This window comes from Calypte anna, chromosome 7, assembly GCF_003957555.1.
Source record: "Calypte anna isolate BGI_N300 chromosome 7, bCalAnn1_v1.p, whole genome shotgun sequence".
Taxonomy (NCBI): Eukaryota; Metazoa; Chordata; class Aves; order Apodiformes; family Trochilidae; genus Calypte; species Calypte anna.
Window position 1 is genome coordinate 14,799,039 of NC_044253.1, and position 71,941 is coordinate 14,870,979.

At 39.2% G+C, this 71,941-nt stretch overlaps 1 protein-coding gene across 1 annotated transcript; it reads left to right on the top strand.

Moving 5' to 3' along the window:
- Positions 1–745: 745 nt before the first annotated feature.
- XRCC5 (X-ray repair cross complementing 5) lies at positions 746–49,996 on the top strand. Its single transcript, XM_030454647.1, has 21 exons — positions 746–851; positions 2,217–2,330; positions 2,874–3,057; positions 4,413–4,461; positions 5,607–5,729; positions 7,858–8,046; positions 10,893–11,007; positions 12,648–12,786; positions 14,794–14,906; positions 18,044–18,106; positions 18,796–18,933; positions 20,313–20,403; positions 21,645–21,778; positions 27,341–27,537; positions 31,584–31,677; positions 33,042–33,111; positions 41,122–41,231; positions 41,734–41,830; positions 44,292–44,359; positions 45,561–45,632; positions 46,462–49,996. Exons 1-21 carry the CDS (start codon positions 834–836, stop codon positions 46,474–46,476), a joined length of 2,193 nt encoding a protein of 730 aa, XP_030310507.1. The 5' UTR covers positions 746–833; the 3' UTR covers positions 46,477–49,996.
- The last annotated feature ends 21,945 nt before the right edge of the window (positions 49,997–71,941 follow it).

Below are 71,941 nucleotides of genomic sequence, written 5' to 3' on the forward strand. Positions count from 1 at the left end.
ATTTGGTTGAGCAATTCTCTCTGTTGTTAATGTCGGGATAAAGCTGGTGTTGTGCCAATGTTTATTAATTAGTTAAATCCTGTCCCACGGGTGATCCACGGGCAGGATGTGACTTACAGGAGACTTCATCCAGCCCACACACCTGTCCTGGTGGCAGAGGGGAATGACTCCCTCGGCATACATCTCCTAAGGGTCTCCCGGGTGCTGCCAGGAGGCTGCAGGGCCCTGGGCAGAGGGGGTTTGTGGGGTGTTGGGTGGGGTGAGGGGCAGCAGGTGAGGGGCAGCAGGTGAGGGGCAGCAGCTGAGCCTAGCCCCGCCCTGCCCTGCCCCGCCCTGCCTCTGCCTCTCCTCAGGCATCTGCCCCCCCGAACTAGGCTTGTCTGTAGGCACTGCTCACCCCATGGCCCAATCCGCAGATAAACTCATGTCTGAGAGAGTCACTCTTTAAGGGGGCCGGAGGGGGTGACCTGAGGAGGAAGATAAGGGGGGGGGCATCCCCCCTACCTCCCTTCCCTCTCGCCCCACGGGGCCGCACCCGACCCAGCTGCTCCCTGCAGCCTCGGTCCGTGGCCTCGGAGGCCGTGTACCCTCTCAGTGCCACTTCAGCTCCGCGCAGAGGCGGAGCCCTCACGCACCCCCCGCTGCAGGTGGGGACGAAGCCCCCTCACCCCCCGTGCCCCCACCCCGCCCTCCCGCGCCGCCGCTGGGGGGCGCTGCCTCTCCCGCGGAACGCGAGGCGCCGCCGCCATGTTCCCGGGAGGAGGCGGAGCGGTCGGGGCGCGTCTCCAGCCGGAGCGCTGAGTGCGGGGCACCCGCCTGCCGGAAGCAGGGAGATGGCGCGCAGCGGGAAGGTGAGGGGAGGGGAGAGGGAAGAGGGATCCCCACAGACCCCCCCTGGATTCGGCCCCTCACCGGGCAGTGTGGCGGGGCCGTGCCTCAGGGGTGGGATGGAGGGCCCGTCAGTGGCTGGGCGCCGCGGCTAGCGAGACTGGAGGTCACTCCTGTGAGGGCTGGTGCCGCCGACACAGGGTAACCCCCCCCGCCGGTGCCGGCTCCCAGATGCTGCTGGTACAAAGCAGCGTAATTCAGAGGGACTTCAGCGTTCCTGTCTCGGGGTTAATCTGCGTTTTTGAACATAAAGGTGTTTTTGCCATGATACAGAATCACATAATGTTTTAGGTTGGAAGAGACCAGATTATCCAGTCCAACATTTAACCAACACTATAATCTGAGTACTAAACCATGTCCCTAAGGACCAGGTCCAAACACCTTTTAAATACCTCCAGGGATGGTGAACCCACCACTGTCCTGGGCAGGACATTCCAGTGCCTGACAGCCTTCTCAGTGAAAAATGTTCCCTAACATCCAGCCTAAACCTGCCCTGACACAGCTTCCATCCATGTGTCAGGATGGACTTCCATTCCATGTCACCTCTCTGGTCCTATAGATGTGGTTTGTTTGCTATGCTTAAGCAGTCTTCTTGGTGAATACTGTTAAGTTCTCTTCTGACAGAGGGCAATTTAGTATCTGTTATGCACAGCCCGTGATTGCTCTGCAGGCTGAAGTGCTGCTGTAGCCACATCTCAGCTTTATGATAACTCATTTTAGCACTGGGAGGTTAGCAGTAAAAGTGAGCTCAGTCTGTTGAAATCAAAATTTATCCTGAGGCATTAAGAGCGTAGCTGCCATGCTGCAGGCATCAGTGCTCACTGCAGAGGCACCTCCAGTAACAGCAGATGTTCTGGCTCTCCCTGGAAGCCATAGAAGTGCAGTTTTGGGTTAGACCAAACACTGGTCTGCAGCTGTTACAAGATACTGTGAGGGGGGAGTGAAGCTGTAGAGTTTAATGATATCCACTTGTATATCCACCATGTGTTGTGCAGATGGATTGGATTGTGTTGTGCTGATAGTTGTCAACTGAAATATCTCTGTTTTCTAGGGAGCTTGTAGAGCCTTAATATGCTCAGAGCTCAAAGCTCTGAACAGAAATTGTCCCCTTAACTTATTACTCTGTCATGTAGCATTTTTAGTATTTTCCACTGGAACACCTGGAATGTGGTGCAGGATGCAATGATTCTCAGTTCAGTGAGAATCAGCAGTTACGTAGTTTGATTTTAAGGTTTTATGTGTTAAAGGATCTGAACTAACCCTTTTAAGTAACTGTATTTATATTGACCCTGTTAAATTCTTTATTGGGTATTGTCTTTCCTTTCTAGATGGCCATAGTGCTCTGTCTGGATGTAGGCTTTACAATGAGCAATTCTGCTTCTGGTGAGGAGTCACCATTTGAACAAGCTAAGAAGGTTATGACAAAGTTTGTACAGCGACAGGTATGTGTGACTTTACACATGGTTAAAAACTGTTAAAAAGGGAGAGGAAGCAATAACACCTGTGAAATATTTTTCTCATTTACTGATAATGAGATAAACACAAAGTGAGTCAGAATTAGTCCATTCTAATGCAGGATTAAAAGAGCTTTTTGTTTCAGCAGTACTTTAGTGGACATGTGGCAGTTGGATTGGTCACTTCTTCTTTAGGGCAGTCAAAACTTTCAGTGGAGAAAAAATGCACTTTCCTTTCTCTAAAATGTTTCATCCTTCTTAAGATTTGCCATACTGAAGACCCATTGTCTGAGTGAGTCAAGCAGTTTTTCTTGGTTTATGCCAGATAGCCTCAGGTATGTCAGTTTAATTATAGCTAGATTAATGAACTCTGCAAGATTCCATTTTGGTTGGATAGCACTGAAAAAGTAAGAAGTAAATTCAATGTGCTTGACATTGCTTCAAGATTAGCTCAGCTTTCTCGAGTCTCCTTAACATAGTGGTAGAAATCTACTTGAGTTTTTATGCTTGGTTTATATTTTCCATTTCCAGGTTTTTGCTGAGAGTAAAGACGAAGTTGCTGTAGTTTTGTTTGGCACAAGTGGTACTAGGAATGGCCTTGCCAGTGGGGACCAATACCAAAACATTACCGTACATAGGTCACTAATGCTAGCAGATTTTGATCTTCTGGAAGACATTCAAGATGTGATTAAACCAGGCACTGAGCAAGCAGACTGTATCCTTTCTTGGTTGAGCACTTCTTGAACTGATCCAGCTACACAGGAGACAAGAAGTTAGTGCTGTGAAATGGGCTCAAATTTGCCTCTGAAGTTATAACTACTGTCATAGTTCAGTTAATTTGTGATTTTAAGTTGGCTCAAAAGCAAATTACCTGCTTTTAGACATTCTTTTAGGCTAGCAGATGGGGTGTTTGCCCTAGGGAATAATTACTTTTATGAAGTGTTCTTTCAGTTACAGAGAACAAGAACAGTAATAATGTACAGCAAATTGAAAGGAGGTTGTAATGAGGTGGGTGTTGGTCTCTTCTCCCAAGTACCAAAAGACAAGGAAATGGCCTCAAGTTGGGCCAGGGGAAGTTTAGATTGGATAGGAAAAATTTCGTCACTGAGGGGGTTGTCACACTCTGGAATGTGCTGCTCAGGGAAGTGGTGGAGTCACCATCCCTGGAAATATCTAAAAGACATTCAGATGTGGTGCTGAGGGACATGGTTTAATTGTTGACTTGCTAATGCTGGGCTAACAGTTGGACTTAATGATTTTAAAAGTCTTTTACAACCAAAATCGTTCTATAATATCAGGCCTTTTGTTGAACTTGAACCTTCTCATTGATATTTATAAGACTGTCCCCTGAGTGGCCTTTTTACTGTGCCATCAGATAAATGGGGAAAAGACAAGATCACAAAGCAGGTTATATAGGAACCTGTTGTACAGTAGATGGTAGAATCATAGAATGATAGGTGTTGGAAGGCAGCTCTAGAGATGATCTAGTCCACTCTGCTAAAGCAGGATCACCTGGGACAGGCCACACAGGAATGCAGGTTTTGAAAGTCTCCAGAGAAGGAGGCTCCACAGCCTCTCTGGGCAGCCCATTCCAGTGCTCTGTCACCCTTGCATTAAAGAAGTTTCTTCTCATGTTGAAGTGGAACTTCTTATGTTCTAGCTTAAACCCATTATTCCTTGTCCTATAACTGGGCACCACTGAAAAGAGATTGGTTCCTTCCTCTTGACACCCACCCCTCAGATATTTATAGACATTAATAAGATCCCCTCTCAGCCTTCTTTTCTCAATGCCAAGCAGCCCGAGTTCTCTCAGTCTTCCTTCATAGGAGAGCTGTTAAAGTCCCTTAATCATCTTTCGAGCTCTTCCTTGGACTCTCTCCAGTAGGTCCCTGTCTCAGAAATATTTAAAATTACTGAAGAGTACTCATCTCAAAAAAATCATTTGCTTGTTAAGTAAAATGCATGTTTGTCAGTTTGGGAGGGTGTGAAAACAGAAGATTATTTCATAGGAAAAACACTTTTGTGATTGCAATTTATGTTCTAGATCAGATTTTCCTTAAATTTGCTTAGTTCTGGATGCAATTATTGTGTGTATGGACTTGCTTCAGAAGGAAACAATGTGAGTATGTAACTGAAAGCCTTTTACAGAGTCCTGACCTTGCACTTTGGAGCTGATCTGATTTCTTGTCTGTATTATGTTTCCTGTATTGCATAAATATGAAAAATGCTTTTTATTAAACAAATGATACAAACAAACTGAAAAAAAATCCAAACCCGAAGTCATACAATAAACAAACACAGCACAGGAGTTTGTCCCTGAAGAACCCCCAAGAGACATCTTGCTTCTCCAGACAATCTAAGGGCTTTCTGATGCAACTGAGAACTTTGCAGTAGGTTCAGGAGAATATTAATGCCATTCTACAAGGCACCAAGTTTTAATTTAGAGTTGTGTTTCATGGGATCTGTTTTCAAAAACATTCATTCACATGCTAAAATGGATAGAAAACGACTACCAGTTTTGTAAGGGAGATGGCAAAGAAAAAAGAAAACAAAACAGGAAAGGTGAATTTGTTCAGCCTAGCAATTTAAAGGCTGTTGGAGGTAAGGTGTCTGTAAATATGCAGGGTGTGGGAGATAAACATGCAGTAAGACAAAACACTGTTTAAGCTGATAGAAAATGTTGGCAGGAGCATTACGAAGTTGTCAATGAATGGACAACTGGAAATCTGACTCTAACAGGGGACTGACAGTCCAGGGGAAGGAAGGTAGCCTTACTTACCAAAACAGATTGAACACAAAAAGGATTGTATGATTACTGCTTCTTGCTGTATTAACAAGCTTCTTATCCAGTGAATCAACTGATTGAGCTTTCTAAATTGGAACCCCCACCTGCAGCAGTACTTTTAAATACATTTTCCATTTTCACAAGTTCAGACAACTGCAAAGGAAATATCCAGTATAATCAATAAAGAGCCTAACATATTTTACTATTATTTTCTCAGCATTGTTGAAAATGGGCAGAATTCCATTCATTTAGATGTCGTTAGTATTTTATAGTCACATTCACTCAACTCCTCAATTTTAGGGACTGGAAGTGAGTAGGGGGAATTATATAAAGATTAAAAATTCCTATAAATGATATGAACAATGACAGAACAACTCACATGATGTAATTTATTTTTTTACAAGTATATTATTTTGTTAAAGCTTCAATTTCATGATATCTTTTCAAATGTTCTTTTTTTTTTTTTTTTGTATTTTAAGAGGAAAGAAATATGAAAAGAGACACATTGAACTGTTTACAGACCTTAGTAGTCCTGTCAGTGAGGATCAGCTGGAAATTATAATTGCTAACTTGAAGAAAACAGGAATTTCACTTCAGTTTTTGTAAGTATGGAAGTGGCTGCTAGGCACTATGCCTTTTTTTAAAGGGAAATTATTCTTTCTTAGTATCAGCTTTGGAGGAGCTGGTGATCTGTTTGAGTGTTGTTTCTACAGAGATGTGCCAGTATGTAATATGATTGTTATAAGTACTGATATTACATGGTCATGAATTCAAGTTATGAGCCAAGTCCCCTCGATTAAATGATGTTCAAATACACAGTAAAATGATGGCTTCTTCTCCAGTTATGCTTAGAGCCAAAGTCTAGAACAGGAGACAAAAGATAAGCAGAGAAACAGGCAACAATGAGCCAGAAATAGCCTCAGAAGGCAGCGTTTTTGTCACAGCAAAGGCCTAGATCCCTTTAGGTAAGGGAACTGCTAGAAAGGAAAGCCGAGGTAGTGTTGCAGATGTTTATAGCCTGAAAAGAAACCCCCTCTGAAGAGAGGGGTTATATTCAGAGTGATGAGTGTGGAATGTAGAAGTTGAAAATGGAACTGTGTTATGACAGGGATCTCTTGGCTGTCTTGATACAGGTATAGGCATTGATCTGAAGAATCGGTGGTGCTGAGATAAGTACTGTTGTTGCTTATTATGGTAGCATAAGAAGCTACAGACCTTCTAGTAGGAGCTTAATTAAAAGCAACACTTTTTGTGTATGTACAGGTGTAAAATACTCAAGATCCTGGTTTAAAAATAGTTTCTTGCTAAACCCTGTCCCTTTGTTGCAGCCCATACTTCCACCTCTTCTGCCCTGTTTATTGATTAGGTTGTAACTTGTGGCAGGTTGTTGCTTTCTGCTCTTGTTCCCAAGTGCTGAGCAGTGCGTAGCCTTGCCTGTTGCGCAGTTCTCATCACAGGAACCTTTAGGCACCGTGTAATGAAAGTAATCTTTTATGTACCAGAGGTTTTAATCTTTTTGCTCTTGTAACAGCTTTGAAATACAGTTTCCCTTTGTCAGTGGGAACTGACAAACTGCTCTCTGAAAATGTATCAAACACTTTGCTAAAGCTTGATCTTCAGTTCTGCTAGATGCGGCATTGTTGTGCATGTTGTCTGCTTATTGTATGTTGCTCCACAGAAAAGTTTAGTGAGGAAAAACTAATGAGGTGAAATTAAGATTTAGGTCTGTGCTTTTTTGAAAGCATAGTACAATGCTAAGATTCTTTTACTTTGTGGAAGCGTGGAAAGACTTATGTGATTCATTCAAAATGGGATTAGATGAAAGATTTGAAAAATCTGCAGGCATTTTTGGGGGATCTTACACATCTCTGGTTTTTGTGGTAATTATACTCAGTTAACTCTTGTATTTTGAAGAGCAGCAAAATCATTTTATCTATAACCCCTGGCTAAGTTTTAAAATCTGTTTCTTGAAGTTCAGGAAAATGTGTCATCTTGAGTCAGAAATTCACTTAGTGTTTTAAGCTAACAAAATCTCAAAGAATAACATTTATTTCAGAAATTCTTATAGCTCCTCAGCAGATTAAGTCCCTTTTGCTGGCATTTAGAGCTGATACAGAATCGTGGGCCTGCAATGGCCTTTAACGAGTCATCTAAAGCAATCCTCTGCTTCAGACTGGGTCAGTTGCATTTATGCCATTGCTGAGTGCTGTTTGTCTTATCTTTTTGTAAAAAAGATTTTCAGTGATGGAGACTCTTCTATCTCCTCAGGCAGCTGGTTTAGAGATGATGCTTTGGAATGCTTTATCAGGGTTTTGTGTATCTGACCTGACTCCATGATGCCATTTGAGCTCAGGCTGAGTAGGAAGAACCAGTTGTTCCCTTCCTCTCTCTCAGCAGTCTGTTATATTTAAGACTTTCTTGCTCTCTGACTCTCTTCTCTATGGGCTTTATTTTGTTCAATCTTTCTTTCTAATCATAAATGTCTTTACACTCTAATCCCTTCCTGTATGTGGACCTCTTTATTGCTGCATGGTGCCAGAACTGGTGCAGCACTCTGGTAAAGATTTTGTTGCTGATGCCATATAAACCTGTAATGCTACTTCATGAGTTTTGCAAACCATGTGGCTCTCTATACATCTGACTGCAGTGTTGTTTGTGATAGAGTTTTTGTTTTGGTTGTTTTTTATTTAAGAAGAAAATCAAGATAGCTGCTTCTGCTTGTGTTCTTAGTCTGCCATTTCCAGTGGATGTTGATGATGAGGGTGGAGATACAAGTGCCAGTATACATTCTCAAATGTGCAGAAACTCTTTTCCAAGAAAGGGTTTAACTGAACAACAGAAGGAAGGCATTGATGTGGTGAAGAAATTGATGCATACTTTGGATGAAGAAGGAGGGCTGGAAGAAATCTATACTTTCAGGTAAACATGGCTAATCCTCTTTATCACACAAAGTTTATTTTCTGATTTCTTCCCCAGAAGATGGAATTAAGTAGTCAGTTGCACTGAAGTCAGTGAAAGTTGTGACTTACTGTACACTCAGTCCCTTTCAAACAGCTTCTTTAGTGGCTTTAGAATAGGTAGAAAAGTGTTCAGATTTCAGTAAAAAATTATTTTCCTCTATCTATATTTAAAGAAAAAAAATCAGTTTTCTTCCATTTCAGTGTTGGTGGATTTTGAAGGGAATGTTTCTGTAAATGAGATTTGAAAAGCACTTTTTGGAAGGAGTTGGAATTCATGGCAGTGTGGGCAGAACATTTGTGTTTAATGGTAGCCTTTGTTCCATGGTTTGGGACTTTGTTTAGCTCACTGATTTATCAAACTCCCACAAATGTTTTGAGTGATGTTGCTGACTTCTGCTCTAAAATGCAGACTACTGCTCCATTTTGCCAAACAGTATTACTTTTTAGCGGAATTCCTAATACAAAAAATGATGATGATGTTTTCACTTTGTTTCCCCAATGAAAGAATAAAAATGTATGCATGTGTCTGAAAAACTAAGTAATGATCTAGCCAAGACTTTTACACATAGGTGTTGCCTCAGTCAGGCAATGCCAAGGCACTACTCAAAATGCATCTCTGTGACTTATAAAAGTCTGATTTTATTTTCTTTGTAGTTATATTCTACAGTTATGAAGTGTGATTTTTTTTAGACAGTGTATTTTTCAGGCAACTTAGTAGACCATAGTTGCAATGTGATTATTGAGTGTAATTTTTAGATGAGGTACCTCTAGTTTTGCATGCTGGTGGTATTGATTTGATTTCTGGGATTTCCTTCCCTTGCCCTGCCTAAGTGATCTGCTTTGCACCTCAGCAGCTAATGAAACTCTTATTTGAGCATTAGTGATGATTAGTGAAAAATTGTGTATCACTGTGCATGCATTCCATACTATTCAACAGAGCAGTCTGAGTCTTTAGAAAAACACAGGCTTTGTCATCGCATCAAAAAACTGCACAGGAAAGCAGTATCTTTCTGGTCCATATGCATGAAGCTACAATGTGGCTGCTTTGTTTTTTATTTTGTTTATTGCAGACTCTTGCTACTGCATGTGTCATGCTTTCAGGGGAAATCCAAAATCTTCCATTAAGTAGGTATTTGGCTAATAGAGAAAAGCTTTCGTTGTCTAAGTTGTTTAAAAATATGTGTGGTTTTAAGTGTAATTAAGTTGCTTATCAAGCTTTAAGAAGTTAGCCTTGCAAGTCTGTCATGATAATTTACAAATTCAGATACACTGTCTTTATTCATCGTTCCTGCTGGTAAAAATATTTCAGCTCTGGTGAACATAAAGTAGTCTTGCCAGGAAATGAGAAAATCCCATTGTATTGTTTTAGGATTTGATATTCTGACTTTTGGACAGGAGGTAGTCTGCTGCCTCTGGTTTTGGGGGAAGGGATTGGAAAGCAGAGGAGTAAAGACATTTTAAAAATAAAGGTTGAAACATACCTTTCTAGGGTTTTCTTGGTTGAGCCCTCTTTGATAATTGGGAGCACTTTTTTTCTGTAAATGTAAGAAATGAAAAGTCAGAGTTAACTCAGCTTAATTACATTTTTAGGCACTTCACACTCAGGTGTTTAATTTTCACATCAACCTTGAATGTATACGTTGCACTAATTGTAACAATGTTGTAATAGGTTCTTTTAAAAATCCTATATTGATGTCTATGCTGTGAAAAAAGTAATTTTTCCTCCATTCCTTCCTGCAAGGAAAAAAGAAATGAAAAAAGGGAAATACGATGTTTATTGCTTTACAAAGATCCGAGGGCATTTTCTCCTTTCATTGTGGTTCTGTTAGACTTTTGGAAAAAAATCCTGCCCATCCTAAGAAAGTTGAAAAGTACACTCCCAAGCTAATGTGTTCAGGAATTGATACTGAATTCTGCCAGAAAAATGCATTAATCAAGAGAGAGTTAGATTGTGGGTTTTATCTATATGAAAAATGTTGAGGTCAACACTCGCTTCTCTTTGCAATATTATGAGTGCTTTCACTGCACTGGAAATCTATAGCAAAATAGCTGATGCAGTTTGTATTAGTTGAAAGCTGTTCTGGGGTGCGAACCTACTTGATTTCACAGTAATATATTATAAATTGCTTTTACTGACCATTATTAAGTTGTGGACATCAATGCTTAAATTGTGCAATTGAGTTAAAACTCCTTTGTGTAAAATCATTAAAGTTCATTTTTTGTGTTTTATACACTTGCACATGTGCTGTTAGGCTAGAAATATTCTAGGTAACTTGTTTCAGTCTGACTAAATTCCCTGAAAATAATGGTTTCATTAGTACCGTATAAAAAAAAAAACAACTGTCAAAAGTTAATTACCACACACACAATATCCTGTTAATTGAAACTGGATTCTTTATTTCCTGACCTCCACTGGAGAAAATATTTTACTGCTTAGAGAAGAAACCTTTTCTAGTTTGGGTTGTTCTGCTAACAATGTGACCTGATTGAGTGAGCACAGATAAATGTAAAATGTTTAATAGGAAAATGTGCAGTTTCATCACAAGACTGTCTTTAAGCCCTAATGTCACACTCCCATAAATACTTGAGATGGGGATAATCTACTGTACCACCTCTTTTTTTTTAATTCTCTTTTCTGACAATAGTTAATAACAAGATTATTCATACAGTTTATTTTCTAATGCTTTATGCAGTGCAAGCTGAAACAATCGAACTCCTGCATCTCCTTGAAGAGAGTGTGTTGTTTGTAATATTTTATTTCAGTTCATCAGCATAAATTTCTGTTTTCCTGATTCTTTCATCTAGAGAGAGCCTGGAGCGTCTTTCAATGTTTAAGAAAATAGAAAGAAGACCTATGGCTTGGCCTTGCCAGCTCACTATTGGTTCAAATCTGTCTATAAGAATTGTGGCCTACAAATCAGTAAGTTAATAAAATTGTATGTTTTAGTGTATTTTGACAGCAAGCTAGATGCATCTGCATGTTTCTTCCTTAGAGATAAGAAAATAAAAGATAAAACAACATCCAAAATAATTATGGTAGAAATTGTATGTGTGTAGAAGGTAGTACATCTGCAACTGTGGTTCCCACAGCAACTCTGACTTCACCATATTGAACACATATGTTAAATAACTAAAATTCATGAGGTACAGGAATAGAAGTAATTGCTGTCTATGCTGTGACAATGGTATTGAAGCTGATGAATCTGAATGAGAATGCTGCACTTGGGTGGCGCTTTCTGCTCTGCTTCAGTTGTATGTCTGCAGTTTGATGAGACAATATATATTTCTTAAGCTCTAGGCATGAGAGGAATTATGCACGTATGTATGTATGTAAAATGGGGAGTGTAAATGTTTTACCAGCTATTGTTTCTAATCACATCTATTGTTATTTTAGTCTTGTTGGTTTATACTGTTTGGCAGTATATCTTGGGCACAGTCTGTTTCCCTTTCAGTTTATGTGAGTACTTCACACAGTGGTAGGAAAAAGTATATTTAAACACAGAAAATGTGCAAAATTCCAGTTATTAAATAATTAATAGGTAACCATATAGCATCGCACCATTGATGGAACTGGTGAGATGGAGATTAATTTGTTTGTTATTTGAACCTAAGACTATGAGTCTGGAAAATATTGCAAAGTTTCAGGAAGGTGTGTTTTGAAGTTGAAATATATCTAACTTCTGAAAGGCATACTTGCCTTGGAAGAGATCTTCATAATTTCTTTTAATTGGGATAATGTGCCAGACCTGTACAAACAGGCTGTAAGAGTCCCCTTCCAAGTGAGGATTTTGTTTACACACAAAATAAATGAATCTTGGGAGAGTAAGAACATGAACTGAGTGACTAGCCCAAGGTCATACAGCAGTTGGATCAGTGCTAGTAGACCTGTGATGCCTACTTATGTGATCTATTCTGTCATTTCTGGTTTCTGTCTAGTTCTCTGTTTTTTCTTATTTACAAGGTATACCATTGATTTCACTTAAGTTGAGAGAAAATAAAGCATTTCTCTTTCCTGGTAGCTGGGAAATAATAATGTATTGCAGGTATTTAGTTTCTCTTTCCCCTCCTAGTCCTGTAATACAACTGGGATCTTTTTCCATCTTTTGGGGAGACTGCAGTAACATAGGGTATTTTTATCCTGTACTGTAGTAAGCCTGATGCAAAACTTGGTCAAACAAGCTAAATGAACATATATCTTTAATGTACATCTTAGCATTTTATCAAAAGTGTTTATGGAGGTGCAATAAGTAAAATACACAGCAAGCAAGTTAAACGTTATCCTGTGACTAAAAGATGTCCACAAATGACTTGTCTTATGACTTGAATGAATAACCAAGACAAGATGCAGTCAGGATGATTCAGTTCAGGTGTTGGGTCTCATACAGATACAACATGGTGCTGAGAGCACTGTGGTAGCAGCCAGAGATGAGGATTTAGGGCTGTCCTTATTAGTCCCTTACAGGAAAAATAACAGCATTTGGTCTAAGAGTTTTTTGCATGTTCTGGTAAGCACTCTAGATCCCACTAAAATGTTCCTTTTCTTTGAATTATGATAAAAAGGTCACAGAAGAGAAGGTGAAAAAGGTTTGGACAGTGGTGGATGCTAAAACCCTCAGAAAAGACGATGTGCGGAAAGAAACAGTTTACTGCTTGAATGATGATGATGAAACAGAGATTCAGAAAGATGATATTATTCAAGGTATGACTTCTTTATGTGCACCCTGAAGACAAACCAAAGATAATGGCTTATACTCTTAAATCACCTAAGTGCCTTTTAGTTTTATACTTTGAAGCCTAGCTGTGATCTCAGAATGTAAGCTCTGTAAACTGATGGAACACAGGGACTGTTCTGTGAGACTTTTGGTCTCCACGTATTTAAAAAATTCTAACTTTTGCCAGTAGTGGGAATAACCATAATAATACCACTAGGAGGAACTTGGAAGGCATTACAGCTTCTTACACTGCCTTCTGTGAAGAACCATACCTCTGTTCTCTTGGGAGTAGCACTGCTACCTCTGTCTTGTTTTCAAATCTGCAGTTGTACTGATAGAACAAATACTTGTCTAACTGCTTTTTCTTCTAGATATGCAACTGCTCTAGGTATTCTGCAATTGGGAAGATGAAACCATTAAAGGAAAGTTTAATGTTCAAGAGCCTATTAGCTTTGCTGTTTAAATCCCAGAACAGGTTCAGTCTGAAGTAGTGATATGAGAATACTACTTTTATAACCTTCAGCTTCTTTCTAAGTAGAAATTCCTTAAAAGACTAAAGGACCCAGAAACAGTATGAAATAGTCTGCTTATTTAAAATGGAGTTAAGCAACTGTTTATTTTTTTGCAATTTTGTTACTACTTTTTTTTCTTTCATGTACTGTTTGAGTTATACACAAGTGCGAAGTGCAGAACTATTTGGATAACAGTATAGAAAGTGCTGCCAAATTATAAAATAAATCGAAAAATCAAGACAAAACTATTTTTTTTTTGTTTTTTTAATTTAACCTCTATTATTTGTAATCATATAAGGTGTTTTGTAGCAATAGCAGGCAAAAATGTCCCAACTACACTGTGGTTTTCTTTATTTCTTTAAGTAGAAATGATACGTAAAAGGTAGTAGTCTGTTCATATTTTATAATTTAAAAAATTCTAGTAGAATGAAAAAGAAAAATCCACTTTGCATAGTGAATGTTTTGAAGGATCTGTGATCATTCTCTGCTTATGTCCTGACATCCCGAGTTGGGGAATGGTTGTAGGACAGTAGTAAAAAGATGTGATGAACATTTCAATGTGAGCAAAACAGACAGAATATTTCTCTGTCTGTTTCTTAAAGAGTTACTGATGCCTCAGGGACTTTTGTGGACATTTTGACAAACATCATAATGAGTCAATAGTTTGCATTTGAAGCACCCACACTGAAATTTCTTTTATTCTGCCTGTTTAAGGTCTCCAGGCAAATATATCTGCAAATAGGTTTTACATCCAGAGGTTTACCTCTGTTCCTTCTGCTTTCTTCACATCTAAGGATATAATCCTTAGCCTGTGACAGTATCATAAAGTGATTATGTTACAGGAGAGTATTATATCTTGAGGTGGGGTAATGAACAATTGGAACAGAACCTCTGAGAAACTGACAGCTTCCTGTCGTATGGAGATGTCCTTGTAATGGAAAACATGGGAAATAAAACACAGAATGTATAGAAAGACACTTGTGTGTACAAGAGCATTTTGGCTTTGCATTGTGTGTGAGGCTGTATCTTGTTTCCCCTGTTACCTTGTTTTGTTCTCTGAATCCTTTTTGGTGTTATTTCCTGTCCATGATTTCTGGTGTGTTTGGGGTTTTTTGTATTGCATTTGCAGAGAGTGTTGCAGTCTATTTGCAGAAATCTATTTCAATTTACTGAAATCTATTGTATGAGCTTAACTTTGTTGGGCAAAATGTTCAGTTCCCTTGTTTTCTTTCCTGCTCCCTATGATGGTGGCTGTTTTAGATAAAACAATGTACAATGAGTGCAAGTGCTGTTTGTGAAGTACAAAATCTGTCTATGTGGTTAGTGGTTTGTTTTTTTTTTTAATAGGGAAAGTAATTTGATGAGTGTTTGTGAAGTGTAGCTGTGGGGCATGCATGTATTGTTAAAGTATTCAGAGAGCTAATTTCAGTGTTAGAATTTTAGGCCCATATGCTTACCAGATGCTTTTCTCTTGTTCTGAAGGGTTTCGCTATGGGAGTGATATAGTTCCTTTTTCCAAGGAAGACGAAGAACAAATGAAATACAAAACAGAAGCAAAATGTTTTTCTGTCTTGGGATTCAGCAAATCATCTCAGGTGCAGTACTAAGCTTCATGCAGTTCAACTTTTGGGGTTGTTCAATACAAATTGATTTCAATATTAATGCACTGAAGTTGTGGTGTTGTGAAGGGTTCCAGTATTGGGAATGGGACATCAGCAGTCAAGCCACAGGAGGGTGAATTACTTCCTGATTCTGGTACATGTAAACAGTATGTAGCCTTGTGAAGGAGAGAAGCTCATAAAAGTGCCTATTGAGTCAAGTGAAGCAAGAGCCACTGAACTGAGATCTGTGCAAAGTGGAGACAGAGTTCTTGTAGTCTCATTTCATCTCATAAACTTAAATAGTGATGGCAGATCTGCAACAGCAGATGGTCTCTCTTCAGTTCAGGTCTCGCAAAGCCATTCTGGGCTTTGTCCAGCCATGAGTATGCTCTTTCTAACTGGTCATTTTTACTCAACATTAAAGAAATTAAGTTAAAGAAAACCTCAGAACTGACTGCATTAATTCTCATTTTCTTGAGGATTAGTTTGCCAACTGTAATTTCCTGCTGCTTTCTGTTACAGCAAAAAATAAATGTAGCAAAAGTTTTATAACACTTGAATAAAGATAATTCAAAAACTCTCCATTTGTATGTATTTGTGGTACTACCTTTGCTATTCATTTTCATTTTACCTGGAGTTTTTAAGAAACTGAAATTGAGCAAATACCTTAATAGAAGCTATCCAGCAGAAGGTGATTCCTTGCAGAAAATCCAGAACTTAGGCATTGAGTAAGCCCTAGGGAAAAGCATAACAAACCCTTCTTGAAGTAGGGCACATGAGGAGGAAGTACAGAGATGTGAGTACCAGTAATTGCTAGAAATGTTAAGCTGCTCCCACTCTTTCTTCTCTGGGGTATTGTACAAGGTGACTGAAACTTCACAGTTCTTGTAGTCTCACTGCCTGAACAAAATAGAACCTACGACAAAGACTGAGGAGTTCTTACCTGTATCACAAGGGAAAGATGCTAATGAAATAGAATCTGTGGGAGCTTGCTCTCAAATGAATGTAACTAAATGTATTTTTGCCATATAGGTATTGCTGGATACACCCTTAGACTACTGCAGTGCAGTTATTCAGGAACCAGGAAATTACCTTGAGTTATTGAAAGGAGAAGCTAGCCAAAAAAAAGAAGCTGTAACCTGGTTGCTCTTTGAGAACATTCACAACTTAAAGCTGTTTAGTAGCAGGAGAGCTTGTGTACTGGAAGTAATTGATTGAGAAAACATCATGCTTGAGCTTATTTGTCCTAAATAGTCCAGGGCTACAAAATGTTAGATAATGCCGAATCCTGTACCAGAGACTGGGTGTAACAAGAAAATTCTGTGTCTGAACCCAGTGTTTCAGTGAGACTTACTCTCTTAATTTGATTCTATAAGGTGTATTTTCACTATGTATTCTTATGCTGGAGGTTTGCCTTCTATTTAACTTGAAATCTGACTTGTATTGAAAACAGAAACTCAGGGCAAAACAGATGAGAAGCATTGTGCTCCTGTGAGCTGTTATGTGGATTTTTATTTTTTTTGCCATTACTGGCCAGATAGTGTGATAATACTTTCAAATACATAATTATTAATTAATTGCAGGAATTTAATTAGTTGAAGAAATACTTTTGATTCACATAAGTAGGCCTTAAAGAATTACTGAATTGGTTTTATTTTTCTTTCAGTGCACAAAATATTTATTGCTTTTCATAATTTTTATGATGTGCTTCTTTTGTCTGTGGATTTTATAACAAATAGGAACTATGTCTTCAATAAATTGTGCTGTGGTTCTGTTACTGGGAGTGTGAGCAGTTATCCCCAGTAGTAGTTGCACAGACCTCAGTGAAAGAAAAGAGATAGAAGAGTGGAAGAGAATGACTCAGTTGTGGTTGCAGGATTAATATTACAGTGTACAGATAAGAGTATGAGGAAGTTTTCAGCTGGAACTGGAATTTTCACTATGCATGCTTTCCGTATGTTTAGGCTTCTGAATTGTATTGCTTGGAATCATAATACTGACACAATCCAAATGTATGTTTTATATTGAATTGCTTTTAAAAGAAACTTTGGAGAAAAGATGATTTATTATTAACTAGAAAAACTGGAACAGCTCCAGATGCATAATTAAAGAGGAATGGAACCACCTCACACTATTTTTCTGAGTTATTCACATCCCTCAGGAAAGAAGATCAGAAGCCGTTAAAACTTTGATTTTTAATTTATAAGCAATGCCATGTAAACCAAGAAATAATGCTTGAAAATATTACAAAGGGACCTTTTTTGAGCAAAAATGTTGTGGTGATACATGCCTAGATATTTATACTTTACTCAACATAAAATTTTCTGAGCTTTTAAAGACAAAACAGCAAAGAATAATTGCAGGTAGAATGCTTTGAGTTGAAGAGTTGTGCTTTAATACATTAAAAAAATCTGTGCTGGTGCAAGTTGTCATTGTCTTCAACATCATGATGGTAATTTGCTAAGCAATGAAACTCTAGGTTAGTTTGGAGACTGTAATTTGAAGGGAATTTCCTTTAACAAAGATAATTTTAACCAGTGTTCATACTAGTGTGCAGTATTTTTGACAGGTCTTCCTGAGTCCTGTTATTACAGTGCTTCTCTGGGTGTACTTCACATCATCTGTAGCTCCAGCTATTCCATTAATTCATTTTTTTTTAAAACCATGTTCATGAACAGTACTAGCAGAGTGCTGCTTTGCCAGCACAGGTGTATATATATTCCAGGTTACTGTTGAAGCAGCTTTATATTAACTAAGGATATGACTTTTTTTAGTCTATTTTTGACATACCTTTGGAAAGAAAATTTTAATAGCATAGATGTCATTTTGTGGTGTCATTTTGGTTAACTGCTGTGGTTTTTCCACGCTCACTTTTGAATTGCTGCAGTATTATTCAGCTGCACATACTCAATAAGGTGTGAGATTATCCTGCTGAACATGACGGAATATCCATATTGAGGGATAAATGGAGATAAGAAACATACACAGGCTTTTAACTGCTATGCACAGTAATTAAATTTTATGGCTTCTCATTTGAATAATGTGTGAGTTGTTTCATCATTTAATTGGTGTAGTCTCATTAATGACTTCTGATTCAGATCAGACTAACTCTTGACCATTTGAATCTGTAGATCCAGAGGCAATACTACATGGGCAACCAGGCTCTGAAGGTCTTTGCAGCAAAAGGTGATGAGGTAAGGTGCACTAAAGTTTAATGCTGAAGATATTTTACTCTGGAACAGAAAAGAATAGTAGTGGTGCTTGAAATTGTCCCTTCTTTCTGTGTTAATAAGACAAATATTCTTAATGCAGCTTAGAGAAAGCTTGTTCCCTTGTCCATGAGGATGAAAAGAAGTTGAATTAAACCTCAAATGAATACTGTATCTCATGAGCAATGAGAAACTGGTAAATACTATGTTTGTGCAAGCACATGGGTACCCTGGAGTAGGTGCTTAAGTCCATTCTCAATCAAAGCAACAGTGTGCCCTATCTCTGTGCTACTTAGAGCAAACCTACAAATTATTTTAAATATTAGAGGTAAAAACGTCACTGTAGTGCTTTGATGTGTTCCTTCAGGGGTCTGACTTACCTCTGTTTCTTTCACTCTCTTGTAATACTTCTGACACCTCTTCACAGCTGGTGGAAAAGGTGGAATATTCTGGATCTAAAGTTTGCTCAGCTTTGAATAGATCTGTCGTCATTATGAGATCAGACCTTTCTGCTGCTTCATTTTTTGAACTTGAGAAACGCTTGTGTCGAAGTTACAGCTGAAATGGGAATTAGTCTTGACTAAATTAATACTGTTTAATTCACTGTGAAAGATGTATCTGACTAATCAGAACTTGCATGACCCTATAAACCTGTTGTGTTTTTTTTTCCCCAGAATGCAGCAGTTGCTTTTTCTGCCCTTGTTCATGCATTGGATGAGTTGAAAGTGGTAGCTATTGTGCGTTATGCTTATGATAGGAGAAGCAACCCACAAATTGGGGTAGCTTTTCCATATATTAAGGATGCATATGAGGTAATTTTTCACTGTTACATTCTGTTAAGAGAGCCTCTCTATTACTGCTTTAGAAACACTAATTAGTAAATGGTAATATTTGAACCATATGAATTTGCAGTGTTGTGTAATACAAGAAGAAACTAATGTGGCTTTTCAGAGTAATTTTAGGAAATAGTACCAAGTCTTAGGACAAGGAGGTAATAAATAGTGTTAACAAAATCTGTATTAAAAATACCTGGAAAAAGAATGGTGTGTATTTTCATTTGTATCCTCTATATTACAGATTCAAATAATACAGACTTTTATTTCATAGTAACATAGCAATAATTTAATTTTGTTATTCTGGATTATTATTATTTTAAATCTAGTAACAGTGTAATTACATGCTTCTGTAATAATTTACTACTCTTTTTTTGCTGTGTTACTACCTACCTACCCACCTCTGTGTACAATCCAGACTTGCACTAGTCTTTTATTTTCTTAAACTACAGATTTATCTCTGGGTTTCTTGGTAGTGCAAAATTTGAAATAGATAGTTGGGGTGGCATTTCAGGGGTGTCCAACTATGCTCTTGTCACTAGGTTTCCAAGTCAATTGGAGCTGAAGGGAGGAGCTCACAGGATTTAAGTTCCTGTGGAGAATTAGGAAGACAGTAGTGTATTTGTTCACTTGAAAAAGTTATTTTAAAAGACAGGAGAAAAAAATGAAGTCTGTTTCTTAGGGAAAAAAAGTCTTGCCAACAGTGAAATCACATTTGAAATACCACTTTTTTAAATTCTGAGAGACCTAGAGGCAGCAGTGTGTAAGAATTTTTGAGGCATATGTTTCCACTGATCTTAGTTGAGAGACTATTGACAGAGCTAAATACGTATAGCGTGACTAAGCAATGGTGGAGGTGGGGGTGGACGTAACAATCCGCAGGCTTTTGAAGAGTATAAACATAAAGTATGGAAAGGAATTATTTAGAGTAGTGTGAACTGGGGGAAGTATTTGAATACAGGAAAAAGTAGGCTGAGAGTGTTAAAATAACAAAAACAACTTTTGACTTTGAAACACAGTAACCTGTGATCCAACCTGAAGATCCAACCTATGGAGCATTTGAAAGTTGGCTGGTTTAAATTCTGAGTAAGAAAAAGGGATTGGATGACCTGGGAGATCTTTATTCCACCAGTAGAAAAATGAGTAGTGTAGCCATCACTATATTGTAAAATAATGCTATGTTTTATTCTGCTTAAAGCTGTGTTGCTCTGTAAAAATTTTATATAAGTGTTTTGATACACATAGATATTAGGTCTTTGGGTATTTCTTATGTTTATATTGCACTACCAGGGCACTTTTGGATACTTTATATTTTTTCACTTGAGGCTCAGTTGCTTGTCTTCTTTTGTCTTTCTCAGTGTCTCATCTATGTGCAACTACCCTACATGGAAGACTTAAGACAGTACATATTTTCATCTTTGAAAAACAATAAAAAATGCATTCCTACAGGTAAGAAAATCCTTCACTGGGCAACTTGACAAAGTAACCTGTTTGTCTTCCTTTAAGACACTCTTCAAAAGACCTAGAATATTTGGCTTTTCAATGAAAACATAAGCTTTGTCATTATTTTGATAGGAAAAAAGCCAGCCCTTTGGAAATAACTTACAGTACATCATCATGAAGTGTAAAGCATGTATCAACAGATTAGTTGCCGTCTTGAGGTTTGCAGGCAGTCTTTTAAAATTGTCCTGTTAAATGACTTCTGTCTAAGACTATGGGGTTCTTAGTCTGACAGGACCTCTGTGATAGACATCTGAGATTTAATCCTCTCTATCCTTTGATCTTTGAACTCACATGTTAGACCAAATGGCCAAACCTTGTGGGAGCTACAATATGTGATTATCTGGCTAGAATTAAAAAAAAAACATCATCTCTGTTTGTACAAAGCTGGTCCTGTAAGTAGTTGCAATATGACTTGTTAATGTAATGTTCAAAGACTATTTTCTGTGGTGCATTGTTTTTTAAATCATGCATTACAAGTGTTCAAATTCAGATGGAGGATGTCTTTGGAGAGCCATAGGCCATGCAGCCATACAAAGCTTGACTCACTGTTCTGAGAATTTTACACAGCAACAAGGATAAATGGAGGTAGTTTAAAATCCACTCCCATTTCATTAATTTATTATGAGATTCATTGAATGGGCATCTGGATGTCAGGGTGTATAAAGCATGATGGGTTGTTACTGAAACTGTTTCAGCTTTCTTGCAGCAGTTTGAGAACAAATCTAAAACCTGCCTTAACTAAAGCAAGGGTTGACTGTTGTGAACTGTGTTAATTTGCAATCATAACTTATAAAATGTATATTATGCAACATTTTTCAAACCAACTGTTATCCTTATTTTCTAAGTGGCCTATAAACCTTCCATTGCAAATAAAAACATCTTGCAAAAGCGTAACAATGGAAGCAGAAAGGCAGCAATAATTGAGGTCTTTGGGGGGAAAATTGCTCTTTGTATTTACAGTATAGTCCTTAAATAAAGCAGGGTTTTTATTACTGTGTCCATTATCCATATTCTTTTATTGGTATGCCTATATCTGCAGTGTATTCTGTGACATAGAATCATAGAATGGCTAGGACATGTAATTACTTGTTCAAAATCTCCCATTGTGAAGTGAATCTTCATTTATAAATGGTTTCAAGACATGCATTCAGTATTTATTTTTTCTTTGTATGTAATTTTTGCCTTAGAGGATCAGTTATCTGCCATTGACTCTTTGATTGATTCTATGAATTTGGTTTATGAAGATGATGATGGAGAAACTTTTGAGGACCTGTTTAAGCCCAGCAAAATTCCAAATCCTCGTTTTCAGAGGTTATATCAGGTGAGATGAATGGCAGGGCATTTCAAAAAAACGTCTTTTGTTGAGGCTTTTCACCTCTGTCTGACACTGTAAAGATCTATGTTGTGAAAATGGGAATATAAATTCTTCTGCATTTAAAGATGGGGTAGGCAGTTGGTTCGTATGTCCCTGAAAGATTTTATTCTTCAAATTTCCTGTTTCCATGAAACAAGAGGAATTATCAAAGATATTCACAGGCACCTAGACTAGACAAGTTAAAACTTTCTTCTATATCTCAAGATTGTATTGCCACAATCATGGTGCAGATGTAGACTCAGTCTTCAGCTTCTGGGCGAAGAGAGAAGTTGACTGAAAATCAGGGATCTCTGGCTCCTCATTCTGTGTCCTGTCAAAACTTGAGTAATTTTTCTGTGTTTTGTTGCATCTAGCAGTGGTTTCCTAGACAGGTCAGTCTGATCAGAACTTGATCACTAGTAAGTGGTTAACATTGTTGACATTTAAAATATTCCATCTGAGTGTCTGTGCCTGATGCATTTTACAGACAGCAGAGCAGTTAACATTTCTTGCAGTTATTGTATGAAGTTGTCTACATTTTTATTTACATTCCTTTCATCGTGAATATTTTTGTTGAAACTGTGAGTGTGAAGGACTTAATTATAGATTGGAATTCAAGTTCAAGAAAAGTGACACAGCAAATTCCAAAATAAGGAAAATTGTGATACACTTTATACAGCTGCAGAATTGTATTGTATACAGAGACATGGAGATACATTGAGTGTGTGACTCCATTTGGAAATTCACCAAAAATGGTATTGTAACAAGCATGGTCATCATATCTTAACAATTAAAATTTTTTTTTTCAGTTTACAAGTAGGAAGAAGATGCTTTTTTAAATTAAGAAAACTTACCAAAAGCTTCCAAAAGCCATGCTGCCTCAGTGTTGTGAAAGCAGCAATGGATCTGAGGGTCATATGTATGTTTCAGGAACATATGTAAGCTGGCTTCAAATCCTGCTCTGATTGACTCCTGAAGAACTCTGTGTTCCCTTCAAATTCTGCCAGTCATATAACAAGACAGTCTGTGAATGCAAGATTGGGTCAGTAGAAGGTTATTGCTGGGCAGGAGCTTAAATGGATTGACCTTTGCACGACTTAGATTTTAAGATGGGTTATAAAGCTTGGGTATCACAAAAAAGTACAGTTTTGCTTGTAAATGAAACACAGGAAATAGAATTTCCTCTGTTTTATTGTAATATTATTTTATTGTAATATTATTTGCATTATTTTGATCCAGTTGGTGTTCACTTATATGCAGCAGGTGTTTCCTTAGGTGTGCCATTTGTCTTCTGAAGCAGTGTGGTGGTGTTGTCCTAGCAGTTGAGTCAAGGGCTGCTAGAAGAAAGTAACTACTTAACTCACCAGTCACTTTAGTGGATAATAGAATTTTGTAAGGGTGAATGCTACTGCTGGAAAAAGTATTTATTGACTACTTAAATGTACTAGGTAGGATATAGTTTGTGTTTGCAGAACTTGCTGTTTATACACCCCTAATTACTGGTGCTTTTAGTGCTTTCACACAGCCTGTACACAGCCCCATTTTTTTGTCTGGGTTATGAAACTGGTATTAATCAGTATGAGTTGCAGACAGATTGTTCTTGCCTTTGCTGCGATCACGCTCTAAATTCTTAATATTTATCCCTTAGACCAAGTGCCACTGCTGGTTCCTTAAGAACTGTGAAGAAAACTATGAATAATATTTTGAATGTAGACAATAAATTGATTGGGCTGAACAGGACCTAAAGGTGATTCAGAAAAATAACAGAAGACAGGATGAACTCCCCCTTCAATTTCTTGCTCTGTTACCTCATGAAGATATTTGGAATGATAAGTGACAAGAGCCAGAATTTAAACAGAAACATAAAGCTAAATTGTGTCACTGGAAGTAGTGGTAAGCATTGGAAAATGACAGAGTGGAAAGGAATTGCTAATGCTTGCTGGAGTGGAAGATGAGTAATATCCTATATCCAGAGTTTCAACTTTTATTCCTTCCTTCCTACAAAAAAGCCCAAGTGAGCTTCTGTAGCTTTTGTGGTGGCAGACTTTCAATGTCATTGTTTAAGTTGTTCTTCTTAAATGCAGGTATTTGAAGCAAATAAGATAAATGAGGAGTGCAGGGTATTTTTATTTGATAGCCACATAAACAGATTGCTCAGCAATTATTGTTTTGTACTGGAAGTTTTGTGGGGATAATGGCCTGTAATGGCTCTTGTTAGACCACATGTAAGTGACCATAGAGGATTCAGCTCATTTGTAAGTTGTTGGACTGCACAGTGATGTTTTGGTTTATTTTTTTCAAAAAGCAGAGTAGCCAGGGGGCAGAAGGTAGCTCACAGAAGTTCCTAAGGGCTTTCAACAGATAATTTTAGCTTTGGTTTAATGTAGAGTCTGTTGGAAGGTAATTTTGAAATCATCACAAACTAGATATCAGCTGAATCAGTTTAAGATTCAGTTCACACAGGCTTAAACACCCTAAAGTTAGCTAAGTAGTCCAAGTCTATTCCATAATCCATGGAAAAAAGAACCTAGAAAAAGTAATAGATCCTTTTTGTTTTGGAGTTCATAAATACATCATAGTTGGACCGTGCAGAGTGAGTAGGTGACTGGTATAGACTAGATGATTATCTTTTAGATATCTGAATCTCTTTCCTGTGTTCTAAGGCTCTAAATACTATCCAGTTCCTGTAGGGTTTATAGATTTGCTAAATTATGTTCTTACAGAAGTGTCACGGTTTAATGCTGGGCTGGCAATTAAACAACTGATGAATACTCTCCATTAATCCCCCTCCCTGACAGAGAAAGGGGACCGAACAAGGGAGAGAAACTTGGGGGTTGGAAACTAAAGTGTACAGCTTTAATGAAACAGTACTGTTGAAAAAACAAGTATGTCCAAATATACACAGAAATGATACCATGTTTCTCTCCCCTTTCCCCCAATAAAGCTCATGTTACTAGCAAGGCTGCAGGGCAGGCCCTGAAAAAGTCCCAGGCTGGATGCAGGAGTGTGGAGGCAGGCAGGAGGTGGAGGCAGGAACACACAGATTCAGGATGGCACAGGTCAGGACTACAGGCAGATGAACAGACAGAAACCTCCCAAGATGTTGGCCATGGATGAAGAAGCAGAAGGAAGAGGTTGACCATTGTGATCCCTCAAATTTATACTGAGTATGATGTGTATTGGATGGAATATTCCATTTGGTCAATTTTGGTCACTTGTCCTGTCCTCTCCTCCTTAAAAGAGGGATGCAGGTGTGACCCCTTTATTCCTTTCTCTTTCCAGAACATAAGATGCTTGTCAGACCTGAGCAATTCACACCATTCTCTAGCCATAACTATAAACATCAAGCATTATCAGGCCTAGAAGCAGACACTGAATGCTTTTAATTTCATGATTGCAGCTACTTAGAAGAGAATTAACTGAAAGCAAAATTACAAGACAAAAAAATTAGTTCTGTCCTGGCCCAAACCAGAACAAGTGTGTTCCTAGGTGCTGTGGGAGGGCCGGACATTCTCTTGCAGTAAATTCCTATTGTGCATTTATGTCATTGCTTAGCATGGAATTATGTATATAGCCCCCTTCATTACATCCATTGACCAGTAATTTAGTGTGACCCCTGTTGCTGAAAGCTGGCTACATCTCTTCATTAGAAATGTAAGGAAATTAGGGAGAGCAAGGAGGAGCTAATAGGTTGCTGAAAATATGCATGAATAGAATGGAGAGTCTGGAAACTAGTGGCACTGTAGGTTGCCTTCTAGCTGGTGAATGTAGTAGTGGTTCTTGCTGGACACAGGAGGAAGAGGAAGCAAGATTAAAAGGGACTGTGTTTAGGATTAGAAACTTCAGATCAAGTCTGTTCAAAGTCATCTCCATCTGGCACCTTAGTTTTGATGGTACCTGCCATATCATGCCTCAGAGAATGTAGTCTCCTCTAAAAACAAGAACAACTGGAGGCGGGGGCTACTCAGTCTGCTCAACTCTTGTAGCTGCACACAGAGATTTTAGATGGAAAGCCTGAATAACGCATTCACAACAGGGGATTTAAGATTTTTGCTTTGCGAGTTTCATTCAGTCCCCTAATGTTGTTTTAATATTGTATTTTGTATCACAAGAGCCATTACTGCAGCTGCCAGAAACATTTTTACTCTCTTCTGAAGTAATTATGTCTTAAATCATTAGAAGTGTTTCCAAATCAGTAGCCTTGTGTTACTGCCTCCTTTTGAAAGTACACTCTAATATGGATTAGAATCTTAATGGCAGCATGGAAGCAAATCTGTATTGATGTGTAGCATATGGTCTGGATTTTCTTTATTGACAGTTCTTCATCATGAATAGAGAGGTTTTTTTGTTTACTTTGGTTTTGTTTTTTAAATTAATGTTATGTTTGACAGCTACGTAGGGAGCAAATCTCTGCTCTATTCCTAGTTCACTAGGTAGTTACCTTCACACTTGTGCCTAATTCACCCAATATGATGGGCTTGGAAAAGCTGTTCTCCATGTACATCCCATGTTTTTATGTGTATGCATGCACCAGTACCTGGCTGTATACATGCACATAAATTTCTGCTGCTATCCCACACTTCACAACATTTAAGTGATACCTCCTTTGTCTTTAAAATTCTCAATAGAATTTCTGATAGTCTCACTCATTAACCTCATCTCTGTCCCTCTGCTTGGTTCTCTGTCTTTGTGTAGTCTTTACACTTTGTTGGAAAAGCCTTCTCCTCTATACCTTCTACCATCTGTTCCAACTGTGATGTATGTTGGTCAGGTCCTTTCATTCCCTTACTCTTTTCAAAGCTAATTTGCAAACATACCAATGTTCTATGCCTCACCTGAGTGCATTTAACTTCTCTCTTTCTATTTGCTCTTGAACTGGTAAAAATTTCTCTTGTATGCCTACTGAGTTTATTGACCAGGAAAAACTACTTTCTTTGATGGACAATAAACCATGACAGTAACACGGTTGAGATATAGACCTTTGTGCCTAATTATGAAATGTGTAGAAATCTTTCATGTAATTGTTGTATAATAGAACTGCATTTTAAAGGTAAAGAGAAGTTAAAAAGCTGAATGGTTGCAAATGACTGTGTACACTTGCAGCCCAGAAAGCTAATTGGATCCTGGCTGCATTAAAGAGAAATGTGGGCAGCAGGTTGTGATTCTCCCCCTCTACTCTGCTCTTGTGAGACCCCACCTAGATTACTGTGACCAGTTCTGGAGCCCCTCCTGCTACAGGAAATTCTGTGACTGTTTCATTCCTGGAATTTTCCTGATCATTTTTGTAGAACTCATTCCAGTGAGTGTAGGAACATTCCTCTGCATCAGTATTCTTGTTAAATATCATTATTAATTTCCTTAAGCAGCTTATCATATGACTCTGGATCCACTTGTGGGCTAGAATCTTTGTCAGCCTATGAAGGTAGCATGGCAGATATTTTACATATACCATATGAAGTCACGCATACAGGCATTATAACAAAAGCACATGAACTAAAAGGTTTTCTTCATTCATATTATTTCTTGCAGTGCTTGCAGCATAAGGCTTTTCACCCCAATGAGCCATTGCCACCAATTGAACAGCACCTTTTAGAGATGATGGAGATTCCCCATGTGGTAAAAGAAAGGTGTCAGGCTCCTCTTGAAAAAGTAAAAGCACTTTTCCCCTTAAAAGAAGTTAGCAAGAAAAAAGAAGAGAAGACTGCTCAAGATATCTTCAAAGACAAGTAAGTTGGAGATGTATTATGGGTTTTTTTAAAATCTTTCTTTACACTTCAAATTGTTTATACTGGATGAAGCAGGCTGAGTCTTTTGAATATATGACCAATGACTTACATATTGAAATAATTGAGTTACATATTGAAAAAATACTGATAGGTGGAAAATATTGTGGTGTAACAGGACTGGCGTATTTTGTGAATAGTGTGGTCTTACTGTTTTGGGGCAAGACACACCAGGAACTAGTCTGTAGCTTCCTTATGTCTGTATTTTTTATCACAGAATCCATCAGGTTGGAAGGATCTTCTGAAGGTTGCTTGTTCAGTCTGGTCTTAAAACATCCCAGGGCTGGAAACGGCACAACCTCTCTGGGCAACCTGTTGCATTCCTTTGTCTCCTTGTCACGCAGTTTTTAATATGGCAGTTATGAAATAGGTCAAATAAGAATAACAGAGGCTCTAATTTACTTTAGAGTAAATGCTGCAGAGTTTTAAATGAGCTTCTCAGCTTGTTTGATTTAGGTTGTTTTGTAGCTTTTGTTTTGAATTCCAAGCCAAAAGAAAAGGAGCTTCGTTATTACCTACTGTGCAGTAAATGTGGATGTCATGATAAATCAAACTGTTAATGGACTCTTCTCTGAACATCTAGTGTCTGAACAGTTTTTAAGATATTTTTTCTGTTACATATACTGTGCTCACTTCTATTTGTGCCACAAATGTGAAGTATAAATGGTTAATTGCTACTGTACCAGTATCATCACCCCGGCCACAAGTCAGTTTGCTTAAACAAAATCTGCTTCTTAGAACTTAATTTCTTGAATGTCTATAATATAACTAGCGGGTCCCCTGAGATGCTGGAGAGTTTTCAGTCAGCTCATTTTCCTTTTCTTCTGTTTGTTTGGGTTTTTTTGGTTTTTTGGGGTTTTTTGGCTCAGTTCTTTCAGTGCTAGGAACATCTTTGAGACAATTTGAGGCCTTGCTTAGCTAAATCCTTGAATATCCTTTGGCTTGGCTTGGCTAGAGCCTCCTCAGTGTGTTGTCTTTGGGAAGACATGACATAGGACTTCTCATGTTACTGCTCTGAAATAATGACCACATTTTTGTATACAGACTGGGAACCACCTTGCTTTTTATTCTGTTTATTGCTTTGTGTGCCTCTCTTACCTGGGTGTGTCTGAGAATTGATATTAAGTTCTCTTGTCCTTGGCTCTGCGTTCCAGTTTCTCTGTGTGCATGTATACATATGTACATACATATATGTGTATTTTAAAAAGAGATAGGACCAGTTGAAAAAAAAAGCAAGGCAAAGCTTGGTTCCAAACAAGCTGGGGACAGAACCCAGTGACATCAATTTGACAAGCAAGAAAGAAAGCTGTTTCCTCAAAGACTGGTTACCTTTTAGAGGAGTGATGAAAGTAGCTATAAAAATACTTGAAATACAAATTAGTGTAAGGCATTACAATGATTTTAAAAATCTGTAAGGGAGGCAAAATGATACAGACTCAAGGATGCAATGAAGAGTGAATGGTAATAGGATTAAAAGTAGAAAAAACATTGATGTAGTAATGAATGGGAGCAGTAGTATTGTCAGTACTAAAACAAGTGTTAATTTTGGCTTTCTGTATTTGGTGAAGAGCTAAATCTTGTAATTAAATCACTTGGTAAAAGTACATCACTGTGCAACAATTACTAAAGAAAATGTTAATCACCAGATAACATTAAATTTATTAAAACTGTAAGATCCAGATAATTTGCACTAAATTGTTTTGGAAGAGTTGGCTAGAAGCTCTCTTGAACATTACTTTTGAATCCTAAAACAAATTTGTTTCTCCTATCTTTATATTGACCTGATTCATCTCTTCTTAATTTTTAAGGTCTAATTGGATTAAAGAAGCATAAATTACAAAGGAAGCAAAAATACATTAATAAAGATTTTAATATTCAGCATTAGTTTGTTTCACTTTTGCTAAGTTATGTGTGGTTTGAAGAATCCAGTACAATAGAAAGCGTTTTACTTTTTTCTTCCCCCTTATGTTGGCTTTGGAAAGGCTGATACCTCATCCAGCTTTGCAATATGTGAGAGGCTTCTATATAAATGTAGAAGTGGGTGTTTTCAATTAGTCTTGGATTTAATTTTTTTATCTTGAATGGTAGTTGCACGTTTTACAGTTTAAAAATACTGCTAATCAATGCATTACCAGGAACAGATTCTAAATGTCATATCCTTGGCTGGTATAAGTTGGTATGGATTCATTAGTTTCTGCTGTACTGAACTGATTAATGACAGCTATGTATTTGGTCCCAGGCAGTTAAATGCAGCATCATAATTTATGTTCTTCTCCTTCCTTCAATCTCAAAGCATTTTGAGTTTGTAAAAATAATGCAGGAAGAAAAAGACTTCAAGACATTGCAGTTGAGCAGAAAAGTCCGTTCGAGAAAAAGATTCTAAAAGAGAATTTTCATTGTTCTTTGCACCTATCATCAAACAACATTAACCAGAATTCTTCTGTATTGAAGTGGAAGTTCTAAACTCACTGGCATTAGACAAGTTTCAGTTTCTTCATCTTGCAGACAGCCGTATCAGCTGTCCAGAGCAATCAAGCAGCTTGTTCAAGGTCAGCCAGAAAGTCAGCAGAGTTGAGAATGATGCAAGGTATCCTATCCTTGTCCTGAGACTTAACCAAAGTAATAATTTTTCCTAGAGTGACAAATAAGGTTATATAGAGGGACAGGAGTTGCTGAGTAAAAGGGATTTCATTTCAGTAGTGACAAAATTAAATAAAGGACAGAGAAGGCTACTGAAACAAAGTGGGTTAGACACTGCTTGTAAATTAGGGGAGGAGTGATGAGTGTGCTGTAGAAAGTAAGAAGGAAGACTGTAGTTCTTTCTAATGGTTAGTTGTCTCTGTAACATGCAATGCAATTTTTAAAGTCAGTTTTAATCTTCTGGAATGCAAAGTGGTGTCTCGTTCAAGATCTCTGGCTTTGGCCCTACATTGTCATGCAGTTCCTTACTTCACTGCAACCTTAGAATTTTTAAGAAAAAATTCTTACTTTGTTTTGGGATTCCTTAAGTACAAGTACTGTCATTTAGCTTACTATGCAGCTTTCAGTCATTCTTAAACTGAAATAGATTCTTCTATGTCAGTAACCTGTCACGTTAAATAACACAGAACACATTGTCTGGTTTTCTATCCCATTTGTGATTAGCTGGATTTTCTTCTGTTGCCAAGTTATGCTCTAAAGTTTGGCACATTGGAGGTTACAATTAAGTTCCTGGTTTGAATTAACACCTTGATGAATGTTACCTGTGAGGGCAAAACTAGAAAGTAACCTGAAATCACAATTAACTTCTTAAAAAGAACTGATACTCTTTTGAAGGCCTTTTGAGATGTACCTTGAAATTTTCTAAGAGAGTTCTTAACTACTTAACTTGGATTTGGCGAGCAACTTTTGACTGCTCTAAGTGGAAGATTATAAAGCTGTTGTGTGCTGATGTAGAATGTGTTTCATTGAACTCAAAAGCCACTGTGTAAACAATTATGTGTATCTATAACAAGACAAGAACCAGCAACTAATTCTGAAGAGTAAGTAAATTTCTTACTGAAAATGTTAAGTTGAATTGCCATTGCATGTTAAGAATATCTGGTGAGAATACCAAATATCATGTAATATACCGTAAATTATCAAGGTTGACACAATATACAGGTTCTGCATAAATAAGCTGGATAATAAATAAATTTGACTGGTGTGACTGGAGTTGTTATGTATTTACAAAGGTGGAGAAGATTCCTGTAAATCAATTCACTCCTGAAATAAGCATGAATAATCTTGCATGTTCAAAAAGCATTGCCTTTGCCTTATGCTGAGTTTGATGTCTGTTTCTACTGAATGCTTTGTGTAGCCTGTGAGGCATCTTTCAGTGTTAATTTGGGAAAAATTGTCTAATGAATTTTTTTCCAGTGTTCAATATATATATCAATAATTTACTGTCTCCCTTCTTAGTAAGCAGGACACTTTAGTAGTTAATATTAATTTTTTGTCCTTACTTGCAGCAGTGAAGATGGACCCAACGTTAAGAAACCAAAAATTGAAGATGAGGAGGGTAGTTTCAGCATCATGAGACTTGCTGAAGGCAACATCACCTCTGTAAGCATATTTCACAAGTCTGGTTATTAAAGGGGTAGATTAATTTATCTAAGTGTATTATAGTGAAAAAACAAAATTCCTGATAAAAGGACAGTTTCTAGCTGAAATATAGCTGAAATATTGTCTGCTTGTAGATTTGAGACTCTGCTAGAGATTTTAGTGACAACTTCCTCTGCCCTTAGCATACGCTAGCACAATTTTCCATCAGCCATGATGAAAAGGGCAAGCCGGAGGATCTGAAGAAAACAGAATCTTGTATTTGTGGTTCAGTGGTTGAATTTTGTTCTTGCTCTCTTTTATATCATCTGCAACATAGAAGTTGCAGATCAACTTATTAATCATATTTAATGAAAATTTTTATCTGATTTTAAAGACATTTTCAGCATTTGTTGGTGTCCCAAATAACAAATTTTGCTTCATTTTGCTTCATTAATGCCTTAATTCCAGATAGTGTGTACATGGATAGATGAAGCCTGTATCATAACTGTACACCTTCCATTATTTGATTGTTCATATTACAGGACAAAAAGGTGATTTCATATTAATTGAGATAATTCCTCTTGTTTTCAAACTGTCCTTTATGGTTAGTTTTTAAAATTGAGATTTTAAAAATGTTTAAATACTTTGTACTCCTTCTGTACACTTCTGATGTGGCATTGCCTGACGTAAAAGAAACATTGAAGAGACCAAATAAGCTTACAGAATGATCAGAGAATTATTTTGACAGCAAACATAAAATCTTCAGATAAACTTAGGAGAATTTTGATTCATGAAAAGACATGTTAAGCAATGTATTTTTTTTCTAAAGTTATTGCACCTGCTTTTCAGATATTTGTTTAAATTTGACTTGGTTCTCATTTCCTTTATAAAGTTTCTGCACTTGTACGTGCCTTTGGAGCTTCAGCTTTAAGATATTGGAGTGGGCCAGAAACCATAGGTGGATCAATTGCAAGCTGTTATTTTTGAGCTTCCTATTGGAGAGGCATCCAATGATTCTGTACCCACTCCCATTCCTCATTAAGCGTCTGCCAAGATCAACGAGAGTTCTGTGCTACAGAAAGTCTCAAAAATGAACTAGTGGATAAGCTGAATTACTGAGCCTCTGACCTGGAAACCCCAGCGAATGTGGGTGTCATATAAGAGTGCAGCATAGCAAGTGTACCTTCATCTTGCTCATGTCATAACTAACATTTGCTAGGAGTAGTGAGTGTTACCACACATTGTCAGACTTTGATTTTAGGACTCTGCATGCAGAGCATTTATGAGCTTCTGTTTCTCAATTAAAATAAACAGAATCTTAATGATTCTTGTTGCCTTGAAAGAATAAAGGATGGATATTGACAGATGATTGTATAATTTTGTAGGTTGGCAGTGTTAACCCAGCAGAAGATTTCCGAATTCTGGTGAGGCAGAAAAATGCTGACTTCAAAGATGGTAAATGGCTTTTATCTCTCTTAATTATAGTTAGTAGCATCTTCAGAGTTTGGTAAATGCAATGGACTTGTCTAACTGTAAGTTTCTGGTGGTATGTGAGATTCTCTGGAGTTTACTGCTTAGCTTCTAGGGCCACTCAGTAAAGAAATATGTCACACTTAATTCCCATGTCAATATTCCTCATTTGAAAGTCTCAGAAATCTTGTTTTTTTGTGTAAGATGGCACTAGGCAGCTACCTTGAGGCATCTCCAGGTGTTTTAAACAGAGGATCCCTTGGACTGCCTCATTCAAACCGGGTACCTGCTTCTCATTTGACTTCATGGGATCTTTCTGACTTGAACTGAAGGGCTGTTGGCTGTGTGTGGTGTGAGAAACCTGTCTTCTTCTGTCTACTTAATGTATTCTATGAAGAAATGAGAATCCAATGCCTGGGATTTAAATCTTTGCATGTAAAAGATCATTTCTTACTGCATGTTGTGCGTACATGAAAGCACAAGTGAATTTAGGTTTGTATGCAGGTAAGCAGGTTGTATGCAACTCTTAAGGCTGAAAGCAGGATCTGTGTGCCCTGAGTCTCTTCTCAGTGTACATCAAGATAGGGTTTTGATGCAGAGGTTAAGAAGAATACAGAGCACATGTCAACCACTGTCTTGCCCTAAATCTGAAAATTCAAAGGAGTTATCATTTGTTTGTATGTAATTGCCCTGCTGGAGCTGCTATATCAGGTATCCAAAAAAGACTGCACAATATGAATGTGGTCCTTTTTTACTTTAAAGAATGATTTTAAGGTTGTGGCAAGATGAGGTTTATCTACCAGTCACTTATGTAGCTTTTCTTTTCAAAGAAAAAGATTTGCAGAGATGCTGCAGTTAGGTGCTGGGTATTTCAACAGGGCCATTCATCCTTTTAGACACTGTTCGAGAAGGGTGTTGAGTAGTTTATTGATTTGTGACATTCTGTTAAAGCCTACATAGCTGTTTCTCTCCAGAACTTCCAGATCTATAAGCCAGCTAGGCAGCTTTTTACATTAATTCTGCACTAAATCCAGAAGAAATTGTGCGTAGAAAAAAATATTTGGAACTGCATTCTCAAATCTAGGATATATTAGAGATGCAGTAAGGAAGCTTTGTACCCTATAGTAGAATACAGAAACTATGAAACCATTGAGTACTTTGTTATGGTAATTAATTTCATCATCTAGGAAAGCCTTAATGCAGGATTAAGTATAGTGATTACCCTTGAAGATTATTTAACTAAAGAGTGCTTAAATATGTCCACTTGGGTGCTGTGCTGGAGATAACTGCAGTACATGTTTGGATGGTTTCTGAAATTTTGAGCAATCTGCTTTTACTCTTTGATATCTGCTCTGTAATTATAAGGTGTAGTTAGACAGAATGTAGTGCAGTCACCCATTAAAAGGAGAGAGAGAAGCCACTATAAATAAAAACGTGCTCTGCATATTATTTTTTTCTTCTGCATAGTCCCTTTTCTGTTTCAGAGACTTTTAGGTAGCTTAATACATAAAACATTATACACGTTTTTAATGGCTTGCTGTATTGGATTTTTGTTATGTAAAGAGTAAATGCTACCTTAAAACTATTCAGTGGTTCTAAGGGCTTTTTTTTTTAATAATTTTGTATCATATTTAATGGTAAAACATTTTTTTCCTCTCCTAGAACATGTGAAATGTACAATGCCTTTGCAGGAAAGGATAATATGTGTCATTCAAGCAGGTTATTGAGAAAAAAGCAAGCAATTACATTGCATGTGTCAGAATGCAGACAGAAGATCCGTTGGGTTGCATTCTGTTTTGTTTCTTTCTTAGATAAAAAGAGTATCCAGCGCAATCTTCTAAACTGAATAGAGCTTACATTCTCTTTTTATATAAGGCAGGAATTCCTTCTTCTCCCCACAAAATAACAGCAGGTTCCCTTCACAGGGAGGAGGAAGGACTTTAAACTCTTTGCCTGGGGGTAGATAGGGAAGCTATAGCACTAGGAAGAATTGTACTTTGAATACTGACAATACAGTGGCTTTTTAATTACATTGCAGGTTAATGGCATACTTCTTCAGTCCATAGCAAGACTCTCACCAAAATTGTAAAGTTACCAAAGTATGACAAGGGATTTGTCATACAGTTTGTCATTCAGTTTGTAGGAAGTCTTGACCTTATATTAATCGAAAATGAGTACCAGTGCATCTCCTGCAGCAACCTTGCTGTGGTTTGTTGGTCAGGGTTTGCCATTCATAGGAGAAGCCTGTGTGCAGGGCAGTGCATACCTGAGTGCTGGCTCCCACAGCAGACCAGAGCAGGAGAAATGACTCATTTGCTGTTAGGGAGAACTGGGTCATTAATATGTAAATATATATATTTTTAAAATCTAAGAGTTTTGAATTGGCAAGGGCCTAAGGGATAGGTTTTCTGAGACTGGCAGCTCAATTCCTGGAACAGTAATCAGCTTTAGTTTTAATTGGCATCTGTGTCATTTATTACTGTAGGAGCCCACTTAGGGCTTTCATGGTGAGTTGTGTGTGAGGATGTCAACTTACTGGTTAATGTTGATTGCTCATGTAACTACTCATGTATTTCCCCTCCAGATAGCTTTACTTTCTTGTTTGCATTCATGGCCAGAGATGTCATTTTCTGCAGGTCTGTCTTTGGGCAGGTTACAAGTGCACAGTCATCACAAAGAGCTGTCTTCTGGTAACAGCTTCTGACGTTTTTGTCAATGAATGCAAATAAAATAGATTAGTTTGCCTGAGTGGAATCTGATTGTTACTCTCAAGGGTGTACAGTGAGTTGCTTAGTCGCTGTGGTGGCAGAGAAGATTCTCAAATACAGCAAGTGCTTGCCATCTTTGTAATGCCAGAGGAGTAGCCATATGAGTATCAGTTCATCCTTTTTGATTATTCACAGGTTTCTATCCATGTCTGCATTTCTGAAGAGCAGAAGGTGTCTGTATTTTCATCCGCTTCTGTAGGAGATAAAGTGGCTTAATGGGGCATAAAAAGGATACTGACACAGGCACAGTATTTGCTTTGATTTGTGAATTTTCTGTGCAAGTTTATAGGCTGGATTTCATTGCATCTTGCAGTACTCCCCAGAACTTGATGTCTGAAGTCCTATAGGTGAAAAATCTTTTTTAAAAATTTATTTTACTGTTAAGCAGTGAGGAGAGAAATCTGCAATGACATCTGTACTATTTATGGACATCATAAATGTCCAGAGACAAATGGAACCAAATGTTTATTTTTTATATTTATAGTAACTTTTTTAATATAATATGCCAATTCCTAGGCATTTCTAAAAAAATAAATTTAAGACTCAATAATTGCTTATATTTCAGCAAATAGTCTGTTGTGCCTGAGGTGTCAAAATTTTGTTGTGGCATAGCTTCTTCAATGATTTAATTGTTTAAATTGTTTAATTGTTTAAAAGAAATATGTACAAGAGACTTGCAATGGAAATTTATTAGCTTCAACAAAGGAAATACTGTATTGCAAGATTTTCTAGAGATGTATATAGTTAACTATCTTCCTACACCAAGGATAATTTAAAAAAAAAACACCTAGTATTTACTTCCAGTTTTTGTTGGCATACATCCTTGCAGTTTGTCTGCATTTTTATCTTACTGAATGTATTTGTGTATTTTGGAGACAATTCATATTCTTCTCTTAGGTAGGCCAAATTCAATGACCAGTATAATGAAAATGATTCAGGCATTGCAAGCCAAATGCTTGAGTATGTGGTTATTTTGAAGTTTCCTGTATGTCTCCTTCACAGAGAAGATGAAGCCAGACTCATCTTTGCAGGGTGTAGTGATCAGGTGAGATACAAAGCTCTGAGCTGCAATAAGCAAACAGAAATTGTATTAGATGTTATGGGGAAAAAGAATCACAGTGATGATAGTCAGACACAGAAAGAGAAGCTCAAAGAACTTGGACACTCCCCATCTTTGGAGCTACTTGTAACCCAAATCAGTAGAGCTTTGAGCTACCTGGTCCACAGTAACTCTGGTTTCAGCAGGGATTTTGAACAGATGTCCTTCAGACATCCAGTTTAAGTCTGATCCATACCCACAGGCCATTTAAGGAGACCATTTCAAAATTGAACAGCACCTCATGGGACACTGGAGTAGTTCAACAGCTCTTGATCTTAAAATTTTTATTTCTTGGCTTAAAGATGATGGAAGTCCTTAAAAAATTGGGACAATTTTCTGTTTAGAATCTCTTCTATTTGAAAAAGATGATACTTTCAGAGCAATAGTTTAAAAATCATTGAGTTGATTTAGCTGATTTGTCGGTGACATTAAGCACTGCCCATTAATACAGATCATTACCATCACTACTGGATACATGAAAAAAATGGTAAACCCAGTAGTCTTTTGTCCACAGGTAGAGCTATGTTTTTAACATAATTTCTTAGGGGGGAAGGGGAATCCCTAGGGAATTGAATTTGGGACTATAATACAGCCTTATCTGTTATTATGCTTTAATCTGGTTGACATAGTAATCAAGACAAGGACCAAACTGAGCAAACATGAAAATATAGGTACACTTTTGTACTGTAAGTACTCGGAGATAACAAGTGAATATAAATATTCATGGCGTATTTCACAAGGAATAAGAGCACTGGTGATTGTGTTTTAGACTAGGGTATGTATCTGAATGCCAGTGGGAAAGGGATTAAATGCTGCTAAAACGAAAATCTTCTATTCAGAGATTATTTATTTTTTTTTGTAACCTGTAATTTTCCAGCCTTTAATCACTGTTTTTGTTACCTAACGAATCACATACAGAAGAAATGGGAAGCAGAGGATTAAAAGTTCTTTGGGATGATCTGTAGAACATGGTGCTTATTAGGAGTGATGGAATTCCAGTTTATGCAAAATGTGGAATTTTCTTAGTTCACTTCCTTAAATGTATATGTGGGATGGGGGAGGTTAGGAGAGAAGAAAAAAACTTGCCATTACACAGTGGTGGCCTGAAAAAGCTGTCAATTTCCAACTCTAGGACCTGCTTTTCAAAACCCCAATGCCTGAGCTTTGCTTAGGACACGTTAGAGTTAATGCTAATATTTACAGCTTAGTTAAATAGACATCTTTATGTAGAACATGCCTTCCTCCAAAAATCTATTTGATATATGGGAGATCAGTTTTTTGCCACTACCAAAACCAGTGTCACACTAATGGAAAGGCAGATGACAGGCAGCATGAAATCAACAAGAGTTCTCAAACCTAAAAGTGTAAAGGAACAGAGTCAGTTTTGACGAACTGTCAGATATAGGGACTGGAGCACAGACCCTATGAGGAGAGGCTGAGGGAGCTGGGGGTGTTCAGCCTAAAGAAGAGGAGGCTCAGAGGAGACCTCATCGCTCTCTACAACTCCCTGAAAAGAGGTTGGAGCCAGGGCGGGGTTGGGCTCTTTTCCCAGGCAACTCTCAGCAAGACAAGAGGGCAGGGTCTCAAGTTGTGCCAGGGGAGGTTTAGGTTGGAGATTAGAAAGAATTTCTTTATGGAGAGGGTGATCAGACATTGGAATGGGCTGCCCAGGGAAGTAGTGGATTCTCCGTCCCTGGAGATATTTAAAAAGAGACTGGATGTGGCACTGAGTGCCATGGTCTAGCAACTGCAACGGTGGTTCAAGGGTTGGACTTGATGATCTCTGAGGTCCCTTCCAACCCAGCCAATTCTATGATTCTATGATTCTATGATATAATAATTATCTACCATCTCTGGTATTGTCTTTGGTCCTCTGAAACAATCAGGGCACAGGAATTTTATGTCTTTAAGATTTATCAGCTTGTCATTTAAGAGAGACCCAATGGACAGGCCCATTTTTTAGCCATGTAACCCATTTCCTGCATATAATATGGTCTTGCAGTGCCTAGTAAAATACTGTAGGGGTTTTTTTCTGTTCCTTACAACAGATTTCAAAAGGAGGCAGCTCACAGAAAGTAGCAAGAAGGAGTTTTTTCTTCTAATGCCTGCCTGTGCAATCAGATGAAAAAGGATTAAAAATAAAAACAAATGCAAAGGAAGTAGAGTATCTGATTATTGTCAGAATGATTCCAGCATACTGTTTAGAATTAAGACTTTCATTGCACCCTCATAGTGCCTGGGGTTTTAATTTAACACATCAATGGAAAGGCAACATTTTTAAAAAATCACCATCACCACTGAAAACACCAGCAGGACTTGCTTTTATTAGTGCAATTCGTAAGAAATTAGAACATTTAATGGGAAGATCGTTAACCATTAAACAAATAGACTGACTTAACTTGGGGAGCTTAAGTAGTGAGAATTCTATTTAGTTTGTCAACAACTGGTAAAATAAAAAGAACGAGCTGATCACTTCTGGAGCAGTAGGCACTTGAGTAGGCACTTTCTTCTGTGATAGCTGCTTTTGTACAGAACCATTATCTGCCTCCTTTTCCAGAAACTGTAGAGTTTCCCACTCCAGAGCTAGTGGGAGAATATAAAATATTTCTTGTTTCACTCTTTTCAGAGATGCTGTCCTTCAGATTCAGTTCAATTAGGCATTTTATAGAGCATAAAAATAGCAGCAAGCACTGTGTTTGCTTGCAGTGAGCAGAATGGAATATGATATTTAAATGATGTCTGCATCTTAGTGTGTTTACTTATTCTTGTCTCTTCCATCACTCTGGCAGATATGTTCTATGTTGATATTTGCATGGATGAAATAGTTGCAGTGACATCTATGCCCATAACATCTGAACATAAGTAGGGCTATAGGTTATGCTAAAAATAATCAAGGAAAGGCAGATGCTGTGACTTGTCCAGAATACTTTCCTACATTTTCTTCCCTGGTGGCAACATCACCTTTAATCTCCCTGAGTAGCTTCCATCTTTTAAGAATTCTAAGGATTTCTTCAATCTGCCTATGGTGAAGAGGTTGACTGGCTTTGCTTGAATAGGTACTTTTTTCTTTTGTTCTTAACCCAACTCTTTGCTTTTGTTTTGAAAGAAGCAGTGACCATCAGTCCCTATTGATCTCTTTCACAGAGCTTCTGAGTTTATAGATCACTGTTGCATGCTCCTCACACTTGTCTTTTCCCAGGCTGAGGCATCTGCAGATGGTAAAATTAGGCAGTTCCTCACCTGTAACTAAATATGAGGAAAACTAAGTGCTAAATTCCAGCATAATTTGATTGGGCTTGCAGACCTCTTGGAGACATTTTCACTTGCACATTTGCAGTGTTTTACATCTGCCCGTCTTCTAGGAACTCAACAGTGAAGGTGAAACTGGTGCTCCCCTTCTTGCTAGGACAAGTCTCATTGTTTGCCTCTGTTTCTCTCTGTCAGGCATACACAGTTTATAATACCACCATAATTGTAAGGAGCATTGCCCTGATGAAAAATTGTCAAACTACCAGTATAGAGACAAGAGAATGTCAATAATAGTAAGGTAGTCTTTTAAATCACCCTACCGCTATTGTTTTGCCATCAGTAAGCCTTCATTGTAAATGTAACGCTTTAATTGAAATATGTGTGCACTTGACAGGATGTTTAGGGGTTATGCTTTGCACTGTGGGACATAACCTCCCTCAGATTTAGGATCCCAAGTGTTCTTGGGGATGGATGAGGCTCTGAGCAGCCTCATTTAGTGGGAGGTGTCCCTGCGCATGGCAGGGGGCTTGGAACAAGATTATTTAAAAAGTCCCTTCCAACCCTGAAAATTCTGTGATTCTATGATTCTGGTTTTACTTTCTATCAAACAAGCTATGGCAGTGCTTGCTTTCCTGGCCCTCAGGGAAAGACTTCTGCCTTGGCCATGCTTGAGTTTCTTTGTGTCTAAGCTTTTCCAGAGAGGCTGAAGTAATTGTCAGTAGCTTCATTAACAGTTACCACCTTGAGTAACTTGAATTGGTATGGGTATGATTAAATCTTTTGGTGCCTGTGGAATAGAGAGACATAAAGGAAAAATACTTTTTTGTTTACCTTGAAAGTGTGCATTCACTGAGTTACTTATTTTTCCTTGTCTTTCAGTGAGTCAGCAGTTAATACACCGCATTGATCAGTTCCTGGAAAATAAAGGTTCACAATACTACATGAAAGGGATCAATTGTATCAGAGTTTTCAGAGAGGAGGCCATTAAGGTAACTCTTGTTTCTTTTAAATTAAAAACATGATGGGCCAATTGCTGTATTAGACATTTCATAACTTTGTACTGCAACAGCTTGTTTTGTAGATTAAAATCTGTTACGCTGTTTCAAAGTTTAGATATATATTTGCAATTTATATTTCTTTATTCTTACTGGAATGGAGACTGGCTTCACTGGTATTACTTGCTGTGGCTTATTTTCTTTTAAACCCCAAAAGTTGGGGGGCCTGTGACCTGATGCTGCTGAAAGAAAAATGATCAGTCCTCCAAATTTCTTCATAAAGCCAGTTATAAGCAAGCCTTCCTAGCTTTCTGAAATACAGTGTTCATGGGTCATTGTTCCTTAGAACGCTTGATTTTAGTAGAGATAAAACCCCAGATCTGTACTGACTTTTGTGTTCACCATGTTAGATGACTTAATGAAAAATTAAGTTTGCATCATTCTTTCATAAGCTACCTTGGTATTTCACAGTTATCATTGCTGTTTCTTTTTTCAGCTATCCAAGGTGCAGTGCTTTAATGATTTTCTGCAAGCTCTGAAATCAAAGGTGGAAGATAAAGCTTTTGCTGATTTCTGGGAGATCGTGATACAAGGTAGGATGGCTTGTTAAAAATGGGACACTTAAACTAACTCCAGAGCAGCATTGTGATACGGTTCATTCCTGCAGCTTGTTTAAAAAAAAAACAAAAAAACCCCAAAACATTTTTATATTGCAACTTCCTTTTTTGCACCAATAGTTTCAAAGCTGCAATATCCATAATGCCTTGCCAAGTCTTGTTGAAATGGCAAATTAATTGTGGAAGAAGCGAGACAAATTAAATGTTACAGGCTAACGAGAGGAAGATACTATGCCAGCTGAATTTCAAAACAAATGGAAAAAACTCATCCAGCAGAGATATAAAAAGATTCTTCCAAATTAAGCTTAAAAAAAGGCAAGATAGCATCGAAATATGTCACTGATCATTTTGTGTTTTAACAAACTGAAGGACAAAATATGTGGTAATAGGACACCTACCTATGATTAAACTGGGAGATATGAGGCACTGCATTGCCAGAACCATTCAGAGACTACGCAAGTGATAAATAAAGGAACATTTTCACAAATACGAAACATGGTGAACTAAAAAACATCTTTTTTGTCACACCCTTGTTTTGAATTAGAACCACTGCAGAGAAAATCTGTTGAATTCCCATCTGTATCTCTGAAAGGTACATCCTATTACAAATGCAATGATATGCTTTTGTGTAGCACCTTTAAATGTGACAAACTCCACATACTCTGTAATGTTAACTTAATCCAACTTTTTGAATTACAAGATGGGAATTTGTTTAGCAACCCAAAACAATAGCACAAGACAACACTGAAATATCATACTCAGTAGTATCATAGAGGGCCTTCTCTGTAAAAAGTTGAAAAAAATGAAACAAACAACAACAAAAAACAGTCAATGAAAAAAAAGCAACAATTTTTCAGAGCTGTCATGGTTGAAAAAGACCTGTAAGAATACCATGTCCAACTGTCAAAACTCCTCCCCCCCTCGTCCCCCCCCAGTAAATAAAATGTATTTATCATCACATATCATCAGGCCCACTAAAACATGTCCTCAATTGCCTCATCTACATGGCTTTTAAATACTTCCAAGGATGGTGACTCCACCTCCTCCCTGGGCAGTCTGTTCCGATGCCTAGCTACTCTCTCAGTAAAGAAATTCTTCCTCAAAGCTAGTCTAGACCTCCCCTGGTTCAACTTCAGGCCATTTCCTCTACTCCTATCATTATTTACTTGACAAGTCAGCACCCACTTCCCTACAGCCTCCATTCAGGTAGTTGCAGAGAGCAATAAGGTCTCCTCTCAACCTTCTCTTCTCCAAACTAAGCACTCCCAGTTCCCTCAGCCTCTCCTCATTGAACGTTGAAGCTTTGAAAACAGGAAACTTGGATCTTCTGAAGTCATGCTACAATATTATTTTTATAGTTTTTATCTGGTACAAACCAGAGTTTTAAAGGAACTGGAGTGTATTTGGGGGGAAAAAAAGTTACAAATACAAACAGGTATTTTCATACAAAATAGGTTGTCTTCTTATGAGAAGATGATAAAGTTGTGGTGCTTTGTACATAATCTAGCTGCTCTCATGTGGTAGCTGAAATTGTTTTCTCGCTGCTGCCAAAAGCATCAGTCTTGTTTTCCCTGCTTCTTGCAACATCAACCAACCCTTCTTTTCTGCCAAATGCAGCATGCATTTGGTCTGGTCATAATTAACTGTAGTGACCAAAAGATGATGGATGTGAGTTAATGAGCAGCTCTGGAACAAGACAGATCTGTTACACAAGTTCACTTGTCTCATGAATCCTGTAGTTCTGTGGGCACATGAAGGTGGCATTGCACTCGTTGCTGTAATGTTTATGAATCTATGGTTCTTTGCTCTCACATCCACAGCTCTGCTATAATCGGGTACAAACATGCTAGAATACAAAAACTGTTGAGGTAAACAGTAATTGAGTTTTGGTTTTGTTTGTCTGGGGTTCTTTTTGTTGGGGTTTTCTTTTGTTATTGTTTTGTTTTGTTTTGTTTTGTTTTTGAGGAGTGGGTCAATGCACATAATGGTGGGGCTTGCACAACCAAGGAGCAAAGTGGGGATAGGACCAGGCCTTTGCTAGACATACTGTAGGCAATCACAGCATAAGTATGTGGTTATTTTTCTGAAGCTATTAAGGACCTAAGAGCACACTGCAAATGACTAAAAGTGTAATTTCTGATATAGTTTCAGCATTTCATCTGTAATCAATTATTTCAGTGTCTCATTAGTCTGATTGTCATAATATTAGCAATTTCCTAAGTGAATATTTCCACAAGCTTATGCATATGCTCATTAATTTATTTTTATATCATAGTTGACTCATTTACGCAAGTCAGATTTTCCTTTGAGCAATATTTCTTTATTTTTGCTGCTGCTGATGACACATTTCAAAGTTGGAAGCCTTTTTTCATCCCTAGCATTAACTGTGTTTTTGGGAAGCCTTCTAATGATATTTTTATATCTCTTCTTTTCTTAGACAGAATTTCTTTGATCACTAAAGTTGAAGCAGAAGGAAGTTTGGTGACTAGTGAAGAGGCTGAACAGGTACTGTTTTTTTAAATGAGTATTTATTTGTATAGAGTGATTGCTGTGGAAAAGAAGATTCTTTCTGATGTTGTTAAATCCTTAGGTGAAGGAAATGGGATCTTTATGAAGGAAAAGTGTCCTTTTTGTTAAACAGTTGAAATTGCCCCAATTCAGAGCAAAAATAATTCCCTAGCATGTAGCACAGCATTTTGATTTAATTGGTCTTTAGAAAGTAGCGTGTATTGACATAATTTTCTGAAAATATTCTCTACAAAGAATAGGCACTTCAGGATCTCAGTGTAGAGATAGGCTTTATCTATGCAGAATCACTATTTGAACTTCACAGAAAGAAAATGTGATCTTATTGCTAGTACATGAGTTCAAAAATCAGGATAAGTTTTCTGTCCAAAAGCATTGGGAACTCTAGCAATATGAAGTTGTTATGATTAGTTTTCACCATATATGTGGTGATTCTGGTATTATTATTGGTGAGCATATTAGATGCTTCTGGAAACAAGCATGTTGGAGTGTTTGCAAGATATTGTTTCTACAGAAATACAACACTTCACTAGTGATGAATGAAGCGTGTCACAGTTACAAATGAGTGAATTCTAACAGGCAGAATGGTGCCTTCTGTTTGACAGGAAGCACAGTTCAGCATTGCTGTCAGAAATTCTGTGTGGAGTGTGGATAAGATGAGCATTCTTGTATCAGACTGCTAGCCATGATTTTAAATAGCTTAGGAGAATGAAGATCCTTGTATTAAAGACCCCTCAAGGTAAACCTGTGGCTAAAATCACTAAGTACTTTGCAGACAAGCAGCTTTTATAAAAGACTCCACATTGATTTTTGCAACTTCCAGGCCTTACATTAGCAATAACCAGAAGGGAGTAGAAGTATGTTCTCATGAGTGAATTAACGAGTGGGTAAAAGGTTGTCTTTTAGAAACTGCTTTTTTCATCTGTAACAATTTGCCACAATGTGAAGGCAACACAGAAGTATGAAAACAAAAAGCTAATGAACCAAGAGTCTAGAAAATAAGCACTTCTGCAGAGTATGAATGACAGAATGTGATTTTTTTTACTAGACACGGAGGACCTATTGGATGTTTCTCATAATACAGGTGGACTTGTTTTGGCATACAAAGCACACATTCTGTTATTTTAACATTAAGGGTTTGGGATTTATCGGTATTATATAAATACATTTTTATTTTCAGTTCTTGGCTCCGAAAGAGAAGAAAAATGAAAGTCTGCCTACCACAGATGAAGGTGGTGATGTTGATGATTTGGTGAGTACCATAAAGACATGATGTGGCTTGAGAATTAATTGAGAAAACTGTGACTAAAAGGTGCAGTGGGAGAGCAAGTCCTCCTTAGAGCAGCAGAGGTGTCATAGAAAACACCTAAAGATTTGTCAGGAAAGAGCCACATGTCAGGAATTGTCAGGAAAGAGCCACATGAAATTACTTATTTACTATTGTAAACCATAACCAGGCATGTAATTTCATGATGGCAAATACTATGATAAAGAGTAACAAGGATGTTTACAGAGGTTAAATGTGTCCTCTAGTAGGTTTCAAAAGAGCCAAGAAGGCTGCTTATTTGATTACAGAATGTTATAATTTACTATAATAGCATTTAACAAAGCTTGTAGATCTAGAACAGCTATTAATGTGGGTTAAAAACTGAAAATTATTGTAAAAAAGATGCTTTAATTTTCTCAATTAACATTCCCTAGATAGACTTGCTGAAATTCAGGGATTTCAAGATGCTTTTTAATAAGTATTAGCAATTTTTTACAAGCTGAGTCATTACAAATCTGTCTCTTAATGCTTAATCTGATGGTGTAGACAGTTTTAAAGGAGCTTTCATAGCAGGCATATTTCTACTTTTGGACTGTACGTCTAAAAATCTATAAATTGCATGTATTATTATCTGAAGATGGGATTTTTAGTTTTGTTTTTGTATTTTATAGAAGTTTAGTATTCAATCCTATGAAGTCCACTTATGTTATATGATAAGGATTTCCAAATTTGCTTTGTTTTCTAAGTGCTAAGCTCACGAAAGAAATATTTTTAATTCAATTCTGCTTCTTCCAAATCTGTCTTCTGTCTGCAGCTGGACATGATGTGATTCAGCGATACAAGGTGACTAAACAACCAAGTTTTGAAGACATCTCCCTTTGAGATGAGGCACAAAACAGAATGCTAATGAGAAGACAGTATATCCATCTTTAGTTTCTCAAATGACAGCAGAAGTCCCAGAGATATTTGGAGCTGTTATAAATGTCATCTGACCTTTCAAAGCTAGAACAGAGGATTGAAGTAATCTCAAGTTTTTTGTGTAGTAAGGATACTGTTAAGGCATCTCGGGGTTTGTTTTTTTGTTTTTTTTCCTTTAACATTCTGAATCTCACTTATCCTTGGAATTGCTTTCAGATAAACACTACTAAATTTAATGACAGTCTGCACCGGTGCCTGAATTTTTTGTTACGTTGCCTGGAAAGGAATATAGAAATGTTGCAGTGAGGATACCAGGCTGAATCTTTAGTGGAGGTAACTCCATAGAGCTGTGGTTGCAGAAGGGAAAAAAGTCTCAGTTTTCCTGCTTTTTTCCTATGGAAGAAACAGAGCCAAAAAAACCCGAAACCACTATGGCTTATGGAAAAAAATTCTAGGCCACAGAGTCACAAAGTAACAGTTTGAAATACACAACAGAATCTTAAGCAGAGCAAAGCCAGATGTGCTGATTTTGCTATACTGTACCCAAGTCAGTAATTATGGTTATCTCTGTACTCTCTGTCTTGTCAGTTCAGCAGCAGCTCAACAGTCTCTGTCCTTTTTTTTAATACATTTTCTTGTTTCATATGCTGGCATTTCTGATTTTTTTTGACTTTTAACTGCTACAATTACTGTAGATACTCCTAGTGCTAAGAGAATGAATGAATCAGTTATGTCCCCATTTTATTCTCTGCTTTCATAGAACAGAAGAATCTATGAAAGCTGTATGCTGACATTACTAGTATTAAGATGATAAAAAAATCATGATCTGTAGTTAAAAAATGTTTTGAGGTTTCTGCCCTTTATTCTGAACAGCAGTCAGTGTGTGGGAAATGGCAGTTGTTTGTTGCCCCTATCTCCCTCACAGTGACCTGATCTCTCCTCTTACATCCTGACTGAACTGAACTGACTGAGTTCATGCAGACTTGGAAAATGTTTCTCAAATGCAGATGGCAGGGAATAAGTGATCTTTCCAGACCTTTAGAGCATTTGTGCCACCAGAAGATATTTTTCTGAACTGTATATGAGATATATTTGGTAAGTCCATTGTTTTGAAAGCCTTTTAAGGCTAAATACCAGTGTCTGGGTTATTGTTTTGCATTTGATAAATTTTATTAATAAAAAATTTAAAAATTGCTTTTATCTTCTTCAGAACCATGTTTACTAAGATTGGGTTATAAACCACCTATGCAGTGCTTAAGAGAGATTATCAAAGGCCCCTTTTCTAGGCATACAGTGTAAATAGTGAATATCAAAATCCCTCTGCACAAGTTGAGTGTAATTACTTGTTCTGTTCTTTACAAACTCTAGACTTTGTAACACTCAAGTACAATAATTTTTACCATTTTGCACAGACTGATGAGAAGACTTGGTCAAGTATATATAGGATTAGATCTAGACAGGATAGAATATTAGGGCTTTCTGTTTTGCTTGTACCAGTTAACCACATTTTTAGAGTATTGTTTCTGTCCAGCAATAAACATATAGTTCATGAAGTATTTCATCAATCTTCTTGTCATCTGTACAGCACATCTAGAAGAACAGATAAAGGAAGATACAGGAGACCAGAATAAGGGAAGTTTACTTTTGTAATACTGTCATAATCTGATATGAAGACCTAAAATAGAAAAACAAAACCAAAAAAAAAGGCAACTCCAATTTTAAGTTCTCTTGCTTTTCCCAAAGGGTAGAAAAACATAGAAGTTTACATTAAAAATTGGCATACAAGCAGATGCACTATACAAGAAGATTGTTTAGAAAACCTTTGAACATGGCTTAAAGTTTGACAATGTTTTTCTATATAGCAAGTTTTGAGAAGGTCAAAAATTACTTCCCTCTCCCCCTGCCCCTTGCAACTGTTATGGAACAGGATTTGCATTTATGACAGTAGAAGAACTAAACAAGAACTAGGAAACCTGTCCCTTCCTCTAGTTTTTACAGACCAGACATAATTTTAGTGTATCTGTGAGCTGAGAGTCTTAAAATAGGCCCTTCACTCCTCTGACTTACTCTAAGCACACAGTGTACTTCAGTAAGTTGGACAGAAATTAATCAGCTGCCCCTTCCCCTCAATTTTGTGACTCCAACATGACTAAGACACAGTGAAATGAATCCTGTCCCTTCTCATGCTTCACCAATACAGCTCTCAGATATTGACCGTGAAAATTACCTCTTTTACCAGCAATCTAAAGTACTGACAGTACTTTCTACTGTTACTCAGTCTGGAGCTATTCCAGAGCACTAAAAAGTATTTTAATTTGGTCATATATATTTACTGCTATACTAATTCTCAGGATCCCTCTGGATGCACCAAGTCAACTGTGTGGACCTAATGACACTTCTGGAAATCTATGATGGGATTGATAGGTTGACAGTAAAAATATATTTAATGTTGCTTTCCATCTATCAAACCAAAGGATTTTTTTTCCTCTATATTTTTACTCAATTCCAACCCTGTCTCGTCCTTCCTTCCTATTTTGATACACAATAATAGGCAGTAATAACTGTCATTTCCTTTTCCTCCAGAAGGAAGTGAATGCTGCAGCTTTCAGGATGCTAACAGAAAACAGAAATACCTCCAGTGCTGGAATATAACTGGATATATTTCCTTTCTGCTTTTTGAGATAATGCATAAAGGTAGCACAAGCACCTGATGAGACCAGCTGTGGTGCAGATATTTTTGCCTGAAGCCTGTGGATCAGACATAATGCTATGTGTAAAGTAAGGCAAAATAGCTGTAGGACCTGATGGAGTTTTATAAGGCTTGGATGTATGAGAATTTCTTCTCCAGCCTGCTACTGTGAGCAGTTAAATTCTCTCCCCATGGAGTGAGATGCATCCACAATGTGAGGAATGGCTTGTAGCACCCTGCACCATATTGACTTTTCACAAGTTATAGCAGTTATATCAGAATGCTCAGGGACCCTTTACTTACCAAAAAAGAGGACAGAAAAGAGTTTTTTTCTTTTGATCCCAAGCAAGCCAGCATGGAAAGCCCTGATATGAATGGGTAAAGTCACTCAACAGTTTTCCCTGCAGTCCCTTAACACTGCAGTGCATGAATCCCTTGTGAATTTCAACCTTCTAGCCCACACCCTTCCTGAATGTTCAAGGAATGTCACTTGTCCATCTACAAAGGATAAAAAAGGGCTCAGCAAGGGTGAGATGAGAAACAATGTGACCTAAGCTGATTGGGTTTGTTGTATATTGTTTGTAAGGGTTCTTTGGCTCTGTCAAAAGATTATTCAAAACTTTGTGAGATCTGGTGGTTGGGCTTCTTGGGAAATAAAGAAGGTATTCTAGATGAGGTGTGTTCTGTATCAGTTGGAATCTCTCGGAGATATACTAATACTAAATCAACCTGTAAATTAAAGAATCAGAAAAACAGGCCGTGTCCCCTGTAGCTTCATTAACAATTCTTCACTGTCATCTTTCATAACAAAGTAAGAGAGGTAATCTTCTACTTCAGTAGTGAAGGACAGAAGCAGTAGGGCATTACTCATAGCTCTGCTGAGGATTCGTTTGGGGCCACTTACTCAATCTGCCTCTTGATTATCCTCCCTTTGCAACTGGGGAAAGTTGCTTGCTCATGGTGCCTCACAGAGAAGGCAGTCGAAAGACTTTGAGACTTCTGTTTAGTGAGACTTTATATAAAGAGTGGATGTAAGTGCAGAAGTATTATGGCAAAAGATTTTTGAGGCGGGAGGAGCATAAATGAAGACAAAATGTGAGTTATAGTGATGCTCCCCGGGATGTGAGGAGAACATGATCATTAGTCTTGAGAAGAAGTGGAGCAGTGGGTATTCCATTAAGTGTCTCACAAGGCAGCAGGAATATGTGAGAGGCAGATATTAAACAGACAAAGACTGAGGTATTCTGGAGAAAGGGACAATCATTTCACTTAGTGATTTTAAAAAGCAAGGAGAGGAAACAGATTTCAAAGCTTAATATTGGGGGGAAAAAAACCAAAACAGCCTGAGCTGTTCTACATAATGAACCATTTACTTATGGTTCTCCCAGACACACACACACACCGACCTATTTAAAAATGCAAATGGTCACGAAGTTCCCTTCAGGCAGCAGTGACGAAATCAGTGTAGAAGGAATAGGTTTATTGCAGCAAGACAATATGTAATTGGGTTGTAGCTTTCTCTGATTTCTCTGCAGTCCTTGGGAGATGGGGTCCATAGAGGCTTTAACATTTGAATGACTCAGCTCAAGGTTTACACATGAGATTGAGTATAATCCCCATTAACCCAAAGATGATGATGACTCAGATGTAAAAACTGCAATGAGACAGAGGATGTGCAAAAGAACAGACATGAAGATAGAAAAATATGCGGCAATGAACTTTTCCTACATCAGGTCTACTGTAATTTGAAACACAAAAAGGACACAAAAAGGACAATACATTCCCAATGAAACCACTGGAAATCAAGGGAACAAATAACTTCATGCATATGAGAGTGTATGCTGGAAGGCAGGACAAGTTTCACCCCTTCTGGACAGCTCTATATCCTTACAAGAATAAGAGATAAGAAGGAAAGATGACTTCTTATAACAAAGGAAGTTCACTCTGCATAATCATAAGAGCTGTGGGCAGTTTCAGAGGTTTACTCTGGGGTAAAAAGAACTCAAAGGCAAACAGCTAAGTGGAGAAGTGTATGTTAAGTACCTATGTAGGTACCTATGTTAGGTATGTTTCCTTCTCTTAACTACAGAGTTTGTGTGCAGGAATCTGTGTGATGGAATCTGGCTTTCAGTTTGCCAGTATCTATTCTTAAAATTACTCTAGGCCAGACTATGAATTGTTTGAAACTGGTACAAAAAGCATAGGATGAGTAAAACTGTGATTCTCTTGGAAGCTGCAGAATGACTGGAATTGTAGGAGTGCAATTCTGTATTTTGTTTGGCATTAAGGAAACAATCAGCTCCACTTCTCAAATCCTAGAAGAGCAAATGCAGCTGAAGATAATTTACACATATCTATAAGTCTTCATATTACAAAGAATTCCTAAAGTCTCTGAAGATTCCCTGTGTGCTCTTAGAGATGGCATCAAACCAGCCGATGGGGAAGATGGGAACCTTTTGGCAACCCAGAGTCAGGTTTTCAGCTTCTTCATTTGCTTTGAGAAAGGTTGCCTCAGTGTGGTGATGTCTGTGAACATGTGAATGCACATGCACACATGACAGATGTTTCCATATCAGCCTGCAACTTCATAGCAGCACAGAACAGAAACAGTGACATCCCCAAAATTAATTTTGAAAATGTGAAAATTGGTGGTTTATACCTTTTACTTTTCTTTGTATACTGCTGTAAGTTAGGGTAAAGAAGCAGTGAATGCTATATGAGGTGCCATAAGATGAGTGTATTTTTTTTTATTGGTGCCCTGAGATTAATGGGCTCATGTGGTGACCAGCTGACTGTTAACACCCTGGGAGGAAATGTTTATTTTATATTTACTAACAGAAATTGGAGATACAGACTCACTTATCTGTAGCTCATCAAGCCTTTGGGCACAGAATGTGTTCCCATAGTTCGCCTCTTGTGCACGGAATAGACAAAACACACAACGCCTTCAAAACAACTGGGTGACACTTTTCTCTGAGATTCTAAAGGAGAGGCAATGCGACTGTGGCTTTGCTAGTTGGTGTTTGAGCAGCTCCAGGCTCTAATTCTGTAATGTGAAGAGACACGAGAATGCCATCACTCCAGACTAGCAGAGGTGTGCTGGGAGTGAGCTGCTCTGGCTCTGTGGGCTGAGACTGTGATGTTTGCTCTCTCCTCCCTCACCATTGCCACGGGTCTGCCATGTATCTTTTATGGTGAGCACATTAGGCCCCTTGTACAACTGCTGCCATGCTGCTTCTGCAGACATGCTTGGGAATGCAGAGATGCAGGAAGTGTAATTTGGGATGAGAAGCAATGAGTGCATTACAAGCATATGGAGCATACTGAGTGTATGGAGGCTCATGCTGCAGCTATCACCACCTTGCTGGTCTGCAGGAAGAAAAGACAGGATGGTTTCTAGGAAGGTTGCCTTGCATGGGAGGACTGTAACTTTTCTTTTCCTACCTGTTTCTGTGCATTGCACCTTCTCTATGTGTTCCTCTGCCTCCTTCATGTGCACTACATACAGAGCACTTCTGTATTTGGCTATGGGTTTTAGGATCTCCATTCAGCTTTGCTTACTTGCTCTTATTTTGCCTTTTTGGTGGTTTCTTGTTCCAGCCATATGACTGCTCCCTCCAGCCTGTATTGCTGCTGTGCTTAATTTTCAGCACTTAACTTCAGCTTCAGTCAGCACTGTCTGCTGCACTTCCAGAACTGGGGGGCAAACCCACTGGCTGCAGGAAACTGTGATCTAATTTTAAGTCCTGGAGGAACTGAGACCTCTCAAAACCTTCTGAAGAATGGCTTTTCAAAACTGACATCTCCAGAAGAGTATCAAGGAGGCTTCAAACCACCACTCTTTGGGGAGTTATCTATTTCTGCAGTGCTAAAGGTATGCCTCTTGCCAATTTGTCTCTACTGCAAAGATGCTCCGTTACAGTTTTTTACATTGTTCCTGCTGTACAGCTAATCCCTGCTTTCTGGGGGCTGTGCCAGCCAGTGATAACCTTATTATTTCTCCCTGAATTTTCTTGTGACCAGTCGTTCCTGAAAATCATTCTGGCTGATAAGGTGAGAGCTCACATTATGGTGCTGCTATATGGACAGTTCTGGTGTTAGTATATGTATTTAATACATGTCCAGAAATTTCTGTTAAATCATGAACCAAGGGTGGTAGTTTTACTGTGCTGCTGAATTTATAGCTTGTGCAGGTTGTTGGGGTTTCTCCAGTTAGAATCTGCTAAAAAATATTTCAGGAGTTTGTGTGTTTATTAATAATTTAGTGGCACAGAGAGTGCCATAAGAGCTTACCTGAGGTTTTCAAATGATCATGAAGTGTTGCTGCTTTTTTTCAGCTGAGTGATATGTAATGTAGAGAGGCAATATCCACAGAGATGGGTCAGTATTGGCAGAGATATAGATGCTGGCAGGGCAACAGCATCTCTGTGGATGATTTTGAAGATGCTCCTTTTGGACTGGGCCCCAGTCAGTGGCAAAAGCTGTGTTTAGCCTGCGTGTTCTGTGTGCAAGCTCCAGTGGCCCAAGGCTTCATTACTTTCCTTGCAGAATTAACAGAGAAGGTATTCTTCACCCACAGGCCTGAGAGTAGGTGTTGTCAGATGCTGTGTGTGAAAATGTGAGATCTGAAGAAAATGTAGTTGAGGCAGGTTAGTTGTGCTGTTCCCTTACCTCCTTACTGTCCTAGTCAGGAGGGTAAAGGATTTTCTAGCAATATTGAACTCTCAAATCAAAATCTTTGCTCTACCTTATTCCTCTTGGTTGTTAATCTTGAATCTTAGTGTTTACAGATAAAAATGTGCTTTTTTCTATAAATCCACTGGGAAAACAGCTGGAAACTACATGTGTCAGGTGACTATTACATACCAACTTGGAGCTTCATTTGCTGGGACATTCTCATCCTCCTTGGCAGACAACACACCACCCTTTAGGCCACCAGCTACTTAGAAAAGAGCCCCTTTACTATGAGGACAGTGTCTGACTGACTCCACTATAAATTAACTCTCCATTTTGCCTTCCAGGAGGGATATAGTAGGAAGGTGCAGGAGTTGGACTGAAAAAAGATTACATCATCTGCGGTAGAGGAGAGCTCTACATTGCTATGGGCCTTGCCACAAGTACTCCACACCTTATATTCCATGTTCTCATTTCCCACCTTCTTGCAGAGTGCCTCTTTATGTGGTGGATGGGTCCTGTTGGGTAGAGATGGGTGTAGTTTCTATAGTCAGCTGAGATGGCTGAAGAATGCTGCTGCTTTGTTGCAGGTCTGGGGCTTTTCTTGCCAGAGGGTTGTCCTTCCCATCAGCAGCTCTGTTGTAGAAAGGATGTGGGTGGTGCAACGTAGCTCATGGCTTTGCAGAGCCAACCAGGCGAGTTCAGTCACCTCTGCTGATGGCTGACTGGCTCTGAGGGATGCTTACTGTCCTGTCCCACCACCTCAACCATAAGGCAAGCAGCAGTGTCTTAGACTAGTACTTAAACAGTGCAAGATACTGGCTGAGCTGGGGCCTTGAGTAGAAAGCTAACTGGGGCTTGGAGTGTGGTGCCTGTAGCTCTGTCTGAATCATTGTGGAAGAGCTGCATTTATCTGGTGACAGCTCCTCTTCCAGCTGTTCTTTGGAGCTGAACTCTGCTCCCTGGGCTAAGGCAAGTCATGCAGCTTTGCACTTTTAGCCATACAGTTTGTATGACAAATAAGTGATTTTTATAGCTCAAATAAGATCAAGCATAGATGATCTTTTAATGAAGTGATCTTTGTGCCTGATTGTATTAACATCACAGGGAGACAAATGCACTTGAGCTGTGAAGAGCCCCCCCTGCAGCTATAACTAGATGAATAAAGAGGTTCATATTGATCTGTAGATCAGCAGGAGGAAGGGAAGAGCATCACCCATGTAAGCTCTTGAGAACAAAAGCTAGTGCAGGCTGCAGAGAAGTCAACTTAGGATCTTGATCCTAAAGCAAAAGTTTCAGCCAGCAGAAGAGAGAGTCTTGAGCTCACTCTATGCCACTCAGGCTGTTGGGGTCACCATGCTGACTGAAAGGAGCTCTTTCTGAATTTCGGTAGTGCAGTTCAGAGAGCACTTGCACTTTGTTGCCCAAGCAATGAGCAAGGTGCTAATCCTGGTCTAAGCAAACTTTAGGTAGGACCTTATTTGTTGGCACCATTTCAGCTTGGGCACAACTCAGTGGTACAAGCAACAATTGGGGATCTGTAAAATCCAGGTCTAAACACAGCTTCAGAACTGTTCTCCTGGGCAACTGTTTACTCGGTCTGTGCCTATCAGAGGAAGAAAGGTGCAGCCTTCAAGTAGGGCCCTTAGGCTGTCAAACAGAAGTCTTATCCCTGCTACGTATTTTTGTGAACTGACTCTGCACACTTGAGCTGGGCAAGTCAAAGCAAGTGGGGAAGTGACATTGGTGACAGATCTTCCCGTGTGCCACTGGTGCAGAGTTGTACCTGGCCTAACACCACATATAGCAACAAAGCCCAAAAGGAATGTAAAAGGCAAGAAACTGGTCCACCTCTAGAGCCTGTAGTCTGAAGTTCTGGTGTTTAGCAGTGGGCTTTGCTCTACCAGCAAGTGCTTTTCAGTGCTGGTTTCTCAGAAAAAAAGCCTTGTGCCCTCAGGGGTGCAAATGATGCAAAAATCTTGCACTGCAGGGTTGGAGAGAAGGTGGAGAAAGTGTGAGAGGCTGAGGATGAGCACAACAAGAGATGCTACAGGGCAGATCCTGGATGACTCCAAAAATACTTATGCTGCTCCTGGTATCAGAATGTGTCTCTGTGGGTTCAAAATGTGCCTGTGTTGAGACTTGCATTGTCCTGTCATCTGCTGTCAAAATCCAGCCTTCAGTAGCTCTCCAATCTAATCTTTTGAGCCTAGTATAAGCCGAACTTTTCTACCAATTCATCTTGTTGCTGCTGTCTGAGCACATACAGTGTTGATGGCATGGCAAATTCTCATGACATGCACTTTGAATGTAGGCATGTCTTGCTGTCTCCCTTGTTAAATACAGTCTGTAGCAGTGAGAGCTGGTTGACACAGCCAGAGAAATTTTTATTTTAATCACATGTGTTTGACTGTAGTAACACCTTTAAATTTTGATTCACTTTGCAGACAGTGTTTGAAATGTAGACAATCTGTTTTTAATTGGCACCGTGTTTCTTGTGATGATCTCATTGCACTTTGATGGACTGGTAGTAACCTTTTTCCCCTGGTTTTGAGATGTAATACATAGTTGAGTGATGTGCTTCAGGTTCCATAATTAAAAGCAGCCATGGCAGCAGACATGGAGAGGTCTCTTACAGTTTAGATAAGAAAACTGAGGAAATGGATGGATTTTCCCATGCATTTTTTGTCCAGTGCTATGGATAGCTTTCTGGGAAATCAGTGATTAGCCAAAGGAGCTAATGGGTGTGTGAGAAGTCAGAACAACTGGTCCAAATGTTGCTTCTGAGGTTAAAAATCCATGGCTGTGAAAAAACTTCTTTGCCTGCTTGAACATGGAAGAAAGAGGATGGGAGGTATTAAATGGCTTATTTTGCTTTAGATCTCTTGGATAAGATAGAATAATAGTTTCATCCCCTTCCCTGGCATGGATTGGCTGAGGCAAACTTTTGAACTTGGGGAAAAGGCAACTTTTCCCCCACATTATCTGTGGAGAAAGAAAAAGTATCTCACTTTTGTTCAAGGTAGGTTCACTGATCCTTTGTAAAACCTCTTAAGAGGAGTGATGTGTTAGCAGAAGCCAACATGTACACAGCCCTTTTCTTTCAGAAAAGATGTAGCAGTTAAAAAGCAAGAAGTACAGAAAGCCCCTATTGCTTCCTGCCCAGGACACTCCAGTGTGTGGATGCTCCCTAGTGACTGCTGTAGCCCAATGTGTAGGGAGTTGCTGTCTTGTGCAGCAGCCTGTGATGCAAACATATTTCCTTCCAACTGGGCCTGCCCTCCATTGATTGCTTTTTTAGATTTCTAAAAGAACATTTCCAAAACTATCAAATTAATATAATAATCTATTTATGCTTAATTCTGTAGGAGCTTGCAAGAGGGCTCCAGACACAAGTACTTCAGTGCAAGAGGCTGTTTGTGTGCTCTTTGCTGTCTGCCACAGCTTGGCTGATGGAGGTGGTGTGGGAATGTGTCAGCAGAGTCGGTGTTGCTCTTTGCCTGCTGAATCAAAGCATATGAAAGCAGATCAAAAACCTTGTGTTCTAACAGGCATGTTTTATGTGCTGGTAGTTAATTGATGAGACTTCTGGGTTCTCCTTTTAGTTTTTCATGCAAGTTTTCCCTCTGCCCCCAGAGGTACCTGGTTCAGGTCAATGGTGTGAACAGAGCTTTGAGCAGGACTTCACCTTTTTAGTGCTGCTCAACAGATGAGCTTGTTCACCCTTGCTGATACACCCTTCACTTTGTTCAGTCTTTGTGCAGGAGGGATGCTGACTCTAGTCCTCGGTTTTTTTGTTCCTTCAGTTCTCATTTGTTTGAGAATAACTTACTGGTCAGTTCATGAGGCCTTTGGTGCATTCAACACGTCTTTTATGCTTTCTTGGACAGCCACCTTTTCCTTTCTGTTCTTCAGAAGTTATATTTGTCCAGAGATAAGCTGTAAAAGAGCTGTGAAAATGCAGTGTTAAGTTAAGTACATGATATGGGTAGGTGCAAGGAAAGTGTAATAGTTTTATTGGAGAGGAAGATCTCAAAAGATGTATCATATACATAGATTAGGGGAAAAACAGTTCAAGTCTGAGTTGGGTCTGAAACAAAAATATTAGCTCTAATTCCCTCAAACCTAGATGGTGTTTCGGTCTCCTATACTGAGTTCTTACCAGCTGAACTGGGCCAAATGTATTGCTCAGCTCCAGACATGTAGGAATAGTTTGAAATATCACCTGTGATCTCAGACCAATATTAAAATGCTAGGAGTGATGTGTTGCAATTTTGACTTCAATTTTTTCTGGTTTATATACCTATACCATTTCACTGATTCCAACAGAGAGATGCTTATTTTGTATATTCTTGTGGATAAAATAATTTCAGCTGCAAATGCAGATGCATCCATTAGTCTGTGACAAAAATAAGGAAGCTACACTGCAGTAGCTGGTTAGCCAACTCAAGAACTCCATAGCTTCAGAGAAGAGTTGTGTTTGGTTTCCCACTCTTCCTCCTCTAACAGCTTCTAAAGGTATAAGCAAGAGACTTTCCTGACATTAAGAACTGAGAATGTAATTAACAGGTGTCTTATGTGACAGCCTAATCAGTTCTCCTCTTGACTGTCCATGACAGTATTGCTACGTAAGTGGAAGTATTAGCTTATAAAATAGCAGTTAGAAAGTGATCATGGGTTTTTTGGATTAACGCTTCTAGTACGTGAGTGTGGAGGAATAGGACAGAAGTGCAGTAGAGAATTGCTAATTCAATATGACACATGTTCTGCAGTGAAGCATGTTGCACCAAGTTCTTCTCTAACACCTGGTCTTTAAAATATAGAAAGTGTATGGAAATAACATTGGGGCTTACCTTGAACTGACAGTTGTAAGAAAGAAATTTGAAGCTAAAATTATAACCACATCCTCATCTTAGTTTGCAATGCCAAATACTGCATGGAGCTTGGAGCAACAGTTCTTGCAGTATGCTGCAAGATTTTAATGTTTAAAAAACTTGTTTCTTCTAACCTGAATTTTTGGAGGGAGCTGTGGCTTTAGCATTAAAAGTCAATATGTGAAATGGCCTTAAACCTGAAACTGGGACAGAAAATCCCTGTCCTTGGAGAGCAGCTTCTCAGTACCCTTTCTAAATCTGCAGACTTTTAGGACTGGGCAACAGGGAAAGGGCTTTTGGAGAGTAAGACAATGTGTAATATTTGGAACTGATAGAAAGCAAACACGTGTGAGAAAAACCCACACCCCTGCCTTATCCTTGTCCCTCTGTGTTTTTAGGTACTCTTTAGTTGAGTTGCTGGTGGAGTCAGCAAATCTGACCCAAATCTTGGGTTGAATTATGGATTCACTCCACAGTGGATGCACATGTCTGTACATATCTGTCACATCAACTGCTCTGCAGAGATGTGCTGTGTTACCCGCTTCCAGAAGATGGCTTAAATTGCACTGGCAAAGCATTAGCCTCCTCTCTCCCCTTGGGCTCAGGGGAGTGTGATGCTATGAACAGATACTTGCATGGCTCTGACCTAGTTGGCTGCAAGATGCCTAGGGCACACCTGCATGGTTCTGTACTGCCTGAAACAGGCCTGCCTTGAGGCAGCTGGTGCTCACCTGAACAATAGCAGCTCCTCATGTCTTTCAGTTACTCTTCAAAAAATTTAATTCTTGAACATCTGGTCTGTCCTAATTTTTCTTCCATTCTTCTCCTGGGAAATCTAGGTATGTATATGGCATCTGCCTCCCATCCTCCTTTGTTTAGACACAGACAAAGGGTTATTAGTATTTGCAAGTGGCCACTTCATCTGTTGCAAAGTGCCTTCCTACTATCCACATTTCAGGTTCATTGCTTTCCTTGACTAGTTTCCATTCCTTTTTTAACTGGCAAAGGGCTCTGTTGTTAATTACACTTGCATATTAAATGTTCCTTTCCATACTGAACCCTTTTGCAAGACCTGAAGAACAAGCTTCTATAATTTGAAATGAGAGCCCTGTAAAGAAACCATTTCTTTTGTCCTCTCCTTTACTTACCCTGTTTTGTCCTTTTCATGCATGGCTCCTTCTTAATGGCTGAACTAAAGACCTAGCAATAAGCAAGAGCCATACACACAGGATATAATTACTCTCTCTCTACTGTTATTGTAGAGCAATGACCTCTGTTTTTATTTCAACATGTCTAAACTTACTGTTTCCTGTCCATTCTGGCATCGTGCTCAGCTGAGGTTGCTGCTGCAGAGAGGATTCTCCTCTTGTCCTCAGGAGCCAGGCAGTGTTTAATGGGAACTCAGCTGTCATGCTTCAACATGCTGATGCCTGCAATTGACTGGCAGGCAGTGGGATTGTTGTATTATGGTCATATTAACTAATCACTGCTGATAATTGTTATTAATCATTGTCTTGGATCTGTAGTATGAAGGAGCTTTAGCTCCTCAGTTGTAGCTGCTCAAGGTGAAATTCAAGAGCTACTTAACAATGCATGAGTAGGATAAAATGGAAAGAAAGGCTTTTTTTTTTCCCTCATCTCTCTGAAAAAGCAGCACCTTGTGCTGGAAAGTCTCCAACCTACATGTTTGAGCTGTACGGGCTTTGAAGAAGGTCTGATGTCCTCTAGCTGTTCGTTGCAAAAGACTATGGTCTTTCATAATGATCTCACAAAATCCCATTGTGTCCCAGCTGAGCTTAGCTTGCAAGGCTGATGTTCAAACTTGACAAAGTGCAAAAAATGAAAAGCACTAATTCCTCCCCTGCCTCCTGGCTATGGCAAATTTTCCCTTCAGTACATCATCAACAAATTCCACTCTTAAATGGTTGTGCACTTGGGCTTTCCCTTCTTCCTGCCCTGAAAAGCCGTTCTGGAGTCCAGGATGTCTCACAGTAGGATGTCCTTTGATCAGTTTAATATTGTGTTCCTCATGCCCTGCCTTTGCATCTGACCCCCACAGGGTGTCTGCTTCCTGTCTTTCCTGGACCTGCCACCACTTTCTGGGCAGCTGCTGTTGCTTTTTGTCATTCTTTGAATGGTGAACAGGGAAAGCATTGGAAGTTCAGCTCTGCATTGCCTTTCCAAAATCCTGCTTCATGAGGACAGGTTACAAGTGGCCCAATGAGAAGAGATATCCAAAATTTTAAAATTTAACCCATTCATTACAGCTCAGAGAGTTTGGACAAAGGCCTTCTTCTCCAAAAAAAAATGTCTCCTTAACAATCTTCTCTGAAGTTCATGTTCTTTGCTAAGACTGCCCCTTCCTCTGACCTTGAGAGGAAGGACAGGGAAAGAGGAGATTAAGCAAGAAGTTAAAATTGCTAGGCCCCAGGTCCCACTGTTTTATTAATGCATCATGTTGGGGATGCTTCAAACTACATAAACTGATATGCTGCCTCTGTTCTGAGGCTGTTCAAAGTGGTCTTTTCTGCCAACTCAGTCAGTGATGCTCTTAGATTTATTGAGGACTTTGGCAATTAGCTGCTTTCTGACGGGAGAAGGGCCTCACTGTTGTCTGTCAGCATTTTAATTAATCAAAGTGGCAGATGGGTAGTATCAGCCTCAAATGCTGGTGTAATTAACTCATTCATTATCATGCTCTCTTGCTCAGTGATAGCTTATAAGGGACATCTTTAATCTAGCTGCCATCATGCTGTCCCCATAGCAGGAGTTAAATTATTTTCATCAGTCTTCACCATAATTACCCTGTATCCAGGTTACCATTAGGGAAAATGCTAATTTTTGCCAATAAATATGTAGGACCTCCTTGGCTTCAGTCATAGGAGTAGTGTTTGACCTGCAAAGATGACTTGATTGTGGCCAGTGAGACTAAAATTCCCTTTGAGAGTCTCTGGAATTTCTTTGTCACACACCTATAGCCTCCAGAAACATCCTGTCCTGAACTGTTTTGCCTCACGAGTCTTTGTGCTGCGTCAAGATGGAAATGGCATAAACTGTCACATGTTTCATAGACCAAAAGCAGACTTCTTACCTTGGAAAAATAAAAGAACACACCTTCTTAGGCCCTCAAAACGGGATGTGCAAATTGCTGCAGAAGGGTTTTGCTTGCAGCTGACCAAATCCTTGCTGGGAATAATGCCACTTTAGGGGGAGTTTCTTGGGTCTTTCCAAACCAAAGTGTCCTACCAAAGTGGTTTGAGACATATCTTCCATTATGAATGTATGCCCAGGAAACATTCCCAGGCACTGGAATTGCCTCAATAAGTTTTTAGTATGGCTTTTGAGATGTGTGTTTTTTAGCATGGCTTTTGGCTCAGTCTCCATGAGAGTACCCAGCATGGTTCAGGAATTATCACAGGTCAAGAACAATAGATCATCCATCCTTAATGTGATGTCAAGAAGGCCATGTAAGAAGTTTACATCTCTGACTGCTGTTTAAGACTCTACCACTGCCTGCATGGTTGCTTTCAAAATGTTTTATAGGATCACAAAACCCATTAAAATTTTGAGTAAAATCCTTGGCCAAACCAATACTGTGGCTTTATTAGTCAAAAGGCTTGGTAAAAGAACAGCTGGGTTTTCTTAATTAAGATTGTCTTTTCCTGGCAGATTAGTTACCCAGAATTCATTCGAAATCTCTGGTTCCATGGATGTTATTGATCCAGCCAGGCTGCTAGTTTGAGCTTCCAGGGATCTGTCTGTGATCCTTCTTCTGTGGGAATTTGGGGAGGGAGGGGAGGAGGGAGCTGGCTGCTAGTTACTAATAGAATTTGGAACAGGTTTTATTTTTCTCCTAGGTGATTAAGTCAAAATACTAGACAGCTGCATAATCTCAGGCATCTCAGTAACAGCAGCAAACACCACCACCACAAACCCAGAGGAACGCGTGAGGAAAGCATAAAGATAGAAGCCAAAGGCAACGGTGGATTTTTTCTGGAGAGGAAAAGTGATGGGATTTTTTTTTTTTTACATGTTTGGAAATGAACTGCTTAAAAATATACTGTGAATGTATTAAAGGCCTCCTGGGCCATAGTTTTAGTGTAACATGATGGGTTCAAATCAAGACCAGGACAAAGAACAGGATTGCTAATCCCCTTTGATGATATCCGTATTAAATATAGGGGTGATCCTGCCATATTTGCCAGTGTCTGTGAGGTCAGGCCCAGTGGCCCACCGGTTGGTGGGTATGGAGTGCTGAGGGGAAGCCAATGACATCTGCCCCTGATGTCATTAAGTCACTAAGACTTGGCTTTCCAGAAGGGGAGAGAGATGGACTGCAAGTGATGGGAGAAGAGCACTACTGTATGCGTAGGTGAGAAAGAGGTGTCTCCTGCGTGTGGAGCTCTCCCTGTAAAATATGCAAAATATATGTAAATATGTAAAATATGTAAAATATGTGAGGCCACACCTCGAGTACTGTGTCCAGTTCTGGGCCCCTCAGTTTAGGAAGGATATCGAGGTCCTGGAGCAGGTCCAAAGGAGGGCAACCAGGCTGGTGAAGGGACTCGAGCACAGACCCTAGGAGGAGAGGCTGAGGGAGCTGGGGCTGTTCAGCCTGGAGAAGAGGAGGCTCAGGGGAGACCTCATTGCTCTCTACAACTACCTGAAAGGAGGTTGTAGCCAGGTGGGGGTTGGTCTCTTTTCCCAGGCAACTCTCAGCAAGACAAGAGGGCATGGTCTCAAGTTGTGCCAGGGGCAGTTTAGGTTAGATATTAGAAAGAATTTCTTTATGGAGAGGGTGATCAGACACTGGAATGGGCTGCCCAGGGAAGTAGTGGATTCTCCGTGCCTAGAGATATTTAAAAAGAGACTGGATGTGGCACTTAGTGCCATGGTCTAGTAACTGCAGCGGTAGTGGATCAAGGGTTGGACTCGATGATCTCTGAGGTCCCTTCCAACCCAGCCAATTCTATGATTCTATGAAAATATCAGGATTTTGCTGTGTGGGGTCATGAGTGATTCTCCTTCATAGGTCAGTTACTTTGGAATATGTAATAGGCATCAACAGCTTTGATTTGTTGAGCCTCTTACCTCCTTCAATCTTGCAAATATTTTAAAGCTTCAACACACCCCTGTATTCTTCTTGTTTGCTTTCTCAGTCATGCAAATGCCTTAATTAAACATTTTCAGGGATGATTTCTAATCCAGGGGCTATCCATAAGCATGAGGTTATGCTTTCCATCAGGCCAGCTGCTTTACTAGAGGCTGTACTTGCTCCATTCTACCTAGGTACTCACCCTCTCTCTGCCTTCCCTCTTCTGTTTTCTCAGGATTTCTTCCCCCCCTCTGGTTTTTAAACAAGAAAATGAAAAAAATTCCCGAAGTTCTGAAGGATGCTTCTGATGCAAAATGTGCCCTAATGATGAGACCTCTCTGCAGTATCATGAGTCACAAATGGTGACAGTGACTTGTTGCCTTGCTGCTCAGAGAACAGTCTTTTGCCAGGCTTCATTCACAGCCTTGCAGTTTGCTGTTTCAAAAATGCTGGATTTCCCTTTAGAATTAAGAAATTCAGTCCTGCGTTTTCAGGAGTTAGCATCAAGGTGGGGGCCCTAAATTTACCTAGAAAGTGATTTTTAACTTTTAGGAAAAGTTGGACAGTATTCCTTTGGGATTCAACTGTAAGAAATCTTCTGAATTAAACACCATAAATTAATTTATCCTTTCTGCAAATCCAGAACAAAAGCAGAGAATAGGAGACAGGCTGCAAGAAACAGATGTAATGAGCTGTAGCACAATTAACAGCACAGCTGAGATGTTTGGTGGCTGAGTCTACACCGACTGTGGATGTTAGGAGAATCTCACAAATCCCTTATGTCCCTTCTTCCTTTTCCGTAAGATCAATGAAGAAACCAATGTTTTGAGCACCACATCTTCTATTCAGCCTGGGCAACCTAATTTACTTCCTCTGATTAATAAAGTCAGGGGACAGAGGACTGATTTGACTGTTGGCTACTCAATACATGCAAGAGAGGGTGGGTGCTTTTTCCCTAACGTTAGAGTTGGGTGTTAGTTTAAAACAGGCACTGGAGGCCAATCAAGGATCTCACATCATATTAGACAACATGTGTAGGCAGTTTGGTGCTGAATACAATCGGAATGAATAACTGCTAGGAGGTACCTATTTTTCTCTGATGATTACTAAAGCAGCTTAGTGACAAGTGGCCTTTAGATGTATAAATTTGGGTGAGCTGTAGCTGTAGATTCCTACATTAAATATGTACAAAGTCAGGTTGAAATAGATGACTGTAAGTGTTGCTCAGCTGATAGGAGTCATTACTGGAGACTGAGGACAGATGTAGCTTTCAGGGTCACTCCATGTCCTGTGAACAGAAACTATTCCAAATCTGCCATCTTTAACCACCATGAAACCTTATCTGAATGGAAAGGACAAATGATTGAATGTGAAAGGTGGAATTTGGTGAAATGATTTAGTCTCCATTTACTCTGCTTATAACCTTCAAAGTGATCCATTATGCTCTGACCTGAGACTGATCCAGAGTCCCATAAGGCTTTGGGGATGCAATAAAGTTCAAAACATTCATAAACTAGAGAAAGCTGAGGGCATGTAAAAAGTATACAAAATAAGTGAGTTTATGTTGTTGTTCTGTAGCACATTAAATAACTGGTCACTGTTTACATTAAGTAATGAGTTATCTCAGCTAAATTCAAAATGAGAGGGAAGGGAATATTTTAATTATTCTTTGTAAGATGTACAACTCTGTGACTGTGTCTCGCCCAGATGCAAGGAGCTGCTGTTGATAATTTTGGGGGGTGTTAGGCCTTGTTTACAGATGTATGAGTAACTGATCATGGTAACAAACTCACGTTTCAGATAATCTACCATAACTGCCTGTGAACAGGCTCTTTTACCCCTGAAGAGGGGGGATAAAAAATAGCAGCATTTTTCAGTGCTTGCCTATACTCACCGTAGTTGCCTCAAGCATTTCTCTTGCAGGAAGGGAAAGCACCATACATGAATGTTATAGTGATGTCTGGTATATTATTTTTGCTGTTTAATGCCATAAACAAATGGTAAGTGAGAGCACTAACATGTTGTGCTGTGTACACTAAGCCACAGCATTTTGTTCAAATACTTATTTGCCCATTGATGTGTAGGCAGAAGCTGAAAGCTTGCTGTATAAGGCCCTGTGTGGAGCATGACCAGAAAGGAACAGATTTTATTGAACAGGAATGGCAGCAAACAAGCAAGGAAGGAGCATAGTTTCACAGTGTGTATTACAGATTGACAGAAGAGAGGAAAAGATTAACAAGACTCATTCATTTGCTTTTTTTTATTATGTATATTTTCATTAGAAAACAACCTTTAACACCCAGGAATAGTTTTCTAATAAATGTAAGCTCATGAAGAGCACTTGGAAGTTTCCATTCTGGGTTCAGGAGAATGACGGGACAGTAACACAGTTGACATGGTCATTCCTCTTAGTCAACCCCTCCCTTGTGGCTGATTGTTTCTTACATTGCAACCTTCCCTTCCCCGTGCTTCCTTCCCTGAACAAAACCACACCCCCCTCCCGACCCCACAGACATGTCTTAGAAGTCTCAAAGAAAGTATTTCTGCATGGACACACCATTGACTCATCTAATTCCCCAGTGAACGTAGTGATTTCTTCCAGGTCAGACTCAGGACACTACCAACAGACCTTGGAAATCCATGCAGAGACACTGCTTCCTCTCCTGGGCAGACCCTCTGGTAATGAAGTATCAGACCAGAGTCCTTGGGAGTATTTTCAAAGAAAACTCACATAAGGAGATGCAGAATTAGCCTACTTGGGACTCTGCCCACTGGGTATGAAGATCCAGGGAGGTGTTCTTGCCATCCCCACTAGCTACCTCTCTTCTTACTCTCAGCCTCCCTGGGAAAAAGTCCTGAAGGGGCTGATGAATAGCTATGGGCTGGTTGTGCTTCTGGAATGAGGAAGATTTCCCATGAAGCCTGGCCTGTCTTGCCTACAGAGGGTTTGTGTATAACAGAGAGCTGATGTGTAGGAGCTAAAAACATGAGGGACAAAGCCATTTTGCTTTGCTACTGTATAAATCTGACAAAGATTCTTGCTCCCCTGTCATCAGGGCAGACCTCACTCACTCCTACCACCACCTGAAATACATATGCTTTGTCCTCACCGTGGTTTTGGCTCAAGTACATCACCTCCCCCAGCTACCCTGAGGCTAAGTAACAAGATTCCCCATGCCATTATCCCACAGCTCAATAGCAGTGAAGGAGATGCTTAAAAGTGTTTACTCTTCTGATCAAGAAGCTAAACTCCATAAAAAAGGATTCAGCTGGCCACACCAGTCTAGAGGGATGGGAGGAAGGTTTGTGTGCCTGTTAGCAAGGAGTAGAAGGGCTGTCCACACTCATCTCAGAGAGATGCTCCACCATTTAGTAGCAATGAATCACCCCTTTCCAAAAGAAAGCGAAGCTTATGGAGTAGTGCATGAAAAGGGAAGGAGGAATTTAATCTCATAAGAACATAGGTACTGAGATAAGCTCTTTAGATAACATATTTTTTTGTCTCTCTAGCAAGTAAAGAAGATCGGTGGGTTAGAGGAGGTCTGTGCATCCTTCTAGGAGAAAGGACTAAACTTCTTCAATGGGCAGTGGAAAAACTCCTGGAGAAGTGTGACAGGATGGATTTTAAAAGAAAGCTGTCTTGGAATGAAGAGTAGAGCAGCTGTGTCACCAACTTGAGCTGTGAAAGGATGGACAGGTCACTTGTGCACTGTACATGGACATGTGCAATTCTTCTGATTACCGATATCAAAACCTATATAAGCTGATAGATGCTCCCACTGCCCCAAAGTGACTTGTTAACAAACCCTTCTAACAAAAGGTTGCCATCCTGCCATAGAGAGGCACAACTGGAGACAAAACATCTCTGCCTAATGCTGGCTATCCCATCCAGAGGGAAGCTGTGGTCCCCTGTAGGTGCCTATGTTTAGGAAGGCTCCTTGATTATTGTAGTGGAACAAAGCAATCAGACGCCTCTGATTACCGAGAAGTGGGTGTGAGCCGGTATCAAATCCACCTGTGCCCAATTAGGGCAGGCCCCCTATTGAGCATGTGCAAGACCAGGGGGCCAATAAAAGGTGAAACTCACACCCACGGAGTAGCTCACTCCCGAGCTAGTCAAGAGAGTGTGTTGGTAGCTCATTGAGTGGCAGACCAATCTTGCTAGTTCTACTTTGTGGGCAATAGACTTAGAGCACGGCTCACGAGTCTATATCACGACACCGAATTAGACCTTGAGGCAATGATCCCTGAAGAAAGATTCGTCTTGCTACACGTCTTGCTACAGATTATGAGAAGTCTCAATCATTCAGACTTTCTTTGAGCAAGCAGGGAACAGAATGTGATGTCCAAATTATGTTTTGTAAAGCTCATCTTGATGCATAACATAACATACAAAGAAGCATCTTCCCTTAGTACCTCTACTGTTATTTAATTCTTTAGATCCTGGGTATCAGAATCCTTTTTTTCTTTTTTCTTTTTTTCCCCTCTTTTTTTTTTTTTTTTTTTTTTATTTTTTTAAGATGCTTAGAGAAGAAAAAAATGGGTTAATAATAGGAAGTAAACAAGCTGGGAAAAATACTGTCAGTGGAACTCGGAAAATAAGTTTTCTCTGTGTCATTGTCCCTGTATAGAAACCCATGTCTTCTCAGACAGTTGGGATGGCAGGTGTTTGTGCTTTTGCATTATTGTGCTTGTTTGAGTATGGCTCTGATAAGTTTGAGAAGTCTTCAGTCTGTTTTCTGCTGCTGGAGTTGAGCATCTGTTTTCCATGTTTTTCTGCATTAATTAAATGCTGTAAAAGAATTAGCATGGACCAGAGGCAGGCCAGAGGTCACATAAAAGCATTTCCCTCTTCCATCTTCTCTTTGTCTGAAGTCAAACCATATGTTGGACTTTACATTCAGCACACCCCTAGCTCCTGTAAAGATTTATGTAATACAGTTATGTATTCTTTCAGGTTTGAGAGTTTTCAGGTTTTTTTCCTTTTCTTTATGTTTTCAGGATAACATATATGAGTATATTTGTACATATATTTTATTTTGCAATTCCAGTTTTGGAGGAGAAAAACATAATTTATCAAAGGAGAAATTCACCCCCTGACCTGGAGGTAATTTTAATAATGAACTAAGATAGTTTTTGATGTGTGTGTAAACAGCACAGAAGTGTCACATTCTGTTCTTGTATCCAGCATGATAGATGTGAGATCAAAGTCTGCTTTCAGTAACTGCAGCATGGCAGACCTGCATTATTGAGGGAAATATTCCTAGAGCCATCAGCTCATTCTGTCCTATGGAAACCAACTGATGTTTACTTGTATCTCCTTCAACACAGCAGAAGAGGTGAAGGTCACTGTTATAAGCTCCTATATTGTTTCTCTTCCCAGGGTTCAAATATGTCATTGTCTATCAATGAAATTAATTTCCCTGTCTGGATACGTGAAGGATGTAGAAGACTCTCAAACTAGTCTGTGAGGAATCCTGTGTCTCTCTGCCCTGGAGATCTTCAGGGCTGGAGTCTATGACATGAGGAGGGGATGAGGCATCTGTTGGGTCAGGAATGAGAAGGAGTGGTCACAGGAAGGGTGAAAAGGTTCGGATTACTCACCCAGTAGTCAGTAAGGCAATTGCACTGCTGACTATGTCCCTCCAAGTGCTTGACTGACACATATAGTAGGAGGATTGAGAACATCTTCTGGCCACGTGCAGGAGTCCTGGAGGATAAACCACAGGCTGGAAATGCTAATGGTGCAGCCTCCTCCTACACTGGAGAAGCAGACTTTGCTTAGTCAAAATAGTAATTTTTCTCTTGAGGAAAACAAAGAGAAGATGCTTCAGTGGCTGATAGCTACACATGGGCAGGGGATGGTCTTCAGAACTAGAAAGTCATCAAAATTGTCCTCCATCTACAGGCATTGTGTCTGGCATTTTACTGCTGCCACACACATGGGCTTCAGAAAGGGTCAGGGACCTGGCAGACATCAGTAATATTTTCCTTTCTTCTACAGTGAAAACACAGTGGACAGCTGACACTTCTTTTGACTCAAATATATACTGCTGGCTTGCTCTTTCCTTGGCTGTCCATCATGGTAAGGTAAGACACAGATCTCTTCAGCATCTTGCTTGGGAAACCGCAACAGGAAACACATCTTATTTACTTGAAAAACAGTCCATAACTTCTGACATTTGAAACCGGAAACCAAGTGTTAGCTGGTTATATGGGTTTGCTAGCATTATGGGGGTTTGGTAGGAATCAATTAACAGCAGGCACTGAGAATGGCAAAATGAACATACATCAAAGAGGATTAACTGGTGGTTTAGGAGTCTGACTGTTGGTACAGACTCTTAATGGTTCCTGTGTTCTCTGATGACCTTGGGGTTAGTGCATGTGCTTGAGCCATTGCAGGCACAGAGCATGAGGGTTGAACTGGGCAGTGGGTATTAACCAAGAGACTGGATGGCAAGAATCTAAGAGCTGTGGATGCCGGAGGCCAGCACAGCTGTTTCAGCAGGGAAAAATAGAATTGGCAACCAACAGAGAAATAACCAAAAAAGCATTATCAGAAAGACTGTTGAAACTGATGGAAAATCAGGAGAATAGCAGAAATCACAAGAGTGAGCAGGACCACACACACACACGATCTCTGATGACTAAATCCAGTCCTCCACACTGACCACCCCCAAATGGTGTTGGATGACTACAAAGCCCAAGAACTGAGGGGTCTCCACAGTGATAGGACCTGGAATTTTCTCCAATGGGAGAAGCAGCTGACAAACTCTGCAAGCTTTGTTTGTTGGTGGAAGCTGATCTGTCTGCTTTGTAACAAAATACAGAGAATATTTCTTCTAAGAACCCAGCAGACAAGTCTAGAAGAAAGCTGTGGGGAAGAAGAGATCTCTCATATAGCATAGCTCTGCCCCATCTCTTCTGTCTGCTAGAATCCCCAGCACATAATATATTTTGCACATGCTGTGAGCATCCTGTCTCCATTTGCACCTTTTAAAGTCCTGCATAGTAACACAAAGGGGATGGCACAAGGAGGTTGTGGGGGACGAGAGAACTGTGCTATAGAAAGAAGAGATCCTCATCAGTATTTTTGCTGTCAATACTTTGGGGAGAAAACTAAAAAAGAGTCCAAAACCCCAAACCCCAGGCTAAATTTGCACTTGTTCTCTCAGGCTGGCAGCCTAGTAATTCATAAACTCAGAAGTACCTTGTTCTGGAGAAAACTGTACTGAAAACAGTTTCCAATGGCTTCCCCGAGTTTGCTTTGCTGGTGGCAGCCCTTCGGCTCCATGCTGGCACATGTATGAAGCTTTTTGAACAAGTTTTGACCTTCCTTTAGCCCCTCTGCCCATCAAGCCATCTAATGACATGCTTCGTATTGCACAGAACACATACAATTGACAAGTTCATAGTGTTGTTTAAATATTAAACAGTCTAGACAGGCTTTTGAGTCTTATGCCACTATGAAAAGGCTCAGACCATACCCATCTCTGAAATTGGGCTGCGGGATCGTTTGCACAGTAAGACAGACAATAAGACTTGTATACATTGCCATGCAACAGAAGAGACCCCGAACCGCCAGCCCTAAGTGGAAAGTTTATTTCTAAGCACAATATATGGAAAAACCAAACCAACAAACCCCACGGATATAGAAAACGTTGTAGCAAATCCCTGGTCAAGTAGGACTTCATGTTTGTCACTACCCTGCACCTCACAGCTGCTTAAAATGTCATGCAATGGAGGAGAGGGCACTCGGACGACGCCCTCCGCTTCGGATCAAGGAGGATCTCCAAGCAGGAGAGGGCCGCGGGACTCCTGCTGAGTGACTGGGACCGGAACCAGCGAAGGGCAGCGCTGCTCACCCCCACCACGCGCGTCGTGACTACCGGCGGTAGACTTAGCACTTCAACAGCTTTACCAACGTGGATTCTCACAACACCCCTGTGAGGTAGGTACGTATTGTTATTCCCCCTTGGCGTGGAGGGGGGACTGAGCCAAACAGCCCAAGGCTACAGAGTCGGTGGCAGAGCTGGAGTGAGAG

Excerpts from the sequence above, each read along its gene's own strand:
- XRCC5 (XM_030454647.1), top strand. Across the intron at positions 11,008-12,647 it reads GAATTGTGGCCTACAAATCA|GTCACAGAAGAGAAGGTGAA; the intron begins GTAAGTTAATAA and ends TATGATAAAAAG. Across the intron at positions 31,678-33,041 it reads CTGAAGGCAACATCACCTCT|GTTGGCAGTGTTAACCCAGC; the intron begins GTAAGCATATTT and ends ATAATTTTGTAG.